Here is a 72,089-nt window from a genome sequence, read left to right as displayed (position 1 = left end):
GTGGCCATAGATATGTTGCTTTCTGCCTGTGCTCATCAGTTTTTTCACCTCTAAAGTGGGGGTGATGCCTACCATAGAGAGTGTTGAAGAGTTGAAGGAAGATAATTTATGCAAACTACCAGGCATGCTTAGCACAGAGTAGGCAAACATATTTGTTATATATTTTTTTCCCTTCTAGTCTTTCTTTACATAGGAAATAGCACAGTGAGCAAATCTGTTAACTCACTACATTCCTGAAGCTCATATATTTATATTTGGAGCCTCTAAAGTTGGCTGAGGAGCTGCTTGTTGTGGGGCTTCCTGATGAGCTGTGACTTTGTGAATATGCGGGTGATGCTGTACTTGGGTCAGTTTAGGGCAGTGTGTTTTAGCTGCAGGTCGTGACCATGAGTGGTTCAAGAAATCCACTTGGAGGGGTAGCATTCAAGTGTAGTAGCATTCAAGTGTAGTAGAGTGGAAGGGGACCAAACAGAACGGATGCAGCAGGATGAGAGGGCACTGTCCAAAGGAAGGGTTTCAGTAGTACATGTGCATGTGAGTGACTGGCTTGTACTTTAGGGAGTTCTAACTGCCCCGAGTGGTCAGGCCTTCTGAACAGTGAAATCCTGAGAGCTTCGTACCATTTGAAGTTTTGTGGGGGGGCTGCTGGGAAATGATCAAACTTGATCTTTTCTGATAAAGCAGATGGAAACGCTAGTCTGAGGCTCCCCCACAAGATGCAGGTAAACAAGGCTACTTGAATGGTTGGCCAGTTTCCCCCTCTCCTTTCTTGCCTTAAAAAACATCAGCATTTGGCTCAGGTTAATGAGAATTGGGGCGGGCGGTATGCCGTCATGAGGCAGTTGGAGAACGAGCTGCGGCTCGACAGTGGAGGGTTGGTGGGAGGTGACAGTGAGATCGGACGGTGAAACTTTATTCATTCAGCATGTGATTGTTCAGTGTCTGCTGTGCCTCACCGAAGCCTCAGGAATGTAGTGAAACAGGTCAGGCATTGTTCCTGCCCTCAGAGAGAGCAGCATCCAGTGGTGGAAACAGATGAGTACCTGCCGAAGACACTGTTTTATCCGGTGATTCATAGTTTCTGCCTGTCAAGATTTAGAGCGTCCCCGGATTGACACAGCTGCTTAACTGTTTGTGATACATATATTATTTTGTTTTCTGTTTTTAGTTTTAAAACTAGCTAAGAAGGAAAGGAAGAAGTATGTATGTGTATGTGTATGCATATACATGTATATACACATATACACAATGCTAAATTGTTTTCAGTTACTCGGTCCTATGTTATTTTTTTTAATGGGCCAGTGGATCTCGGTAGCTGACGGCTCTCTTCACCCACCTCCAACAGCTGAAAAAACTCATTTCCAGAGGCGTCCTGGCATGGCTCCGTCTTGTGTTAGGAGGCCAGTACTTGTAACTCCATTTATCAAAAATGCTTGCCTTCCTTGATAATTACGGTTATACTTGCCCCTTTTACAGAATGTATGTAACAGAAAAGTATATACTTGTGGAAATTGTTGCTAGAAATCTCCTTAGAGGTTTATTTTTCCAGGTTATTGTAAGAGGAGTGGAGAGGGCACATTCTGCAGAGCCTGGAAATAATATGAAATGTGTCCTTTTCCCAGAGCTAAGTCATTCTCTTCTCCACTCCCTGTAGGAAAAATACAGTGACGTTCCTTCCTCAGGCAGGATAGGGTGATTACGAGTTGTATAAATCTCACAGAACCTTTCCGGGCCATCTTTCATTCTGTCTTGCTCTCTTAGAAGAGGGAGAAAACTGCTGAAGGTTTAGAACAGAAGTGATACGCTTTATGGAGCGCATAGGAATGAAGTCCTGAATCAATATTCAAGTAGCGTTGTATATAGAGCAATGGTTCTCGACCTGAGAGGATGGTGCTGAAGAATTCTCTGGTGGCTTATCCAGGTTACACGGGCATTTTCCGCTGTCATATCATGGCCAGTATCAAATGTTCAGGAAATAGTATGGTTCAGAAAAACCCCACAGATAATTCTCACCCTATCCCTTTCCTACTCCGCCTCCTGATTCAAAAGATGATGTGCCTAAACCCTGCTCAAGGATATAGAGAATGCATGTAAAAAATACAAAAATTGGATACAGGAGAGTCCAGAAAAAGAGCCAACAGCAGGCTGTCAGAAGGCAGTTTCTCAGAATGCAGTATTCTCAAAATGCAGTTATTTTCTGCACTAAAATGTCCTCTGGCATTCCTAAAGCGGCTTCCTGGGCATCACCACACTGAGGGGAGACCAAAAGAGCTCTTTGCCCGGGGCACATATTATCCACAAAGCTTATAAATAAAGCCAGGAGCACATGGCTGGAATGCTGTGTTCCTTGTGAGTGCCACTTAGTTGGCACCATTCCGCAGCCCAGTGACGCAACGTGTTGTTTCAGCCTGCCTCGGTCAGCAGCACTGAACAAACAGGCCATCTGATTTAAAGGAAAATAGCATTGTTTCTCAAATTCCACAGATCAGCAAGATCACATGATAATTGTCTTCCTCTGACTTTTTTCGCTCTAATATGCTCTAGTTCCATCCATGTCATTTGAGAAACAAGGCAGAGGATCATGGGGGAAGAGAGGGAAAAACGAAACAGGATGAAACCAGAGAGGGAAGGATGGGGCAGCTGAGAGATGGACCTTGGGGAGGGTGTGTGCTGTGCTGAGTGCTGTGAAGTGTGTAAGACTGACAAAACACAGGCCTGTACCCCTGAAGCAAATAATGTATTATACATTAATAAAAAATAAAGGAAAAGAGCCATTATTTTTTCATAAATTGCTAATTTAGAAGATATTTTCAGCCTTTTTACCTTACATTTTAGATGTGTCTCTTACAAATACTTGGATTTAAAAAAACCCAAAACTATTCTATCTTTTGACGGGTTTTATGTGCATATAGGATATATGTATATATTGCTCATACGTGCAACATGTATGTGGAATGTATCATTCATCTTTTAATTTTGCTATTTGAACCACTTGTTTTTATTTCTTTTTCTCCCATTGCTAGCCTTCTTTTGACGAATTTTAACCTTCCCTGTTTGAAAGCAACATACTTTGTTCCTATTCCTATTAATTCAGTATTCATACTTATCAAAGTCTAAAATCAATGAATAAATTTAATCTCCTCCTGACAATTCAGGTGCCACAGAACACTTTGAACTCCATTTATCTTGCTCCTGAGTTAGGAGATTTTAAGTAGATTTTAAGTATTGTACTTGTAGATTTTAAGTATTGTTTAAATCCATAAGACAGTATTATTGTTTCACACAACCAGTTGTGTTTAGTTTATCCATAGATATTTACTACTTTTAGTATTCTTTATTCTTTCTTCTCTTAGAATTTCCTTTGTTGAAGGTATGTTGGTAGCAAACCTTCAGTGTTTGGCGATCTGAAAATGTCATTATTTTATCCTCATTCCTGAAAAATATTTTTAGTGGGGATAGGGTTCTAATGTTGGCAGATATTTCCTTTTAAGACTGTGGAAGGAGCTGAGATGCCCTTCAACAGATGAATGGATAAAGAAGATGAGGTTCATCTATGCAATGGAATATTACTCAGCCATCAGAAAGGATGAACACCCACCGTTGCATTGCTGTGACTGGAACTGGATGGGATGGTGCCGAGTGAAATAAGTCAAGCAGATAAAGACAATTATCATATGGTTTCACTTATATTTGGAACATAAGGAATAGTGCAGAGGACCACAGGGGGAGTGAGGGAAAATTGAATGGGAAGAAATCAGAGAGGGAGACAAACCATGAGGGGCTCTGGACTCTGGGAAACAAAATGAGGGTTCCATAAAGGAGGGGGGTGGGAGGGTGGGGTAACTGGGTGATGGATATTAAGGAGGGCATGTGTGAGGATGAGCGCTGGGTGTTATATGCAACTAGTGGATCGCTGAACACGGGACATCAAAAACGAATGATGTATTATATGCTGGCTAAGTGGACATAATAAAAAAAAATCGTGCAAACCGAGAGTGGTAGGGTGAGGTGAAATAATGCAAGTAGAGCACATGTACACACACAGAGAACACACGGTCCTTTTGGGACGCAGCAGTATCTTCCAGCTGCAAAAGTTGAGAGCTCAGACGGCAGTCTCTGTCCTTAGAATGCCAGCTTTTCCCCTCTAGCTGCTTTTAAGATCCTCTGTGATGTTGATTTGCAATTCCACAGTAACATGCCTGGATGCTTGGCATTCATTGAGCCCTTTTTGATTTTTGTCCATTTTGAGAGAGAGAGAGAATGTAAGTGGGAAAAGAGGAACAGAGGGAGGGGGAGAGAGAATCTTTAGTGGAGTTCTAGTTTATGACCCTGAGATCATTACTTGAGCCAAAATTGAGAGTCAGATGCATAACCAACTGAGCTGCCCAGGCACCCTTGTCCATATCTTTTGTGCTGATTCTAAAAAAAAATGTCTTCTGAGCTGTCGTCCCTTCTGTTCCATCTGCCGGTTATCTAATCTGATTTATTTCTGCATTTTTAATTTCCATAAATTCTGCTAATCTATTAATTTTCAAATCTGGGTCATTTAAAAATTTTTACTTCCAAACTATTTTATTTAATTATTCTTTTAAGATTTTATTTATTTATTTGACACAGAGAGATCACAAGTAGGGAGAGAAGCAGGCAGACAGAGGGAGAGGGGGAAGCAGGCTCCCTGCGGAGCAGAAAGCCCGATGCAGGACTTGATCCCAGGACCCTGAGATCATGACCTGAGCTGAAGGCAGAGGCTTAACCCACTGAGCCACCCAGGCGCCCAAGCTATTTTATTTTTAAAAAAACATTAAGGGGGCACCTGGGTGGCTCAGTGGGTTAAGCTTCTGCCTTTGGCTCTGGTTGTGATCTTGGGGTCCTGGGATTGAGCCCCACATCGGGCTCTCTGCTTGGCAGGGAGCCTGCTTCCTCCTCTCTCTCTGCCTGCCTCTTTGCCTGCTTGTGATCTCTGTCTGTCAAATAAATAGAATCTTTTAAAAAAGAGAGAGAGAGAGAGAGAAACATTAAGCATAGTTATTTTAGAATGTCTCATAATTTTAATATCTGAGCCTTTTATGGATCCATTTTCTGTCAACCTCCTTCATGGTGTCTTGTTTCCTTGTGTAATTAGTTAGTTTGTGAACTAACTGCTCATTAACCTTGGAAAACTATTCTGGCAATTCTTTGGGACTTAGGATGAGAATCCTATCAGAGAGGGCTTACATTTTGCCAGGTGTTTAGGAAACTCTACCCGTCTAGTTTAATCTAAATGTAAAGGTTGAGGTTTCTGTACTTCAGACAGATGCAAGAGCTAGCTTTCAACAATAGCTTCTTAAGGATTCCCCCCGCCCCCAACTTTGCCTGCCTAAAGCAACTTTTCTTGCAGTGCCCTCGTGGTGCAGTGGTAGGTTTACTATTGGTTTACCATTGGTATTCATCCTCATTCCAAAGTGTAGCCCTTTGGGCGCCTGCTTTATTGAAAGACAGTCTTTGACTTCTGTTTACCATATCCTGTCAGGCCCTAAAAACTAAAGCCAATAGTCTCCAGGTTTGGTAAATGCTGCAGGACAAATCCACATTTAGTGCTTGTTTGTTTTCTTCGGGGCTCTATTTTCACTTGGATTTTGATCTGGTCATTTCTTACTATCCTGTTAGATCATTACTTCTACAATAATAGTAGTAGTAGTAGCAGTAGCAGCAATAGTAGTAGTAATAATAATAATATAATAATAGTAGTAATAATAAAGATGCCCATTCGTTTTGTTGTTTTCAGTGGTAGGAGAATCAGAATTATCTAGCCTGCTTATATTTCTGGGGGGAAAAAGCTGATGATAAAAATATAAAAATAGTTTTTGTCAGAAGTTTGATGCTGCTGATTTGGACAGAAGATTCCTGGGTTTTCTTCTAAATCTTCCCACATCACATGGTCAGATTTCTTAATTTTACTTACTAAACTTCTGTTTCTCTATCCAAAAGCAAAAGACATTTAAAATAGCTACCAATTTTGGAATCTGTGTCAGTGAAGTCTGCAGATTTTTGTTAAAAAGACCCAAAATGAAGTCACTTTTGTTAAACCCCACATCAGCAACCAAGACTAAAAGCTTATCTTTTTTTTTTTCTCTTCAAATTCTCATCAGTTTACATATAGTTTAATATTAGTTTCAGGAGCAGAGTTCAGTGCTTCATCATTTACATTTAACACCCAGTACTCACCATCACAAATGTGCCTTCCTTAATAGCCACCACCCATCTCTCCTATCCTCCAACCCTCCCTCCATCAACCCTGTTTGTTCTCTATAGTTGAGTCTCTCCTGACTTGTTGCCCTCTATTTTCTCCTCGCCCATAAGTTCATCCACTTTATTTATTAAGTTTCACATGAGTGAAATCATGCAGTATCTTTCTCTGACTTATTTTACTTAGCACAATACACTCTAGCTCCATCACGTCATTGCAAATGGCAAGATCTCATTCTTTTTGATGGCTGAGTAGTATTCCATTGTATATACACCACATCTTTTCTGTCCATTCATCATTTGATGGGCATTTGGGCTCTTTCCATAACTTGGCTGTTGTTGATGGTGCTGCTATACACATTGGGTGGGTGTGCTCCTTCATACGTGTATTTTTGTATCCCTTTGGTAAATACCTAGTAGTGCAGTTGCTGGATCATAGGGTAGTTCTATTTTTAGCTTTTCACGGAAGAGCCATACTGTTCTCTGAAGTGGCTGTGCTCTCACCAGTAGTGCAAGAGGGTTCCCTTTCTCTGCATCCTTGCCAATACCTGTTGTCTGCTTTTAGCCATTCTGACAGGTGTGAAGTGGTATCTTGGTATGATTTTGATTTATATTTCCATGATGCTGAGTGATGTTGAGCATCTTTTCATGTGTCTGTCAGCTATCTGGATGTCTTCTTTGGAGAAATGTCTGTTCATGCCTTCTGCTTATTTGTTAGAACTGAGTTATTTGTTTTTTGGGTGTGAGTTTAATAAGTCCTTTTTGAATTTTGAATACTAATCCCTTATCAGATATGTCATTTGCAAATATCTTCTCCCATTCTATACTGTAGGCTGCCTTTTAGTTTTGTTGACTGTTTCCCTTGCAGTGCAGAAGCCTTTTATCTTGATGAAGTCCCAGTGGTTCATTTTTGTTTTTGTTTCCCTTACCCCCAGCAACATGGCTATTTAGAAACTGCTGTGGCTGAGGTCAAGGAGGTTTCTGCCTGTGTTCTCCCCGAGGATTTTGATGGCTTCCTTTCTCACATTTAGGTCTTTCACTTGTTTTGAATTTATTTATGTGTGTGGTGTAAGGAAGTGGTCCAGTTTCATTTTTCTGCGTGTTGCTGTCCAGTTTTCCAAACACCATTTGTTAAAGAGACTGTATTTTTTCCATCGGATATTCTTTCCTACTTTTTCTGTCAAAGATTAATTGACAATATAGTTGTGAGTCCATTTCTGGGTTCTCTATTCTGTTTCATTGACCTATGTGTCTGTTTTTGTGCCAGTACCATACTGTCTTGATGCCTACAGCTTTGTAATGTATCTTGAAATCTGGAATTGTGATGCCTCCAGTTTTTTTCTTTCTCATTATTGCTTTGGCTATTCAGTGTCTTTTGTGGCTGAAATTTTAGGGTTGTTTGTTCTAGCTCTGTGAAAATGTTGGTGACATTTTGATGGAGATTTCATTAAATGTGTAGATTGCTTTGGGTACTGTAGAAATTTTAACAGTGTTCTTCCAAACCATGAGGATGGAATGTTTTTCCCTTTCTTTGTGTCCTCTTCAATTTCTTTCACAAGTATTGTATAGCCTTTAGAGTATACTTCTACTTCTTTGGTTAGGTTTATTCCTGGTATCTTAATGGTTTTTGGTGCAATTGCAAATGGGATTGATTCCTTGATTTCTCTTTCTGTCACTTAATTATTAGTATATAGAAATGCAACAGATTTCTGCACATTGATTTTATATCCTGCAACTTTGCTGAATGCATGTATTAGTTGTGGTAATTTTTTGGTGGAATCTTTCAGGTTTTCTACATAGAGTATCATGTCGTCTGTGAAGAGTGAAAGTCTGATTTCTTCCTTGTCAATTTGGATGCCTCTTACTGCTTTATGTTGTCTGATTGCTGAGGCCAAAACTTCCAGTACTTTGTATAATAATAATGGTGAGAATAGACATCCCTGTCTTTCCTGACCATAGAGGAAAAGCTCTCAGTTTTTCCCCATTGAGGATGATATTAGCTGTGGGTCTTTCATATATAGCTTTTATGATGTTGAGGTATATTCCTTTTATTTTATTTTAATTAATGATGATGATGATGATGTTAGTCACCAAACAGAACATCATTTGTTTTTGATGTAGTGTTTCATGAGTCATTGTTTGCATTAATACCCAGTGGTCCATGCGATCCGTGCCCTCCTTAATACCAACCACCAGGCTCACCCATCTCCTACCCCTCTTCCTTCTAAAACCCTCAGTTTGTTTCCTGGAGTCCATAGTCTCTCATGGTTTGTCTCCCACTGTGATTACCTGCCTTCATTTTTTTTGGATGGGACTGGAGAGATTATATTGAGTGAAATAAGTCAAGCAGAGAAAGTCAATTATCATATGGTTTCACTTCTCTGTGGAACATAAGGAATAGCATGGAGGACATTAGGAGAAGGGAGGTATATTCCATCTATACCTAATTGGTTGAGGGTTTTTATCCAGAATGGGTGCTGCATTTTGTCAGATGCTTCTTCTGCATCTATTGACAGGATCATATGATTCTTATATTTTCTTTTATTAATATGGTGTATTGTGTTGATTGATTTGTGCATATTGAACCATCCCTGCAGCCCAGGAATAAGGACCAATTGATCATGGTGAATAATTCTTTTAATGTACTTGTTGGATTTGATTTGTGAGTATCTTGTTTAGAATTTTTGCATCATGTTCATTGGGCATATTGGCCTTAATTCTCCTTTTTAGTGAGGTTTTTGTCAGGCTTTGTGATCAAGCTATTGCTGGCCTCATAGGAGGAGTTGGGAGTTTCCCTTCCGTTTCTGTTTTTGGAACAGTTTGAGACGAATAGGTACTAACTCTTCTTTATATGTCTGGTCGAATTCTCCTGGTAATCAGTCTGCCCAGGACTTCTTTTTTTTGGGAGATTTTTGATTACTGATTCCATTTCTTTGTTAGTTATGGGTCTGTTCAAAAGTTCCATTTCTTCCTGTTTCAATGTTGGTAGTTTGTATGTTTCTAGGGATTGCCCAGTTTATTAGCATATAATTTTTAATAATATAATTGTCTTTCTGTGGTGTTGGTTGTGGTCTCTTTCATTTGTGATTTTATTTATTTGGATTTTTTCTCTTCATTTTGATGAGTCTGGCTAGGGGCTTATCAATTTTATTAATGTTTTTGAAGAACCAGCTCTTAGTTTCACTAATCTCTTCTATAGTTTTTTAAAAATTTCAATATCATTTATTTGATCTCTAAATTTTGTTATTTCCCTTCTGCTGGCTTTAGGGTTTATTTGCTGTTCTTTTTCTAGCTCCTGTAGGTATAAGGTTAGGTTATGTATTTGAGACTTTCTTGCCTTTTTTTTTTCTTCTTGAGGCAATATACTTTTACAAGTATATTACATATTATATATATTTATGTGTGTATATATATATCATATTATATTACAAGTATATTACAATATACTTGTATATTGTATTGTATATTATATATAATTGTATATTATATTATATATGTGTGTGTGTATATATATATCTCTATATATAGTATATTATATATTACAAGTATATTACAATATACTTGTAAAAGTATATTGCCCGTATTGCAATATACTTCCTCTTTAGGACTGTATTTGCTGCATCCCCAAAGTTTTGAACTGTAGTGTGTTATTTGTTTCCATGTATTTTTACTATTTTTTTTTTTAAATTTCCTGGTTAACCCATTCATTTCTTAGTAGGATGTTCTTTAATCTCCAGGTATTTGTGGTCTTTCCCAATTTTAACTTGTGGTTGACTTCAAGTCTCATAACACTGTCCTCTGAAAATGTGCACGGTATGAAGTTGATCTTTTTGTACTTGTTGAGGGCTGATTAGTGACCCAGTAAGTGATCTATTCTGGAAAATGTGCCATGTGCACTGGAGAAGAATGTGATTGTGCTTTAGGATGAAATGTTCTGAATATATCTAAGTCCGTCCAGTCCATAGTGGTCACTCAAACACAGTGTTTCCTTGTTTTCTGTTGAGATGATCTGTCCGTTGCTATAAGTAGTGTGTTAAAGCTGCCTGCTGTTATTGTATTGTCGTGAGTTTCTTTATGTTTGTTATTAATTGATTTATATATGGGGGTGCTCCCAAGTTGGGGGCATTAATATTTACAATTGTTAGATCTTCTTGATGGATAGACCCTTTAGTTATGATATAATGTCTTTCTTCATCTGTTGTTACAGACTTTGGTTTAAAATCTATTTTGTCGGGACGGCTGGGTGGCTCAGTCAGTTGAGCTGCCTTCAGCTCAGGTCATGATCCCAGGGTCCTGGGATCAAGTCCCACATTGGGCTCCTTGCTCAGCAGGGAGCCTGCTTCTCTCTCTGCCTCTGCCTGCTGCTCTGCCTGCTTGTGTTCTCTCTCTCTCACTCTGACAAAAAAATAAATAAAATCCTTAAAAAAATCTAGTTTGTCTGATGTATGTATAGCTACTTTGGATTTCTTTTGACATCCATTGGCATGATAGATTGTTTTCCATCCCTTCACTTTCAATCTACAAGTATTTTTAGGTCTAAACTGAGTCTCTTTTAGGTAATATATAGATGGGTCTTTTTTTTTTTTTAATCCATTCTGATATCCTGTGTCTTTTAATTGGTACATTTAGTCCATTTACACTCAGTGATTATTGAAATAATGAGTTTAGCCTTTGTTACCTATAATTTGGTATTTCTGGTGATGTTCTCTGTCCTTTCCAGTCTTTGTTGCTTTTAGTGTTCTTTCCTCCCCAAAGAGTCCTCTTTAGTATTTCATGCAGGACTGGTTTAGTGGTCATGAACTCTTTTCGTTTTTGTTTATATTGGAAACTCTCTCCTATTCTGAATGACAGTCTTGCTGGATAAAGTATTATTGGCTGCATATTTTTCCCATTTAGCACGTTGAATATATCATGCCACTTTCTTCTGGCCTGCCAGGTTTCTGTGGAGAGGTCAGCTGCTAAACTTATGTGTCTACCCTATTGTGTTAAAGATCGTTTGTCCTTATCTGCTTTAAGAATTCTCTGTCTTTGTATTTTGCAAGTTTCACTATGATATGTCTTGGTGTTAACCTGTTTTTGATGACGGTGAGGAGAGTTCTCTGTGCCTCTTGATCTTGAATGCCTGTTTCTTTCCCCAGATTAATGAAGTTCTGTTATATTTGTTCAAATATACCTTATGTCACTTTTGTCCACTCTTCTTCTTTTGGGACTTGTATGAATATTATTTCTCTTTATAGAAGCACTCAGTTCCCTTAGTCTATATTCATGATCTAATAGCTTTCTTTCCCTCTTCTTTTCAGCTTCATGATTTTCTACAATTTTATTTTCTAGATCACTTATTTGTTCCTCTGCATCTTGTCCCCTTGTTGTGATTACATCTAATTGGGATTTCATGTTGGTTATAGTATTTTTAATGGCTTGACTAGATTTCTAGTTCTCTTATCTCTGCAGTAAGTGTTTCTCTGGAGTCTTCTGAATTGTTTTCTCTCCCCCCAACCCCCACCCAAGACCAACTAATATTCTAGTGACTGTTATTCTGAATTCTTGTTCACATGTATTACTTATATCTGTTTTGAGCAAATCCCTGGCTGTGGTTTCTTCTTGATCTTTCTTTTGGGGAGAATTCCTCTGTCTTCTACAATGTGGTGGGGTTTCTTTTTTCAGCTCTAGTTGTTCATTTTGATTTTCTCTGTCCTTGGTTCGATTTCTTGGGTGTTCAAAATGATCTGATATTTATCTAGCTGAGTTCAAGGGATGAGGCAAGCCTGTGGTCTCCCTCCTCCTTCACCATCTTAACTCATTACTTCTTAATGCCTGTCCTACCTGCAGTTTTAACCCCCCAGAACAAAACCTTTAACCCATCATTTTGAATCACCTAGCTAGCACTAGTGAGGTATTTCACCTCATAGGCCCATGTCTTCCCCTTAGGAGAACGACCTTTCCTTGACACGATGAATTCTTTACTACAGTGCACTCTTTGGTAAAAATTTTTTTCTGTCCCCTTTCTGCCTTTAAAAAATGTCAACTTTTCTAAAGTTCAGTGGAACTCCTTTCTATTGGGATGCCTGCTTTCTATGAATTGTTTGATCTTTAAATTTACTAGGTTGAATTTTGTTGTTCAACAACCTTTTATATTTATTTACTTTGCTTTGTTAGAAAACCAACTGATGGTGATTAAAATCTTAAAATTCCCAAGAGCACCACTAGAAGTTCAAAGAGAGAGAAGGGCATTTGGTAGAGCCTTGATATTTATTTGACAGATAAAGATCACAAGTAGGTAGAGAGACAGGCAGAGAGAGAGGGGGAAGCAGACTCCCTGCCAAGCAGGGAGCCTGATGCGGGGCTCGATCCCAGGACCCTGAGATCATGACCTGAGCCGAAGGAAGAGGCTTTAACCACTGAGCTACCCAGGTGCCCCTTCCTTTTCAATTTTTTGGAATAGTTTGAGAATAAATATTAACTCTTTTAAAAATACGTGGTAGAATTTGCCTGTAAATCCATCTGGTCCTGGACTTTTGTTTGTTAGGAATTTTTTGATTGCTGACTCAATTTCTTTGCTTGTTTTTGATCTATTCTGATTATCTGTATTATCCTGTTTCAGTTTTGTAGTTTCTAGGTTTCTTGGAAGTGATTCATATTTTTCAGATTGTCCATTTTGTTTGCGTATACTTTTTCATAATACACTCTTAATTCTTTGTATATCTGTGCTGCTCATTTATGGTTTTATTTAAGTAATTTCTCTTTATTGTCTTGATGAGACAAAATTTATCAATTTTATTGGTCTTTTCAAAGAGTGAGCTTCTGTTACAGTGTTCTTTTTTATTTTAGGTTCTGAATAATTTAATTCTGCTTGAACTTTTATTATTTCGTTTCTTCTGCTGTTTTGGGGTTTTGTTCTTTTCCTAGCTCTTCTAAGGTGTAAAGTTAGGTTGTTTGAGACTTTTCTTGCTTCTCAAATGAAGCCTATATTACTGTAATCTTACCTCTTTGAAAAGCTTTTTCTGAATCCCAAGGGATTTGGACAATTGTGTTTTCATTTTCATTTGTTTCCATGTAATTTTTAATTTATTCTTTGATTCCTGGTTGACACAGTCATTGTTTAGTAGCATGTTTTTTAACCTCCATGTGTTTGTCATCTTTCTAGATTTTTACTTGTGGTTGACTTCTGGTTCCATAGCTTTGTGGTCAGAAAAGATGTGTAGTGTGATCCTGATCTTCTTGAATTTGTTGAGGCTTACTTTGTGGCCTAATACGTGATCTATTCTGGATAATGTTCTGTGTGTACTTGATTGTGTATTATGCTGTTTTAGGATGACATGTTCTGTATATGTCTGTTAAATACATCTGTTCTAGTATGTCATTGAAAGCATCGGTTCCTTGTTGATTTTGTTTAGATTATCTGCCCATTAATGTATGTAGGGTGTTAAAGTCCCCCACTGCTACTGTATTATTACTGGTTAGTTCCTTTATGTTTATTATTACCTGTTTTATGTATTTGGGTGCTCTTATGTTGGGGGCATAAATACTTAAAATTTTTATATCTTCTTTTTTGGATTGTCCCTTTTATTATTATGTAGTGTCTTTTCATTTCTCATTATAGTTTTTGCTGTAAAGCCTATTATGTCTGATACAAGTATTGCTACTCTAGCTTTATTTTGCCATCCATTTGTAGAATAATTTTTTCTCCATCCCCTTATTCTCCATCTGTCTTTAGATCTAAAAGGAGTTTTTTGTAGGCAAGATATAGATTGGCCTTGTTTTCTTTCTAAGATTTTGTTTCTTTGACAGATACAGTGAGAGATGGAACACAAGTTGGGGGGTGGGAGAGGGAAAGCAGGCTTCCCACCAAGCAGGAAGCTGGATGCAGGGCTTGATCCCAGGACCCTGCAGTCATGACCTGAACAGAAGGCAGACGCCTAATGACTGAACGACCCAGGTGCCCCCCCATCTTATTTATTTATTTATTTATTTATTTATTTCTAAGTCCATTCTGTCACCCTTTGTCTTTTGATTGGGTGTTTGGTCCATTTGCATTCAAAGTAATTACTGACAGATACTAATTTATTGTCACTGCACTTGTGGTTGTTTTGGATGATTTTCTCTGGTCTTTTGTCTTTTATGGTTTGCTGATTTTCTCTAATAATATATTTGATTTCTTTCTCTTTGTTGGTTGCATATTTATTAGTGGTTTTTGATATGTGGTTACCATTGGGTTTGTATCTAACCTCTTGCAGATAGCAGTCTATACTTAAAGCTGATGGTTGTTTAAGTGAACCCATTCTTTACTCCTCCCAGGTTTTAGGTATATGTTGTCATGTTTTACATCCTTTTTTGAGTTCCTTTACCGATGCTCCTTTTGTGTTTCCTACATTTATACTGTCATTTTTGGTCTCTCCTTTCCACTCAAAAGAGTCCCCTTTAATATTTCTTGCACAGCTGGTTTAGTAATCTTGAGCTCCTTTCGTCTTTGTTGTCTGGGAAATTCTCTCTCCTTCTATTCTGAATGATAGCTTTGCTTGATTGAATATTTTTGGCTGCAGATTTTTCCCATTCAGCACTTTGAATATTTCATGCTAATCCCTTTTTGCTTGGTAAGTTTCTGCTGAAAAAGCCCTTGTTAGCTTTATGGGGTTTTCCTTATAAGTTACTATCTTATTTTGTGTTGCTGCTTTTAAAGTTTTATCATTATATTTTGCTAAATTTATTACAATATGTCTCTGTGCCAATTTGCTTTTGTTGATTTTTGGGGGCTCCTCCGTGTCTCCTAGATCTGGATATGTTTTCTTCCCCAGATCAGGGAAGTTTTCAGCATTATTTTGTCAAATAATTTTTTCCTTTTCTCTCTCTTCTTCTTTTGGAACTCCTATAATATGAATGTTATTACATTTGATGGAGTTACTGAGTTCCCTAAGTCTATTGTCATTCTGCATAATTCTTTTTTCTCTTTTAGTTAGCTTGATTACTTTCCATTAGTTTGTCTTCTAACTTATTAATTTGTTCATCATCCAGCCTGCTGCTACCAAGCATATTTCTCACTTTGTTTCTCAAGACCTTTATCCCTGCTGTTTTATTCCTTATCTGTATTAATGGTCTCACTGATGCCTTCCAGTCTTCTCGAGTCCAGTATCATTATGAACAGTATATTCCCTATCAGGCATAATTACTTGTATTTTTCACTTGGATTTCTTCTGCCCATCACCTTGTGTTGTTATTTCATTTGGAAAAGTCTTCTCATTTTTCTAAGTTTCTGTGCCTATTTCTGTGTGTCAGGAAAGTCAACTACATCTCTTGTTCTTGAGGGTAACAGCCTCATGAAGAAGAGGTCCAGTAGTGCCGTGCCACCATGTGGTCATGTGGTATCCTGTTCACCAGGGCCCGGCGTTTCTGGGAGTGTCTCCAATGTGTGCTGTGTGTGTTCAGCTGTTGTGTTCTGGCTGTTTTATCCTTTAGGTCAGTCATCTGCGGCATCTCTTTGCCTATTTTCGGCAGTGTTTGGTTCCTGGTCTGAATGCGGTGTGTTTTAACTAGGTGTGCTCTGAACTGCTTGTGAAAAGAGACCAGTCACTGCCTGAATTGAGGCTCCACAAAACTCCTACATTAGTAGAGAGTGGGAGCAGGAGATTGGGCATGTCCTCTGGTGGAGGGGGTCAGCTGTGCTGGGACTGAAGTAAGCATGACTGGGAAGTGTGGCTCCCCCATAGCACTTGGTGGTAGGGCTTGGTGTAAGCAATTTAGGAAGGGAGAGTGGATGTTGCATTGGTTCCCACAGGTGGGCCTGTGGTTATGCTGAGTGGTGGCAAAGGGAAATGGCAATTCCTTTGTTACCAGAAGCGTCTCCACAGTATTTCTCTTTGGGATGTCCTCCAAGATGAGCAAATAACTCCCCACTGTGTGCTCCAGGTACTCTTTAGATCACTGTTTCCAAGCTTACATCCATGTTTGTTGTGTTGTTTGATTAGGTTCTCTCCAAAAGCTGAGCAATGTCCGTGGGACTCTATATCATCCAAGTCTCCTGACCTTTAAAACACCAGGCTTCAAGTCCTGCTGGTTTCAAGAACTTACAAAATTTGGCCCCTCTCGTTTTTGAAGCCAGTTGCTATGGGGATTCATTTTCCTGTGTTGTTAGTCTCTGGCCCTTCTCCTCAATCACAGCTCCCTCCCCACTGCACTGGCCACAATCCATTTCTCTCCCAAACTGCATCCCTCCCCTTCCTATCTCTTCAATGTGGCTTCTATTTTTTAAGTTGTAGAGTTTGTTCTGCCAGTCTTCAGGTCAATTTCTGGGGTAACTTAGGATGATTAGATAGTTATCTCATTGTATTCATGGAATGAGACGAGCCTAGGCTCATCTTCCTCCATGCCATTGTCAAACCTCCAGGCTCTAATCTATATTTTGATTAAACACCTTATTTCATGAATGTACTGTAATGATTTTTCAAAAGGACAGTAATATTTGAACATGTTTTGAAAGTTATCCATCTTTTTAAAAAACAGTAAAATGGCTTTTTTAAATATTTAGTAAAATGGTCAGGGTATTAGCATTATATAAGGTACCAAAACATTCAGAAAAGCCTTTATCTGAATGACATTTACTCAACAAACAATTGTATGTCTACTATGTGCTAAATGCAGGAAATAGGGATGAATAAAACACTGCTGTACACATCCTACACCATAGGACATAGACCCATGGATCACAAGTGCATTTTAGAAATATACTCAATACCTGTGGAGCCCAGAGGAAGGGTCCATGGAATGAGGATGGCAGATGAATGAGTTGTAAAGGGTTCCTGGAGGCGTTATCACCTAATCACCTACAATAAGTTGGCCAAAGGAAGGCATTTCTGGCTGAGGCGTCAGCATGAGCAAAGGCAGAAAAAAACAGAAGATAGTGTATTGTGAATATGTGTGCAGGAGTGTGTGGAAGGTAGAGCAAATCAGTTAATCCTGGCACAGATAAAGAAAAGTAAAACAAGAGGCTATCTGTGTAGCATGGGGCAGATCAAGGAGGGTTTGTGGGTTAGGCTGGATTCTGAGCATTATCCTGGAGGCTAGAGGGAGCTTCAAATGTTTTAAGTGGGGGACTGACACTATTGGAATTTGTTAATACTCTGGTACGTACAACGAGAGGGAGAGGGGGTTGGGACAGGAAAACTAGTTAGATATTATTTATATTGTTTCAGGAAGAGAGCTGCAGGTCTGAAATGGAGTTTGAGGGAAAAAAATCATAACATTTAGTAGGTAAATTAGCAGGACCGTGAGTTTGATCATGTGTGTGGGGGGAATCTCACGTAGGTGGTGGGCTGAGCCTCCAAATGAGGCAGATCTTCAGGAATATGCTAAGTTTGGAACTGCTATATTTGAGTAGGTAGGTATCTGGGTGACAAGGCATCATAGAAAAATTCATTAGCCTAGAGATATTAATGCATGGAAGCTTTAGTAGATAGGTGATAGCTGAGACCATGAGAATGGCTAAGATCAGCCAAGACAAATGTGGAGATAAATAGGACAAGATAACATTTAAAGGGTTTAAGTGTGTGAAGAAGAGCCCGAGGGCCCCCACCATATTATACCATAGACAACAAAAGAGTAGTTTCAGTTATTGGCAGTGGCAAATAGAGGAGCAATCCTCTGGTAAGAAGAACTAAACACACTCATTTGACAATCAAGAGGTCACTTTGTATGAGCGACAAGGACCAGATGAGGAGGGCTGGTGTTATCAAGGGATTTTTTTTTTTTTTTTTAAAGGATGAGAGAAATAGAGAAATTCCTTCCCGAGGAGGAAGAAATAGAAAGTGAGAAGCTGAAGATAGTTATTTTTTTTTCCCCTGAGCTCAGAAATCTGGTAGAAATCTTCAGGGCTACTCGGAAGACCGACCACATCAGAATTAAACCTGTAGCCAATTAATTCATCAGGATTGCTTATAAATAAGCATAATCCATCTTAAGTTAAAAACCATGTCTTCCAAAAGTTTAAGTCAAAGAAGTAAAAGCTCAGTAACCAATTACAAAATTAAAAAAAAAAAAAAAGTTGGTCAGGATAACTTTAAACTGAAATTTTTTGTCAACCAAGAATAATGCTTCATTTCTCTGGGATGAATATAAATCATTGTAAACCAAAATTGCCTTTTTTCTGCAAACTATGCTATAAGCCAGTAGAAAAGTCAACTGGTAGTTTCTACTGCTCACCAAAAGAACAGCACAAGCCCTGAAATGTGGTAAAAGCCTCATGTGCCCACGAATACTAAGTTAAGTCACCAAGAGTCTTTATACCAATAAGGCGAAGGCTCAGTTGCTCTGGGGTAGTCTACAGGCAAATTTCCTGATTATCAAGGCCAACTTCTATGTTAGTTAAAGAAATTTTGGTGCAGTTGGCAATCTGATTCTAAAATTCCTTTTAAGAACATATTTTTCTTTGTTGGAATGACCTAAACAAATACTTTTGGGAAGTTTTAATAGAACAAATGACTGTGAACCAAATAAAGATGGATTTGTCTCTGAAGAACAGATAACAATTAGAGAAACTTCAAATAAAATGAAATAGTAATTTAAAACGAAGTGGGAAGAGCCTGAATACAGGTGAGGTGACTGGTTTTATTTGGCTGCAGAATGCTTTGGTTGCTCTTTTTAAAAGAACTAAACAAAATGTAAATCTTGAAACATTAAAAACAAGCAATTTCAAAAATGCAATAAAGGCTCGAACACTTGGGCCTGTGTCAGCAGAAGGGGTGTTTATAGCATGCTAATAAAATCAAGAAATTTCTTATTGAGATTATTCCTTCCCTCCGTTATGTCAACAGATATTGACTAGTGCCTGGTAAAGGTCATCAAACAGCCGGCAACACACTAAGTGCTTTGTGTCTGTCTCTCCTTGTCCATATGTGCTTGGACACCATGAGGAGGCTGAGCGCCTCCTCTCGCAGGCTGACCTTGGTCAGTGGTCTCCACTGCCTGATCCCTTTGAGGTTCATACCACCTACTGTTGCTGCCTCCTGCTGACCTCTGGGTCCCTTCCCTTCATTCACGGAACATGCTGGTGCCTTATACAGCTTTCTTCTACCTCAACATCTGCCATCTTTCCTGTTCTTGTTTTGTGTCTCAAGATCTTCTGCATTCAGCCACTGCAAGGTCATACCCTGGAAAGTACTATACCATGAACTTGCTCCTCTCTGATCATTGATCCAAGCATACTGAGACTAGTGTTTCCTGTTCTTCCAAACCTGCCTGTTCCAGCAACGTAGACCAGAGCTGCTAGCACACTGTCCATTGGGCTCCCTACTACCTTCCCAGTGCTCTGGGTAGCTCTCATGTCCTTACCTCTCTGGTTTAGATATGTAGGAACATTATTTTGGCACTTATTCACTTAGCATAACTCATCTGGCAAAACACTAAGTATCTCCATGTTCTCTGTGTCTGTACCCAGGCATCGGAGTGCTACTATGAAAGGGAACAAAAGCATCGCAATAGGCCAACTTTCACTTTTAAGTTGTCACCAAACAGTTGGGTCCTCCACACTGTGCTATAGTCGTACTATGCCTCCGGTCACTGTATTCTCCACAAAAACTATTTAAAAGCCTCCTTTTCCCAAAGCGCAATCTCCTTTGGTCTCTGACTTCACAGCGAAAACCATGTCCTGCATGAGCACCTGTCCCATCACGGCAAGTGTTTTGGACCCCATGCCCCCCACGGATTTCTTTTGGCTCTGTTATCGTCAACTTCTCCCTCTTTCCCAAGTCCTTTTCAGAATTAAAGCAGTAGCTAAGAAGGGAAAGGAAGACAAACTGTTGCCTCACTTGTTTCCTTTTTACATCCAGAATTCAGAGTTTTGCAAGGTAGCGGCTTTCTGCCATGTGCTGCCTCTGCCGCTGTGCAGGGAATGCTGGGAAGCCGCTAGTTATCTCCAGGTTCAATGCAGTTGACGCTTTTCATCCCTCACTCTACTTGGTCTCTCAGCACATCTCCAACACCGTGCAGAAACACTCCCTTCTTTCATCCTTCCTTTACTCCTCCTGGTTTTCCCCTCATCTCTTTAGCTGCTACTTGTCAGTCTTCTTTGCCTGCTTAGCTTCTGCCACTTAGATTTTTAGAGTTCCTCTGGGTTTGCCCTTGGTCCTCCTTTCCTTATACCCTCCAGCAGAGATTGGCACATTTTTTCTTTAAAGGCCCATAAAGTGAATTATTTTAGGTTCCATAGGCCTTGAGGTCTGTCACAACTTCTCAGCTCTGCCACTGTAGCATGAGAGCAGCCATAGGCAATAATCAGACTAACGTGCATGGCTTGTTCCAATCAAACTGCATTTACAAAAACAGGATGGATTTGGCATGTGGTTTGCCAGGGCATAGTCTGTCTCCCTAGAGAAGTACCCTTTCCTGTGTCTTTCATGACCAGCTGTACATCAAATTCATACCTGGAGATCCTCCTGTCCCCAATCTGTAAATTCAACTACCTAATATCCACATTTAAATGTCTCAATGGCATCTCAGATCTTAACCTAGGAATTGTGCCTGCCCTTTCCCCCCAAATCTGGTCTCTCTCCAGTGTCTTTAGTAAGAGGCACTGCCATTCGGATAGCTACACAAGGCAGAAAATAGAGGAGTCATCCCTAATGCCTGTCTCTCATTTTCTAATTCTTTGAATTGGAGGAATACCTAAAAGAGGGTAAATCTGGAAATGGCCATTATTTGAAGCACACAGTCAAATTTAACATTTCACTAATAGAGCTAAACTTTATTTCCATGTTTATTACATGTTTTATCTTTGATGTTGTAATATACATATTATAATTAACATACAACTTGGGAGAAAAGCTGGACATTCTCCACTGAATGGGTTAAAAAGGAATGTAAAACTACAAAATACTTGTTTAAGTGTTGAATTCTAAATTATGGCAAACAGAACAATAATTACCTTGCCATTTTTCTCTTTCTAGTTTTCCAAGATGAGTTTCATTATAAAATATTTTCATAACAATTTATTTCAAGAAAGGAAATAAGGGATAATCATTAAAACCATTTGACTTGAAGTATAGAGTACAAATAAAGAGTCTTAACACAGAACTCCTATCTTCTATTTAAAATACAAATGCTTCATGATATTATGAAACTGAGAGGGATTAACTGATGTCAACTGCAAATCTAATGACTTAAGCAAACCCAAACATGCCATTTGCTTTTGTCTGGAAGAGTTAGGCTGATTTAAAGGTGACACACACAGCAGAATTCTAGTTGATAACTATGTCAACCATAGCACATAGAATGGGGATGGCCAAATATTAAGTGCTTAGTCACAGAAATTCAGACTACTCAGTTCCAAGTGGCTAATAGAATTAATCATTCCACCTCTCTCCTTCTACGCCATGCACTACTGCACAGATGTTAGCATTCACTGGATGTCTGAAAATAAAATCCCCTAGCTACTCTGAAACTGCTGAGATTCACAGAACACAAAGAATATTATCTGTACTATAATTCCAATGTTTTAAACAAAATCAAAATTATGGGTGGTTATCAAAGTTGTTATTTGGTAATAAATATGGTGTTTTAATTCTCTAAAAGCCCCTTAGCACATTCTGTGAAGAAAGCTGTGTTTTTAATACTAATTTTTGCTTAGATACATTTAAAAGAATTAGCTTAAAATTATTTTCCACTAGGCATTACAGGATGAAAACTCTTAATAAAAGTGAACAGTGCTTATTATTTTCAATAAACTAATGTTTAGAATCATTTGCAAAACCCACCTTCTTTTTAATGATGTTTTTAAGAGACATTATTCTACTGATAAATACCTTTCTCTTGTAACTGTTTAGGACAAATGATTTATGGCTTTTCAGTTTTTTAAATTTCACATTTAAAGTCATGTTAGTAAAGCTTTCAAAATTGGTCTTCCAAGATCAGATTCTTAAATAAAAACAGAAAGGACAAAAGAAAGACAAACTCCTTATCAACATAGTTTCCTCCTGTCCCTGGAAATCAACATTTCTCTTAAACTTCAAGGCACACACTCCTTTTCTTAGACCTCAGGGGTCGACAAACTTTTTCTGCAAAGGGCCAGATAATAAACTTTTCATGCTTTGTGGGTCATATGGTCACTATGTAACTACTTGATTTCTGCACTGTCCCAAGAAAGCAGTCATAGACAACAGGTATTTATTATAAAAAAGAAAGCAGTCTGAACTTGGCCACAGTTGGCCAACTCCTGCCTTAGAACAGACGTAAATAGACAAGAATCATTAAAACAAAACTGGTCTCTTGTCAGATGTGATGACTGACTCAGAATCTAGCAGTTAATCACTCTAGAACATTTTTGATGTTGAACACTTTGAATGTAGCCAACTTACTACTCTTGGTTAAGATTCTTCTCTTCAAACTCATGTCATCATGCTTTAATTTATCCTCATTTAAGAACTTGCTTGTGCATTATTTATTGAGGAATTCAGGTTAAAATTAATAAATGATGTCCATACAATTTAATATCCAATTTAATTTTTAAAAAACTTAATGAAAAATATAACAGAATATAACAGAATCAAAACATTTAAAATAAGTACACTCACTACCCATTCCAGTAATTCATTTAAGTCGTATCAGCTATAGAATAGGAAAAATAAATTCAGAAGTGTAATTTAAAATACACTACTTCCACTTTTGTTAATATTTTACATTTATGTATATATTCTATCGTGGAAGCAGAAATTCTCTCTAAAAACATCTCCTTAAAATCTTGAGGTGCATGTTAGAGCCACAGGCAATATCTGACATATAAAACTGCAGTACAGGCCTTCAAATTTGGCATTTCACTGGTACAATACAATGACCAACGTATATAATCACTGTACAGTGCCTAGACATTCCAGTAAGAACCATTATTTTCTTTAATGTAGAACGATTAATACATATTCTACAAGGGGCAGTGAGGTTAGTAATTCTATAGGGTATGTCCCGACATAATTTTCAAATTGTACAATAACATAAACAGCTCTGTTAAGGCCATGTTTTATTTGCTGATTAATGGACAAAAGGCAATGTAATTTATTTCAAGTATTTTCTTGAAAGTCTGTGCTCATAAAAATCATGAAAAGTTGGAAAGACTGTTAAATCACTGAAACTTTAAATATATCTTACACAATCTTGTTTGTACAAAAATACAAGTTAAATATAAACATAAAGCAATCAATGATAATTTTATGCAAATCTGTTTTATGTGATCTTCAGTTATATATAAAAGTTTCTGGATTCTGTTATTTGTGAAAAGATCAATACCAGATTGAATTACTATCTATCGGCAAAGGGCCCTAAAAAGCTTGCCTTAGCATTAATCTTTTACATGGTTAAGTGCATTTCCTAATTTGAGATCACCTAAACGCTGGAAAAAAAAAAAAAACGAAAGGGCAGTATGTCCATAAACCAACAAATAATTTGGCTGTAATGTATCATAAAACACAAAGAAACCCCCACACATCTGTACAATAAACATTATTACATACACACAGGTGTCCGCGTGCGTGCATGCATGTACGCACACACACGCAGGCGAGCACACACACCCACTCGTAAAGCCTAATGAGGTGCTACTTCCAGTTCGATATTCAGCTCTGCATTTTTTCTTATTTCATCAAATGAATAGCTTTTTGTCACCTTCCCATTCTTGAAGACAGTATGGAGGAGATCCTGTACAAATAAAACAATGTAAATATATTTTCATATTTTATGTAAACATAAAAATGTAAGTTTTATTAACAATCAAGCAAAATACTTCATTAATGCTTTGATGAATTAGACTGACTAGTCAAACACAGTGATGTTTTATGGTGTTCAAATTATGAAATATCTTTATATGCAATGCTTGTGGAGCAGGCAGAGAGCCTGGCAGTATCTAAAAGCGCTATGTAAAAATATTTAGCTTTAAAAGAAGCTAAATATTCTTAAAAGTTTTCCTTGAAGGAAAATCCAAAAACATCCTAGCCGATCCATCTCGATGCTTTCAGGTGGAAGGTGCTCGGCTGCCAGAAGAGTCCTGCTGTCGCTGATCATTATGATGGACGGTGAGCAAGAAAAGCCTGCCAGACCTTCCCTGTTCCTAGACAACAGACTCAATACTGATTAAACCTACCCACCCTGGAATGTGATAAATTTCCTAGTCACTGAGTTTTGGACTTTGGACAAACAAAAACCCCTAAAAAAAAAACAAGAAACCAACCCAGAAACAAAAAAGTACTGATTTCTTGATGAATGCTCCGTGGCTGATTTAAAAACTGTATATTCCAGAACTAACTGATACATGTAATCCATTTGATCTATGCAAAGGTCACAAGGCTTGAGAATTAAAACTAAATCCTCTTTTGGGTCTGGTAAAACCACTTGGGTCTCCCTAAGGAACTATCTGCCTGCCTTCAGTTTCTCTTTAAAACACCCTAAATTTCGCATTGAGATTGAGATGCATGACCTTCTCTCTCATAAAGTTAAGTACTATCAGAGAATGGGGTTTCCTAGTCTTAAATTAAAATGCCATTTAGGATTATAACTGACTATTGCCTCAAACATTCTACAGTATCATGTACATACTCTTAAAATCAGTGCCTTTTTAAAATCTTAGTTAGGACTGTGTCTAAAGTGATGCTAGTCCATCTGGAAACACTAATTCAGCAAACTCTTGGTAGCTAGGAGAGTTAAGTGAAGGCTACCAAACCCCTAAACCATCAGGCTAAACCTAAAAATTAGCTTAGGGACTAAATACTTTTTAAAGACAAAAATATTCTGCCTCAAAATCTTAAGAGTGTCAAAGTAATACACTCTATAAGCAGAATATCTGACATGGTATTAAGAATCCATAGTGATAATGTATGGTATAAACTTTCTTTGGTATTTTTTTTTCTGAGAATATGAATGTTCATAAGTAGTTTCCCTCTAAAAGTTTGTTCAATCCAGTGGTTTAAATAAATTTTGTAACTTTTGAGTTCACAAATACAAGTGTACTTTTGCATGTTAAAGACTGTTACAGCACATGGACCACTTCGGCACACTAGGAATTTTTCTGGTTTGGTTGATTTGAATCCGGGAACTTGGTTAAGTCTAGGTTTCACCAATTGTTATTATGTCATCAGAATCCAGTCTTGGCCTTTTCACATCTTACATTAAGATAACATAATTTGCATTTTGTAGCCCAGAATTGCTGTGAGAATCACATGAGACTAAAGAAAACCATCTTGACTGGATTCTGTTAAGTTTAAAAAAAAAATGCAATTATCTTTAACAACATCTCAGAATTTAGACAGCCCTTCCTTTATTAAAAGTATCATAGTTTTACTATAACATAAATAGCTTCCTTTAGTATTTTTGGCTATTCCTCTTCAGAAATTATTTGCTGCTAAATTGGCAGTAAAAGTAAGAATATGTACACAAAATCTTGTTGAAGCTCATCAATCACTACCCTGTGGGTCACTGTGTAGAAGAACTTTTTTTTTTTTTGAATGTTATAAAGTTTTTCACCCACTGTATACACTGACTTACAATCTAGCCCCTTCTTGGTTTTCATCTTATTTTGGTAGACTAGGTCAGCATTTGTACACTTTATCACAAAAGTACTTTGTCCTTCAAGAAAAAAATCTGTTCTGAAAATAATTTAAAAATACAACATAGAAGCCCCCTTTCTTAATTTGGAAAGCTAACCTATTGTTAAAAAAAAAAAAACAGCATAGAGAACATACATGACCATATTCTTCAAGGTCTCCTTTTCCTTCCTCAAGTGTAACAAAATTCCCTGCTGGTGTCCGGTGTAAAGATAATCGACCTTTTTTGGATCTTTTGTTGGGATCAGCAACTGGGTCCTTGAAGACATTAATCTGGAAGAAAGAGAAATAAGACTAATCAGGAATGTTCACTCAATTCCCATTCAAGAAAAAAAACTTAGGTATTTTATAGGTATAACTAAGCAAATCCACAGCTGGCTTTTAGAAGCATCACTCTAGCTTGTGTTGGAGAACGGAGTCCTCTGTTGTATCAGGTATAAGGTATGAACAAAATCCAAAGTCTTAAATATCCTTTCTTACCACTGGAGATACCTACTACTCTAGTTGTAAGAAGTCATTAAAGTGAACATGTGACCCTTAAGGGATCTTATATATTCTGGATTACCTTAAACGGATTCAAATACAGCACATGCATGCTACTGAAAAAAAATCTATGTCAACTGTATTAGAGAATCTGTGGCAAGGGAACTAGGATTTTTACTAAGGTAAAAGCTTCCATTCCATTACTTGATAACCTCTCCTTTTTGTTACTTTTTACTCTATTCCATGTTACTGTGAAAAGCAAAGAAGACCTAGATAACCCGAAGAGAACAGAGGTTAGTTTAAACATCAGAAAGGTAGGAGGCCAATATAATAGAAGCAAGTAGCCAATCAACCTCAGAATTTTCCAAAGACAGACAGAAATGAAGTAAAGCAGGGGGCCAAGCCAGGTATTGAGGAGTTCTTAGTAACCCCCACTCCCACCTTTGGATCTACAGATTCTCAGGGGCTAGAAGGGCCAGCAAGGGCGATTGCTGTTCAGCTCCCGGAAGTGGGCAGCTTGGGTTCTCCTGTTTTAAGACCATCAGAACAGGACTGTGGTATCTGAACTCCAACCTCATGCTCCACCTTCCTCAAACACGGGACAGTGCCACTTATCTTTAATATGTGATGGCTAGGTGAGCTGACATTCCCACTCAAAATGGTCAGCTTTCTGACTCAAAGGTAGAATACTGAAGCAGTAGGAAATGAGTGGCCTGCATCATCTCTCAAATCTTATTTTTCCTCCTCTCCAAGTCACATCTTTTTTTTAACCTCTTTTCTTTCCTTGTTTGGAGTCAAGGTCAGTGGTATATGACAGCATATTAGGAGTTTAGAATCATATCCTTTGGTAGAATGCAGTTATTCAATGTAAAAGACACAGAAGTTACTAACACAGGAGTAAAAGTTGTACATACCCCAAGGCCATTGGTTACAACATAACTACACTTGAAGGAACAATTCAAGAGATCTCTCGTTAACTTCTGTAGCAAAGCTCCACCAGAACCAAAGGCAATGTTTTCAATACTCCATTTTTTTTGCTTCATGCCTTCTACAATCTAGAGGATTAAGAAACAAAAACTAAGTAATCTGATAGAGGAAGGTTATTTTTGCTGAGTCATACTGATGAACAAAAACATCCTAGAGTCATAACACCATACATGGTGAGGTAAGAGTAAGGCCTAAAGAGTTATATTCCACATTTTCTCTTTTAAATAACCTACCCACTTCAAAAAGTGTGAAAGGAAGGGATTTCACTCCAAGCTCCTGCATGTGTAGTGTTGCCATTGTGACTGTGGTCAGGGTGGGGGGAATGAAAGGAATGAGGGAATGAGAAACAACTGGTGATAAAACATTTAAGGTTTTGTGTCTATCACGAGAGAGGTTTCTGCCTCTTTTCCTAAATAAGTAGATTCTGGTACACAGAAATCTACAGCAGGGTTGTATCAACTTCGTAAGATGTCACAGGGAAGCAAAGTTCAAGAGTGAGGCTGACAATGAGGGAAGTCTGCTGTTTGTGAAGTTAAACAGAATTTTCATTTTGTCACATTTAAGGCATCTAGTAGATGTACAAAAGCAAAACTGCTACAATTCCTTTCCTTGCTTCTGAAAACTTATTTCGACTCTCTTCAAGACAAAGAAAGCACGTGTTACCCTTTAGGTCAAAAAACATACAAGTGCATCTGCATTAACACAGATGATTCATCTCTGACCAAGGCTTCATGAAGGCCAAGGAGTATCTGTCTTGATATTTAACTTCTTGTTCGTAAGTTAAAACAAACAAACATACATCGAGTTTAAAGCTAATTCTCAACTTAAAAAAAAAAAATTGCACATACATTCTCAAAATTTATAAAGAAAAAAAAGAAAAAGAAAACTGAAGAGTTTCAGTTTTTACATGGAAGTTCAAACCCACGGATGAACAAGCGGACTTGCAGAGTTGAGTGCCAGGTGTGAGCCATGGAAGAACACTGAACTAATGGGTTCTCTGAAAATGGCACAGCCCCCTTCCAGCCTGTGATTTTTCATGTGAAAGGGGGAGAAATGCATGTGAGAGCACCTGCTAAACTCGCTAAAATGTAGGCATGGGTAATAGTTCTTAAGGGGTACCAAGTAAGAAACCTTTAATTTAGCTGAGCTAAGGAGACAACAACAATTAAAAATGCCTGCTGAGCTCTCTCTACTCAGGTCTTCCTTCCTTTTTGCATGAAAGCCCCTAACCTCCCCATACCAAATGTCTTAAGAGTTGTCTGGGGAGTCTCCACTTTTCTTAAGTAAGGCATTTTGGGAGAGCTCATTTCTGTAACTGCAAGCGAGCTCTTTCAGAAACTTTGTTCTGGAACTCCAAATGCACGTCACCACTGAACCGCTGTTTGTTATATGCCATAGTTTTCTCTTAAATGGATCTTTGGGACACAAACTATTTATAATTTGGGTATTGACCTTACTTTTACCACACCAAAAATTCTTGGAAACAGAAAAATCCTTTGGTAACTTGTGTTATACAAGCGGGTGCTACTGGAGACTGATGGACATGAAAATACCAGTGCTTTAGGACAGGAGACCGTGCACAGCATGATAGCAGGGACAGCCTTCATTTTTATGGAGTATTTTAGGTATTAAAGTTGTAGTGCTTTAAAAGCTTTTTCGAAGAAAAACGCAAAAGTTTTAGATAACAAGAACACTGTTTGGCTCAATAGTGATGAGAGTCAATGCTTAATTTAGAAGAAGTGACAAACCATTCTATACTCTTTTGAGAAAGCACATATTAACACCATCTGAATTTCGTAACTGTATTCCAGAAAGACACACCTGTTCAAGCTATGTCAAGACTTTTCACTTTATATATACAAGGAAGTGTTCCGTAACAGGCGCCTATTTTCTTGTTTCATAATGACACATCTTTAGTTTAGTATCAAGGATGCCCAATGAGGACAGAGTAGTATGTGTGGTCTGGCTGCCATGTCTAGACTTGCATTTTCTCTTCCTTATGATTTTCTTAATATTTTCTTTTCTCTAGCTTACTTAATTCTAGGAATATAGTTTATAACACATAGAATAGACAAAATATGTGTTAATTGATTGTTTATGCTATTGGTAAGTTTCTGGTCAATAGCAGGTTATTTGGAGTTAAGTTTTGGGGGAGTCAAAAGTTATATATGGATTTATGACTGTGCTGGGTGTAGGGGGTATTGGCACCCCAACCCCTGCATTATTCAAGGATCAATTGTGTCTATAAATTTTAAGCAATTAGAAGATATATGATCATGTGTCGTGAAAAGAAGGGCCATCTGTACCCCAATGTTTATAGCAGCAATGGCCACGGTCGCCAAACTGTGGAAAGAACCAAGATGCCCTTCAATGGATGAATGGATAAGGAAGATGTGGACCATTTACACTATGGAGTTTTATGCCTCCATCAGAAAGGACGAATACCCAACTTTTGTAGCAACATGGACGGGGCTGGAAGAGATTATGCTGAGTGAAATAAGTCAAGCAGAGAGAGTCAATTATCATATGGTTTCACTTATTGTGGAGCATAACAAATAGCATGGAGGACATGGGGAGTTAGAGAGGAGAAGGGAGTTGGGGGAAATTGGAAGGGGAGGTGAATCATGAGAGACTATGGACTCTGAAAAACAATCTGAGGGGTCTGAAGTGGCGGGGGGGTGGGAAGTTGGGGTACCAGGTGGTGGGTATTATAGAGGGCATGGATTGCATGGAGCACTGGGTGTGGTGCAAAAATAATGAATACTGTTATGCTGAAAATTAAAAAAAATATATATGATCATGAACATTTATGAAAAGAATCAGAGTGGTACTTAAGTTATTAATGTGCTATTTATCAAACTGATGAGCTTAATTCTAAGGAATGCTTTATCAGAACTTTTTAATATAAGACACTTACCTCTTGTAAGGTATTAATATCTACTCCATCCCCTTGAATAATTCTAAGATAGGGTGGCAGCAACTTGTAGCCCTTTGCGTTCTCAGTAACAGGGAACTTCTTACCCAAAATATCCAAAACCTGTAGGGGAAAATACAAACCCAACAAAGTAACTAAAACTGAGTGTGTGTGTGTGTGTGGGGGGGGGGGGGAGTGTGTAAAAGCTTTCCGTAGTTAAAAAAATGACTTTGCTTTGCTAGACAATCTTGAGAATATAAAAACTGATCAAACTGCTTAAAGTTTTACAACACTATATACAAGCCTTCTAAAATTTAGTCTCAATTCCTTTTGATTACATTAGAAACAGGCGTGCTGTTTTTCCATCATGTCAATTTATACTGTAAAGTCGCTCAAAATACAAAATTTTCTTCTTCCCATCTTTCAAATTAATACAGATTCAGGGAAAGAATCTTGGACATTAGGAAATTTAAACAGTAAATTTTAAGTGAGCAGAGTGCCCAGTGAACACAGGCTGGGCCTGTAACCCAGACGTCAATGAATCAAAAGCAGTAAATATCATATTTTTAGTAGGTATATAAAACATCATTTGACAAACTTATGATTTTGATTTATTCTGCCTATGCCCAAAAGTTTGTTTGGCTTATTTATATTTTTAGATTTATTTGTTTGAGAGAGAGAGAAAACATTATCAGGAGGGGCAGAGGGAGAGACAGAATATGACGCAGCCTCCGCACTGAGTACAAGTCAGAGGCAGGGCTCCATCCTACCTACAACCCTGAGATCCATGACCTGAGCCGAATCAAGAGTTGGAGGCTTAACCAACTGTGCCAAGCAGGTGCCCCAGTTTGGCTTATTCTGTCTGATAGAACGAAATATAATCCATCTGAATTATAAAACCTCAAACTATGATTACAAAGCACGAAATGAAGCATATACAGCCCAAGTTTCTCAGAAGTTCTTATTTAAAGGTGACACCCATTTTTTTAAAGACAAATTGCGTATTATATAAATCATCCCACTCATTCACTGCCTACTAAGTTTTAGAACAGCTGAAATTCCTGAACACTGATCTAAAATTTCTCAGAAAGCTTGGGTCAGAACTTACAAAAGACCTACCAGACATATATTTACCCCGAATCACTCCCTTTTCCTAAATGAAGAGTTTACCAATGAGAAAATTCCATACGGATGGCTTGGTTTATTCTTAATTAGGTCAGTACATTTTTATTAGGCAACAGGGAACACATGAAACCCGTTAAATTTGCTAAAACCCAATTTGTTAGTATTTCAGATTAAGATCTTCAAAACTGCCTGTTACTGAATGGGATAGGAAAAGACTTCCTTGGTTCTCTATCCCCCTTTCTCAAGGGGTAACTTATCATCTAATCATTAGTTGGGAAAGTCTGGTGAAGTGCGAAGGCAGGAGCTACAAAGATCTATATTGGATACCTGGCATATTTTACAGGTTGTGTGACCTTTAGCAAGTTATTTTAACCTCTCTAAGCCTGTTGCTTTGTCTATAAAAGAGATGGTAATATTTATCACACATCTTCATAGAAATGAAATGACACAGCTTAAGTAAAGCACTTAACACAATATTTTTCTAGTAGTAGGCACCAAATAACCTGCTTTTACTAATGATTTCCAGAGAAGGCAAACCAAGTCCTGAATGCTTAAAAAAAAAAAAAAAAAAAAAAAGCAAAGCAGCAACGCTACATTGAGGATCAACAGTAGCTCCAAAGAATCACTACCTGAAAAGAATTTTTGAATTCTTTTTTTTCCATGTCACCTTACATGTATTTCTTCTGCACTAAAAACTTCAAAGGTATAGCAATGATTTGTGGTAAAGAAAAACCACAAAATTGGTAACCAAATCACAGGATTAATATTACTAATTAATTTTCTTTCTTTTTTTTAATATTTTATTTCCCAGAGAGAGAGAGGGAGGGCAGGAGAGCACAAAAAGGGGGGGCATCAGGCAGAGGGAGAGTAGAAGCAGACCCCACTGAGCAGGGAGCCTGATGTGGGACTCGATCCCAGAACCCTGGGATCATGACCTGAGTCGGAAGGCAGATGCTTACTCCACTGAGCCACCCAGGTATCCATAATGTTACTAATTAATTTTCAAGGTATGTAGAAAATATCTGTTCAACATTATTATCTATTTGATGATACACAACTAACCCAGAGCTGTATGTATCCTTGGACAAATTTATTACCCTCCTTGGGCTGTAATGCTAAAATAGTTCTGAAATGGTATGTGCACAAATGAAATTAAAATAGTACTAATATAGCTCATCTATAGGCATTTTAATAATCAAGTTATGTGTTAAAATTTACCTTCAATACAGTGTCCAGAGGATTTCCAGAATCAGGTCTAATTATTAGTGGTGCCTCTGTACTTCTTGACAGTATTAAATGTCTTAGGTCTTCACCCCATATTTTTTCACATGCGTTGTAAATGTCATAGCTATCGCTGACCACAGATACAGGCACTGATGAAAACTGTGTTACTATATGTTCAAAAGCATCTTTTTCACGGTCTTTCCCCCAGGCTGTTATGGTACTAGGAAATAAAATGAAAACAGATTTACTTAGGCAGACACATTATCTACTCCTGAATCACTTCTCATGCACTATACTTACACCATCAACATCACAAAGAAGGTGAGTGATTTAGCTTAATGAATACACATCATAAGGTTGTTGACTATTTGGGCCACACTACCCCTTGGCTAATGTTTAAGAGTATAAGAAATCTTATTCCTGTCCCATAGTTATTTTAACTCTTAAAGTCATAGTCACCCAACTCTTTTTGTATTCCTGAACCTGCTCATTTAAAATCAGTGCACTAGGGGTGCCTGGCTGGCTCAGTCAGTATAGCATGTGACTCCTGATCTCAGGGTTGTGAGTTCATGCCCCATGCTGGGTGTGGAGTTTACTTAAAAAATCAAACCAAATCACTTAACTAAAAAAAGCAACTCCTGAATGCCAAAATGTCAGAAAGAATGACTACATATTCCTATTATTTTGCTAGGCAATGCAAGCACTTGGCTCCCTTCTGTGAGTTTTCCAAACCATATACCAATAATAGCAGGGACATATATTTGTCTATCTTAACTTTAAAAATCTTATACTTAACGGCAATTACTTACACAATTATTTGTACTGTACTGTATGTACATATAGTCAACTAACCCTTTACCAGTTATACCTTTAAATGGCCAATTACAGGCAGCCATTTATTTCAGCTATAGAGTATCCACTACTAATTAATACATGCCCAGGGAATATAAGAATTTTAATAGTTTGGGCAAAACATAATTAAGATGGGAAATAAAATATGAGAGTTTCTATTAGGCAGAAACTGCAACAGTGATTTTTAAAATGTCCTCAATAATGATTCTTCTTGAATAAGATTAATAATATATAACAAGCACTTCTTAGTTAATAAGTATAGGTCAAACAATTTTTTTTTAAAGATTTTATTTATTTATTTGACAGACAGAGATCACAAGTAAGCAGAGAGGCAGGCAGAGAGAAAGAGAGAGGAGGAAGTGGGCTCCCCGCTGAGCAGAGAGCCTGATATGGGGCTCGATCCCAGGACCCTGAGATCATGACCTGAGCCGAAGGCAGAGGCTTAATCCACTGAGCCACCCAGGTGCCCCTAGTCAAACAATTTAATAATGAATTTGAAAACTGTTACCAATTCCTCATGCCAAACCATTTTTTCTTCTCCCTAATTTTCTAGTCTTCATCTCTACCCCATCCATTTTTCTACGTAAAATAATGGGAAGACAACCCATTCATTTATTGTATAGGCCCATGTAGGTTCAAGTTTATTTCAAAACTGAAGAGTTACACTAATCTATGATTGAAACTGTCATTCCATTACAGGTGTTTTTAAAAAATATTTATTTTTTCTTTGTTTTTTTTTTAAATTTTAAAGATTTTATTTATTTATTTGACAGACAGAGATCACAGTAGGCAGAGAGGCAGGCAGAGAGAGAGGGAGAAGCAGGCTCCCTGGTGAGCAGAAAGCCCAATGTGGGGCTCAATCCCAGAATCCTGGGATCATGACCTGAGCTGAAGGCAGAGGCTTTAACCCACTGAGCCACGCAGGCACCCCTCGGGTTTTGTTTTTTCCCTCTCAAGGACTGAAGTAAACTATTTCCCCATGCAGTCAGTGATATGTTGGTGCTAACAGAGCATGTACACTTCAGGGTTATAAAGACTTAGCTACTCAGTGATAACTTTTGTATGAAATGGAGACACAGCAGGTCTATTCACATAAAACTTATTTTAGAGCAAACACTGCTCCTGACAAGTACAGAGGCTGCCAGTAGCTACGAATCCAACTCCCTACTTCATGCCAGCATCTGCAGGTGAAAGGGATAATTAAGACATGAATGAATAGAAGCCCCATCTACATCAAGAACTACTACTGTCCTCTTTATAAGGATGGAGAAAATTGAGCTCAAAGAATACCAAAACGAGAAAGCTTTGCAATGTAAGAATGAACTCGTACAGGCAAAGCTGGCCGCCCACACAGTGCTGCCTGTCCAGTGCTGGTATCAACAGTCCCCTCCCTCTGCTCCTTGCATCACCCACCACCACTTTGTTGTTCATTTGTAGTCTTTTACTTGCTTCCTCTCTGGCACCTGAACTTCCTTGAAGCTTTCTTTCCCATAACTTCAGAGACCTCTCCACCATTTTTATTTTATTTTTTTCCTATTTCTATGGTTCCAGTCTGCCTCGGAGGCTGTGTTCTCCCCTTCAGTCTAACTATAAGCTCTGACCTGGTACATGCTTTCCTCCATCCACCTCCTTGTGTGAAAAATACTAGCTTTTAAAAACAACAACAAAAACCACTTGTGATAAGGGTTTCCAAAATCTATACCTTAGTCCCGGTTCTTCTTCTGGACTCCAGATCTACTTGTTAGGCAGGAAGGTGATTATCTTTATTATATTGATCACCAGGGAGACATATCCTACAGCACCCTTTACATAATCCAATTGTAACACCTATTCTTCTGATAATAGTATTTGGTATATGGAGCTTATATAAATATCTGTTCAATGAATTCTACTAATGCGATTATTCCAGTCATCAAATCAAACTGACAACTTTCCAAAGTTTAAGGAAAAGTTTATAAATAGCATATTTTTTTCCTCCTCAATGTTCTATTGATTTTTGTTTTACTTATATAGTTTAACAAGGTAGTTTTACGTAAGCTCAAAAAAGTATGCATTTTCTTAACCACATGATGTACAATTTTAAGTTGGGTTCCACATTAAATAGTCTAATACTTCTCTTAAGTTTCTTGGTCAACCAAACTCTCCCTACATCTTTGGGTTCAGTGGGTTTTTTTTTTTTTTAAAACAAACGATAACAGCATATACGTAAGTCCAGATTCATATATTCCTTAAAATATTTGTAACAATAATGGCTTTTAGAGTTCTCTTATTTTCAAGTTGTTTTAGATGTTAGCTCATTTATCCTTAATGACCTGCTAATGTTGGAGACTTGCATTTTAGCTCCTCCTTTTGTTTGGCTGGATGGACAAACTCGGGAAGGGAGAGGTAAGCAACCTGCCCAGGGCCACCCTGACTGTCAGCTGTAAGGTTTACTGGGTCACTCAGATTTCCCAGCTTTTAGTTCAAAGCTTCTTCACTATACCATGCTACTGTTCAAAATACTTTTCCATTTAGGAACATCTGAAATATTCTTATATATTAAAAGGGACAAATTTATAAATGCAATAAATATTATGAGACATCCTGTTTTAACATGGAAACCCTAAGGAAGACATATCTTTATTCTCAGATTTATAGTATCATACTTGTGAAAACAAAACCATTAGTGAAGAGTCATATATATATATTATTTTTGTGTGTGTCTTTTTATTTTTTTAAAGATTTATTTATTTATTTATTCGAGAGAGCATGAATGGGGGGAAGGAGCAGAGGGAGAGGGACAAGCAGACTTCCTTCTGAGTGTGGAATCTGATACAGCGCTCGATCCCAGGACCCTGAGATCAGAACGGGGCTAAAATGAAGAGCCATCTGCTCAACACACTAAGCCATCCAGGTGGCCGCAGATACTACTCAAGTTTTTAGAAGATATACATACATCTAAGTCCAAAATAAAACTACTGTAATCCTAGAGCCTTCATCTGTTGATGACATCCCTGTGTTCCCACTTTCATGAGCCTTGACTCATGAGAGCATTCAACAAGGCCCTAATGTCATGATACAGCATTTCCCATGAATATTTACAGAATTTACCATCTACCAGTCCCAATCTAATCATCAAGTTCTAGCAGTTTCATCTCCCAAGCCATTGCTCATTTTCAGCGACTTCTTTCCATTCAGAGCCACAGGGTGTGCACCTTGTCATCTCTCTAAACTGCTGCAAGTTTTCTATTCAGCCTAACTTCTTGTTTCTGTCAATTCACAGGATATCCTGCTATCAAAACAATCTTCATAAAGTATTTATCTGATGTCAAAGCTCCTTATGCTCAAAACTTCAATGCTCACTCCCATTTGAAAAAATAATTAGATTAACCTAGCATGATATACACAGTTAACATTCAATGTCAAATGAATCTGAGGGCCTTAACTAATCTATTTTTTCAGTTTACTCTATGTTCCCAACAAAATCCCTATTATGTTTCAGCCCATATTCCCTGAACACATTCCATCTCCTCTTTCACTCTTGCTTTCTCAGGACAATCCCTGACCTGTGGTAGGCATGTGATTAGATTTACTCAGAAGGATTGCTCTCTCATGTCTGCCATAAATTTTGCCATTCCTTCAAGAAGTGAAGATTTCACATAACCATCTCTATAAAAAGCTTTCTTTTTTTTATTTTTAAAGATTTTATTTATTTATTTGACAGAGAGAGATCACAAGCAGGCAGAGAGGCAGGCAGAGAGAGAGGAAGGGAAGCAGGCCCCCTGCTGAGCAGAGAGCCCCATGCGGGACTTGATCCCAGGACCCCGAGATCATGACCTGAGCCGAAGGCAGTGGCTTAACCCACTGAGCCACCCAGGCGCCCCTATAAAAAGCTTTCTTGATCCTGCCAGCGAAGTAACATCTTTCCTTTCCTTCCCTTGCAGCACTAGAGCACTTTCATCTCTTTAAAAGTACTTCATCAACAGAGCAGAAAGTTGCTAGTCTATTATTTTTATACTGATATAGGAAGGGTCAATTTCTTGTATTTTTCTATCCCTTACAGCACCCAGTAGATTGCCTTGGAGAAAACCTCACTGGTGGTTTTAGCACCCTGTGATATCGAAGTAGGAGTAAAACTTAATAAACTCCCCCAAACTGATTACTGTAAATAATTTTTGCTATTAAGAACAAGAAATTAGGTTTGGCATACACTGTAAAAGCTCCACGGACTTTCAGTAAAGTTTTAGTAAAGTGGGAGCAGAACAGTTGCACTCTGGATTGTAACTGCCTTTTACAGTGACTTGAGCTGGTTTAGCCATATCTGATAAGGTAGCATGAAAAGAATCTGAACCCCCTCCTTTCATCAGAGTGCCTTGTTCTTCTACAGTTGATGGTACTGGGTCCAGCTGACAACTTGCAGGGCATGTAGAAAGCAGGAAAAGAGAAAAAGCGACCCAAGTTTTACAGGGAGTGCTCCTAGATTTAACAAATAAAACGTATCTGCATGCGGCAACAGAGCAGTTCTTTTAAAAATTCTTAAAACTTACACGGCAACTTAAGAGTCAAAAGAAAGCTCTTCAGTGGTTTTTATTAGGATGGTTCCAAGTTCTCTACCTAATCTTTAATACCTAGTATAAATACTGAATTAATTCATTCATATTGCTTATATTTGTGAAGATTTACTGTAGTTACTGGCTTGTAATTAAGAAAAACATCACTGAATCACCAACACAAGAGTGAAAAAAGTCATTTTAGAAAACAAATGTTTAGATAATAGGAGGATGAAAACAGAATTGTACCTGTGTTCTGCTGCTGGAACAGAATAGCCTGGAACAGGATCTTTTGTTCCATAGTATTTTTTAACAAAAGCAATTCCTGCTACTGTATCTGTTCCTTTGAAGTTAACCAAATGAGCAGATGCTCCTATGCCAGCAGTCTGGAAAATAAACCACACACCAAAATCCAACAAAAGAAAAAGACTCATATTTTGAGGTATAAAGTTCATCTCTCAAGATAATTCCTGTCTTCAAGCCATTCTTAGCAGAGATAACAGTTCCTATGACAAATATCTAGTGTCTCCTAAACATTTAAGGAGCCAACTGTTACTTCTGGCAGAGAGACCGACTGAATCGTGACCCACCCTCATTTCCCACCAGCCTCTTTTTCCTTACTCTGCCTTGTGCCTTTCTGTAGAACATAATCTGACACCTACTGTATTTATTATAATATATAACATTATACATCCATCCATCCATTCGATATGTAAAGGAGAGGGGCATTTGTTGAAAGCTTCATTTCACATACTCTGAACAGAGGCTAACACATAGTAAGTACTTAATATATATCTATTGACTGAATGTCTGGAGTTTTAAAATGTAGTCTATTCAGAAACAAGATCAGTATCAGTAACATCCCCCAAATTTATAATTTAGATTACCATTCTAACCAACAAACCACATTCTATGAAATGAAGTTCATTTCAGTTTCTTACCTCTTGGGAAGAAACTCCTCTGTAGCCAAAATCATGTAACTTGTATTCCAGACCATTTAAGTTACCAGATGTCTCCAGCAAATATTTGGCCAATATTTTCTTTTGCTCTCTAGAATTTGTGGCCACTGTGATTGGATACCAGGACTGAACAAGAATAGTCTGTAGTGATAAAATCAATCACAAATATTAGGATATAAAATACCGATTTCTTTCTGAGTAAAATCCCTGCTTTCTCTGGAGGTATGTCCTAGACCTCCGTACTACCAGAAATACCAATTAGACATCTGAACTGTCGAGCAGGATGCCCACCGAGTGCAATCCGGAGATAGTGCATAGCTTAGCTTTCAAATCATCAACACAAAGGATAAGCACTACAGGATCTTAGTAGTACAGAACATCAAATTACCTAGTTTTTAGTCAAAGCGCCAACGAAGCAAGTAATATTTAGAAAAACTGTGATAAAGGACAAATTTTTTTTTTTAATTTTCAATCTGTCATGGACAAATAGTTTTATAAAATACATTCACACTTAGGTATTACGGCAATTACCATGAAAGTTTCTAAATAAGTTTGGTTATCCTCAATTACTATATTTAATGTGGACCTGCATCAAATAGTTTATGGACCAGCATGGGAATACACTTTGAACAGTGTGGGGCTAAAGAAGTTAATCATTTACTTCTCTACATAGTCCTGGATCTAATTTTTCCTTAGATCTATTATGACTACCAGTAGGTTATTTAGTTCAGCGATGTTTTTGCTTAGCCCTAGAGAATTCTATTCACTGAGTTGTGCTTTATGTTCTTGACTTTTATCAACTCATTTTAAGAAAGATACATGAAATATTTCTGCATATGCTATAAAACTGTGTGGTCACTGTCTATTTTATAATTCTTTTTAACAGCAAAAAGGTTTCGTTTTGCTTTTTGGTTGGAAGAGGTGGTTATGTTTAGCACAATGTGTTCAATCCTCAGCCCCTTTGTAAGTCTGAGACATCTTTACAGAACCCTTGGGCTCTTCTAAACATGTTTTGAAATCTGATTGCCAATTTCTAGCACCACTATTGATATTGATAAAGTAATTCAATAATTTTAGTGGGTTTTAAAAATCAGTGTACAGTGAATAGCAAAGAATATTAGCAATAACTCTGAACATACACTGGGCAAGGTCACTGGAAGGAATACTATTTAGTGCTATTTAAAATGTTTTAAATCAAGGATTGCCTGAACAACATTTTTAAGTTTGTAAATAACAAGTTGTCTAAATATAACATTTTTAACTTTATGGTTGTCTAGTGAAATACACCAAAATAATGATTATTTCAAAAGGGTTTTTGTTGTTGCTTTTTTAAAGCTAGTGTTTTTTTCACTTTCTGAAGAAAATAAAAACATACATGAAGCAAGGTGAGCTGGGAATTAGTCCTCCATGTCCATAAATATCTGCTCTATGGCCGTTCAATTAGATACAAGGGCAAGTACTTATTGACTAAACCCTCAATCAGAAAATAAAAGTGAAAAAAGTTACCCATAGATGATGATTTTCAAAATAAGATTTATCTGCTTGGGATATTCTGGCACTGAAGGTAACTTTGGATAACTATTCCTTTTGTGTTTTTATAATACCATCCTCTTAAAGTCTAGTACTTCCCAGTAAAAATACTATCACAACTATATAAAAACTAGTAAGTTTTCAGTCAATTCAAAGTTTTAAAACACTGCAGTAAACTACTTTAAGTCATTATTTTGGGCAACTGGACATTTTTCCTGGGCCTATTAGCCTACTATAAGTTGATGTCCCATAAAGGGCCCAGTTAATTTTGCGTTTTAAATTTTCTGTCAATTTCGAAAATGTATTTCAAACATATTCTTGGACCTCTTATATTCTTTTTTAAATTTTCCAGTACTTATAAATAACCTCAAATGTATGATTTTACAATATAACAACAAAGTAGTTTAACCAATAAATACTAAGTTAAAGAATTAGTTCTAGTGGCGCCTGGGTGGCTCAGTGGGTTAAAGCCTCTGCCTTCGGCTCAGGTCATGATCCCAGGGTCCTGGGATGGAGCCCCGCCATCGGGCTCTCTGCTCAGCAGGGAGCCTCCTTCCTCCTCTCTCTGCCTGCCTCTCTGCCTACTTGTGATCTCTGTCTGTCAAATAAATAAATAAGATCTTTAAAAAAACTATGAGCATGCGAAAATAGGACTACTTAGGTACAGATGAAACAAAAACAAAGAGCCTTCCTCAGAGTCTCTAGTGTATCCTCCTTTTTGGGCTTAGAAATTAAAATGATTAGCAAGTCCTGAGTGTTGTTTAGAAAGAAATATCAGGTGGTAAAACACAGGCTCTAAACTGATTAGATAAGGAAGAAATCTGTTGTTAAAAATCTGAACAAAATTCCTTTAGTATAATTAGAACAGAATATCCACAAAATATCCTAAGTTACTAAAAAATAAACCTGTGCTACTTTCCTCGGTTTTCTCTATGATAATATACATTTAGGATTGCAACAAACAAGAGAGAAGACAACTGAGCTTTAATAGTAATAGTTCTTAATAATTTCACTTAGATAAAGTCTCAGAACACTAGATTTCACTGGAAGGAAACTTAGATTATTTAATCCAACTGTCACTTTATAAATGAGAGAACTGAGGCCTGGAAAGGTTTAGTAAATTGTAGAAGATTACACAGCTTTATTAGTAGCAATTAAATTTTTTAAAAATTTATTTGTGTGTGTGTGTGTCTGAAGTGTATTAAGTGAAGATACAGAAATAGCTCTCAAGAGTTAGAGGGGTCCCGACAGGATTGCCCTATTAGTAGCAATTTTAAAACAAGAATGCCAGTTCAATGGTTTTTACATCCTTAATTGATGTTAAACAGTAATCAGAATAAAACAATTCACCTCAATCCAATTTGTAAGCCAGTAACACTCTGGGTCTGTGTTTTCCACTGTGAAGAGAACATTTCCTCGGGGAATGACATAGCCCTCAGGAACAGCTTTTATTTCTATTGGAAGGTGCCCATCGTATTTCTGGTAAAAGACAATAATGAATTTATTCATTCAACGGATGACATCCAGTTACTTGTTTTAATAAGGTTCTTTATATTTTACAGAAGCTAAACTTACTGTCATAAAAACTGTAATTGTACATGTTACTATATTGCTAGTAATATAACCAGAATATTCTTATTCTCCTGAAATAAAATTAACTAAAATTATTAACAGTTTAGGCACTGATACTAATTTTTAACTTTTATGTTATCAGAGTACTTCTGCTAAAAATATTTCTCACTAGAAGATAATCTCAAACTGATCAAAAAGTTTCTCATTCTTTTAAAAAAGGTTTATTCCGACATATTTTAAAGATATTCCAAGAATACTATCTTTCTTCTTAGTTGTTTTCATAAAAGAAAAGCTAAAGGTTAAAAGACAAAATAAGGGACTGCCATTAGCAATATAAAACGACGACAAATGAAAAGAAAGGGCGCCTGGGTGGCTAGGTCGGCTAAATGTCTGCCTTCTGGCTCCAGTCATGATCCCAGGGTCCAGGGATAGAGTCCCACATCTGATTCCCTGCTTGGTGGGGAGCTTGCTTCTCCCTCTCCTCCCTGCTTGTGCTCTCTTTCACTATCTTTGTCTCTTGCTCTCAAATAAGTAAAATCTTAAACAAAACAAAACAAGAAAAAAGAAAGAAGAAATAAAGAAAAAGAAAAAAAGAGAAAAGAGAAATCCCTGCCAGTGGAAGAATCTTAAATAGGTTTTCTCTTTATTCTGGTAGTAGGCTGAAACCACTTTAGGAATAGAAAGACCAAACATTAAGTATACTTTCTAAAGCTTTGGGAATCAATATGCAAGTGCAACAGTTCTCTCCAAAATTAGCCTGAAACACATTTGCTACAGAGTATGTTATTGGGTATTTAATTATGCCTCCTTTCTTTTAAAGGTAAACGGTGTGGCTAAATTTTGGCTAGGAAGGCAAATTATTTCAGAAATCCCAGGGACAGGTTAACTAGATAAAAGAAAAATCCATTTAATGAGAAGCACCGGAAGACCTTATGATATAGCAGAAAGAATACTGCCTTAGAAACCGCAGCGTGGACTCAAAAATACTGACTTTGGGCAAGTCATTTAACATCTCTAGGTCTCAGACTCTATCCTTAAAACAGGGTTAGGTGAGACTAGATTAGATCCCTAAAATTCTCTGACCATAAAATCAAAAGATTTATCACCCTGGCTACTGGGAATTATATTAATAAGCTTACCACCTATCTATCACTGTTCTCTTCCCAGCAAACCAAATGAGGTAAGTGTAGGTTAGCCAACAGATTTTACTAACCTTACTTAAGACACAGGGAAAGTATAGCACATAATGCTTACTTGACTTCTTCAAAGACCCATAAGTAAAAATTAGTAAAACTCAGTATTACAATATAAGCCTGAAAGTTGAAGTATTTCTAATTATTTTGTGTTTGATAGTCTACAGTGGAAAAGACATTTGTTTTTAAGACATAAATTAACACTTTACATGACAAGATACCAGAAGATCCCATTCCCAATCCATCTTTGTAGTGAAGACCACCACCAGAGGACACTCAACTCTCATAACTCAATTCCCAGATCTTTGGATGTTCAAAAAGTTTAGGTAATTGATCCAAACATGCTACGTATGAATATCACAGGACAATAAAGAATAAAAATCAACCTTATGGACTGACACGGAACCATCCCAATGATTCAGTCAAGGAAATTTCCTAGAATTACTGTATAGTGATAGTCTCACCACATCTATTCCCTTAAATAATGTATAGCCAAGAAAAAAGACCTAAATTTTACAACTGCCAAATAACCACACCCTTTTTAATCATAGCGCATCTTCAAAGAAAAGATCAAATCACCTTTCTGAAAAATGCTAGTGATTTAAATTATAATTCATTTATATTATAACCAATTATTTAGACCTGCTATAGAAAAAAATTTAAATGTAACCCTTAACTTTTCCAAGAATATCTAAAATAGTAATTATATTAGGGTCACAGATAGAAAAAAGTTATAGTCTTTTACTCAAATTCCTTTGTAAGAAATTTTGAACTAAAAGTAAAACCAAAGTAGAGCAAAACACAACATTTTTTTTACCTCAAGAATGTAGTTCCATCCCTTTTCATTAAAGACATCATCCTGGAAATGCTCTCTATACACTTCTTTGGCTTCTTGGATCTTCTCTTTGGTCACTACTTTACCTGAAAAGACAAATTCCTCCTTTTTACATTTCTAAAGGCATTCTATAAGTTGCTGAGTTGCTGTAGGATCAATCTCTCTAGCTATTTCACCATTCTATGGATTAAAAAACCAAGAACTGAGAGGTTAAATAATCACCCAGAGTCAACCACACAGCCAGAAAAGGAATTTGCCCTTGTGCTTGTTCACTCTAAGCATACAGAAGTTTTTATTTGAAAAGCAGATGTGCAGAAAAAATCATTACACGAAAAGGATTTTTTTAAATCACAGTAATAAGTTAACTTCTAAGATGATTTATCACTGTAATTTTTCTTCAAATTTGATACAGATAATTTTCCAGGTGAACCTTTTCACTTTATTCATAAAGGGTGTCTTCGGGGCTGATAATCCAATAATTTTCACAAGGACTAAGTGTTTGCTCCTCAAATACACTTTTAGTTATCTTTAGCTGTAAAATGAGGATAATAGTAGAGTACCTACTTATAGAATGACTATGAGAACTAAGTGAGTTAAGACACATGAAGCACTTGGCATAATGCTGGCCTCTAACAGGCAATTAACAGATCTGAGCTATAATTAATAATATTCTATAAAGTTTTTAAGCTATAGAACTAAAGTATGACATCAATCTTTAGGACTTTATATAAGGTTACTAGAAAACTCATTTAAAATATCTTGGGAAGTCTTACTGCAAAGTACTATGGATATTCAAGTTGGTTTTCAATGGTATAACATATCTGAACTTATCTGACCTTAAAACTGCCAAGATTATGGGAAAAGATTATTATCTTTGTAAAATTCAACTTAATCTCTTTTCATTTCTGAGATTATTTTCATTTGAAAAGGCTTCAGACATGAAATTTTCCAAAATGTATAAAAACCTTTGTCAACTTTTTTCACCCTAGAAATACCATTATAAAACAAACTGGACATTCACATACAAAACTTGATCTTAGCCACAAGGCCGAGAAGCGATGGACTTTCAAATACAAAAGCACAGAAATTATTTTGGGGGTTTTTCCATTTTATTTATTTATTTTTTTTTTTAAAAATATTTTATTTATTTATTTGAGAGAGAGACAGTGAGAGAGAGCATGAGCGAGGAGAAGGTCAGAGAGAGAAGCAGACTCCCCATGGAGCTGGGAGCCTGATGCGGGACTCGATCCCAGGAATCCAGGATCATGACCTGAGCAGAAGGCAGTCATCCAACCAACTGAGCCACCCAGGCGTCCCGGTTTTTCCATTTTAAAACCTATTTTAACTAAGGCCACAGTGTCAGGCAGTTCTGAAAAATAGGCTTTTAAGATAAAACAGACTATGACAAAAATATTCTAATTGCTACCATAATTCAAAATGAATTTCTAGATGAATAATGAATCCTTTACTGTGAATTAATGACTTAAATCTATAAACATACCAGGTTAGCCTCAGAAAATTATTGACTTTTCTAAACTTACTCCCGAATTAGTTTCAGAAATTCTTTCTCATATTTAGAATAAGCCCATACACCAAAGTTTAAGATTTAATGCATTCAAATTAACAGAGTTTTTTACAATTCAAAAATAACATCTGAAACAGTCAAAATAGTTAAGTAAATGTCAAAATTTAACTATTTGAAATCACAGAATATAACAATATAGGAGAAGATTTATGAAGTGTTACATAAAAGCAGTGTTTAAATGTACTAGGAAAAATAATACCTTTTAAGTACTTATTAAGAATGTACTGCAACCCATAAAATACTGTTTCCTCGTATTTCACCTTCTTTATTTTGGAGTTTTCTGTCTTCTTTTCACGGCATTCAAAGTAGGAATAAACTTTGCTTGTATTGGGTGGGTACTGTTTATAGTGAGTAACCTAAAGGAAAGAGAAATACTTGAATTAGAGAACATCAGAAAAGAATATAAATCATGGCAGAAAAGGCTTGAAATTATCTAAAACCAGAGAAACTACACTTCTTATTTGCTACTGATCAGCTTCTTTTCCTAGCTGTAAAGAATACAGAAAGAAGCATCATACTTATTAGGATACTCTTAGTAGTTCATTCAGTTATCTTAAATTTGAAAACCAGAGGACAGCATTAAGTTTTATAAACAAATAAACTGAACTTAAAGAAGTATGAGACCTTTAATGGGATGGACCCTTGAAATGAAAGTTCAAAGAAAGGTATCTCATTTGGTCTTGGGGAATGGTCTTTCTTCAGGATAGAGAAATGTAGCTGCCTGGAGTGGTGCATACCCATGATATAAAAAATGAACTGGAAGCAGCATTTGATACTGCTACTATCCAAATGTGCTACATTTGATCAGTCAGTAGTCAATGATTCCCCATGACTCTACTTTGTATATAGTGAGGCAGTGAGAATGACTCCTTCCGGTCTTCATAGGAACACTATGAAAACCTGGATGAAAGTAACAACAGCAGCAAATAACTAACTAACCAACTAACTAACTAACTAACAAATAAGTCCTGTTTATAATATTACTTTTTCCCAAATTTCCTCTGAATTGGGAAATAAATCCCTGTCCAATGTAACAAAGAATCCTTAGGAGTTGAAAACATGAAGTATTATTTCTTTTCCATGAATTTGGATTGGAGTTACTATGTTAATATGTCTTTGTTTTAAGAAAAAAAGTGAGTTCATTATAATTTGAGTTTTCTTATATTTTAATGTGGTAAACATTTTACCAATAGAAAGTAACTGGAAGTGTATAATGTGTATGTGCTCTGTTGAAACAGTAGGAATGAAAATGCCTCAAAGGTTAAGGTACAGGGCAGTCAAGCAGGTAATGGTGTAATGGTCGCTGCAAAGCAAGTTCCATTGATTACACTGTGAAGAACATAGACCGTTCGTTCTGTTTAGCTCCAACCCTAAGTTTAGGGAAACCAATGCTTTCCTTGTTTGGATGCATAATCTTAAAGTAAAATGGCTTTACCCTAAAAAAATATTTGTAGATTAGCATAAAAAATTCTAAAATAAATATACTCTATATAGAAGCAAAAAAAAAAAAATCACAAATGTTTATAATAAGTTTTTCTTCTCCAAAAGAAGCAACCTGGAACTCTATGAAAACAGCACCCTTATGCTGCTTGAAGGCAACCTGCATGAAGAATCTTAAACTTAGAGATAGAGACCAGGGTTTGGCTTGGGTTTTGTTTTTGTTTTTTATGTCAGAACCTAGAGACTGACACTACTGGAAGCTGAAGTAGTAGCTCAGTGAAATAACTAAAACAAAACCCAGAGCAGTTAAATCTGTGAACCAGTTCACCAAAATGCAAATATTTGAATGATACCCTAGTAATAAATCACTACTATTTCAACTACTTAAGAAACTGATTAGAAAAAGGTTAACACCACCTAAAAACATACCCAAGATGTATATAAACATGAAAATGTCCAGTTTACAATGTAAGGGACTCCAACTCCTTTAGTGGGAATGAGCAGTGAGGTAGAAGAAAAGTCAACTCCAATGAAGTAAAAACCAAAGGTCTGGATCACATTATGCAAGCTCACAGAAGTTAGATTCATAGTTGTGACTCTCAGTAGTTTGACCTTTTTGCAGTTCAGATACTAAAAGGTGCATTTTATAAATTTACTTTTTCTACACCAGATTTAAAAGTGTTAGAAGGCAAATAAATTATTTTCATCACCAGTCAAAAGCTGAATGAAAATGTTCCTAAATTATTTAACCCCATTTTGGCCTAAAAGTATACTAAAACTTTTTGATCATGCAAATCCAGTTCCAGTTTTGGACAGTGAGTATGTTTAGAATTTCAAAGCTTTACTACTGCCATGTTCTTTAACTACGTACTTAAACCTCTACATAAATATTTGGAATGCTTCCTCTGAAAACAAATGTCATTAAAAACACAGAACTGTCTAGGCTGTTTCATCAGAAACCAAGTGTGACTTCTAAAATCTTCTTTGGAGAACTTTCGAGAACTGTTCTAGAATTTAACTTTAGAAGCTAATTCTCAGGCAATTAACTGCCTACCAATGAACACCCAATATATGTAAAAAGCCAAATAGTATGTTTGGATCTATTTATATTAGCTTATGCCATTGTTTTAATGGGAAAAAATGTTTAAACAGAGCTTCTTAGTAAATATTATTCTAAGAATATAGCCAACAGAAGATTTATAATGGTTCCAAGATTTGCCAGGTTTACTAGCGTTTTACTTTCTTCATTTTACTTTCTGCTAAACCGCTCTCTCAGAACCACTTGGAACCTTCACTAGAAAATGAGATGATACAGCAGAAAATCAAATCATTAAATTGCTATTTTGTAAATAGTTTATTCAGAAGTATATACTGTGTATCCATTATGTATCAGGCATTGTTTCAGGTACTGAGGATGGGGAAATAAAATGGACTAAGGTGGTTTTTAATTCTCAAATGGCTAATAAGAGCTAGAAGGTCAGAGAAAAACATATAAATCAACAAAATAACTTCAGATCTAGATGTAGGTTTGAAAAATTAAAAGAAAATGAGGGGCTACAGGGGGTCTGATAGATTGCTGTAAAGACGGGGCCAGGAAGGCTTCTCTGAGATGGTGACAGGTGACAGGACCTAAACTACAAAACAGGAAATACACTGACTTAAGGGACAAACACAACATGTGTGGTTGGTACATGGAGAGTGGGGAGGAGGAGGAGGGAGTACATGGTGAGGTCACAGAGAGATGCAGGGACAAGACTGCGTAGGGCTTGTACGCTACAGCAAGGAGCTTGACTATTACCTCAAGTACAGTAGGCAGCCATTAGAATGTTTTAAGTGGGAATGAATACGATCTGATTCATATTTTATAAGGATCAACTTGACAGTGAGGTCAAGAATGGATTACAGGGTGACCAAAGAGGAAGCAGGACCATCAGATAAGAGGCTAAAGACTAGCTTACGTGATAGAAGTGGCTCATTTGGAGGTAAAGGAGAATTATGCTTATAGATTATATTTGGGAGATAAAAAGGGGGAGGAATTTATGTTTCCTACATTTTTGGCTTGAGCAACTAGGTGAATAATGGGTGTCATTTACTGAGATAGGGAAGGCTGTGGAAGGAATGGACTAGGAAATCAAGAGCTCAGTTTTAAATATATCAAGTAATGCTAACAAAGTTTCATAGTTTTCAAAATTGAACTACAAAAGGGGAGCTATTATATCATATTGGGTTTATTTGTTTTTTTAAGCACTACTTGACTTCTACCAATAGAGAAAATGGTTCTACGATAAATTTAACATTATTTATAAGATGAAAATAGCTAACTTCTCATAATATCTTCAGCAAATCTTACTTCTAAAAATGTCTCCTAAACTAGAAAGATTTTCCTACAGCTAACAGAGCACTTGCAGTATACAAAAACATATGTAGTAAAGAACACAGGCACATAGGAAAAAGTAGCTCTTTAAATAGAAGTTAGTTTCACAGTCATGTGACTGATTTACTTCATGAAAAGCTAAAGATTGTAATAACTCCCTAGGCTAAATATCCTTGTCCCAATTATGACATTTAAAGAGAAATATGAGGGATGCCTGGGTGACTCAGTCAGTTAAGCATCTGACTCCTGATTTCAGCTCAGGTCATAACCTCAGGGTTGTGAGATTGGGCCCTGTGTCGGGCTTGGTGCTGGGCAAAGAGCCTGCTCAAGAGTCTCTCTCTCCCTTTTCCCCTTCTCCCCACCCCACTAATAATAATAATAATAATAATAATAATAATAATGAAAAAATGAAGAGATATATAAGAAATATTTAAGTTGCATAGAATCTTTCTGTAAGAGCAAACTCTTAAGATTTTTCTGAGCTTCTCCAGATTTCTCATAAAGTTGATCTGATATTTTTTCAAGAGGTTTCCTCTCACAATGGGATCACAATACACCAAAGACAGCCACTACTAATCTACTTTATCAGTTACAATTTTAACAGCTAAGAAATGATCATAAGCCAACATTTCAACAGTACCATGTGTATATAAGAGCACATGGGAAAATATATATAATGACACAAATAAGTTATATTATCTATATAATAGGGCACTCAGAAGAGGATCCATAATGCCTTATAATGGCCAAGACTTTCTGCCTTGTCAATGCTAATGTGCTAGAAATAACAAAAAATTAAACTGATTCTTTATTCTTTTCAGCGTTATTTAAGATATCTCAAGCCTTAGAAATACTTCTATTGCCACAGAAAATAATTTTTTGCTATTTGACTTTTGAAGCAATAATAACTTCAAAAGCAGGACTTAAAGATTTTTGGATTATATTTTGGGATCTTCCAAATCAGCTATAATCATACTGCCCCTTCCCATAAACCTCTTAGCACAGAGTTCCTGATAGTTTGTACTTTTTTTTTGCCACACCTTTGAAAAAGATGTAGTCAACTGACAAAGAGGACACCTGGTTCTGGTATCTTTGTTTTGCAAAATATTATATAATTACTACTGACCTAAGTTAATTTTCCTATCAAGTGTATTTGTGGTTTACATATAGGATTTTATTTCTGTTGCCTGAGCTTTTCCTATAATTTATAATATAAAACTCACTGGAAAATTGCATTGAACAAATGTACACACAATCTCTGACACACAAACTACAACAGAACTCCATTCCTCACAATGCTCAGACTGCTATGAGAGTCACTGTGAAATAACTGAAGTGTCTGGTCAGAAGCAATGCAAAAGAAGGAACGATGAAAAATAGGAACAGCTCAGACACTGGGCAGCTAAAGTTCCAGGCAGGACTAAATTGCCAGTAAGACCTGTCCCCAACTCTTTTTCCAAAAAGCCCAAACTTTTAAAATGTGTTAATCTGCTATTTTTTTTTAAGATTTTTTATTTATTTATTTGACAGACAGAGATCACAAGTAGGCAGAGAGGCAGGCAGAGAGAGAGAGAGGGAAGCAGGCTCCCTGCTGAGCAGAGAGCCCGATGCGGGACTCGATCCCAGGACCCTGAGATCATGACCTGAGCCGAAGGCAGCGGCTTAACCCACTGAGCCACCCAGGCGCCCTGTTAATCTGCTATTAATGAGGCAGCAAAATCTCTAAAAAAAAAAAAAAAAAAAAAAAAAAAAAAGCTACCTTGGGGGGCGCCTGGGTGGCTCAGTAGGTTAAAGCCTTGGTCTTTAGCTCAGGTCACGATCTTAGGGTCCTGGGATCGAGCCCACATCGGGCTCTCTGCTCAGCAGGGAGCCTGTTTCCCCCTCTCTCTGCCTGCCTCTCTGCCTACTTGTGATCTCTCTCTCTGTGTCAAATAAATAAACAAAATCTTAAAAAAAAAAAAAAAAAAAGCAAGCTACCTTGGGTGCCAAATCACCATACATAAATTATACAATCTTCTTTAACTTCTCTAAAACCAACTTCCACGCACCCTGGATTTTAAGTGATGCCTTGTCTTTTACAATACCTTGGAGATCTCCAATGTTTATTAAATAAATTAATGAAAGTGGGCTGAGTTCCAGATAACCAGTTTAGAAATAACCTTTTGAGAAGCAACCCAAACTGGACAGCACAATTCATAACAATGGATGATGTGTAAATTGCTTAAATATTACTACTGTACACTATATAATTTTTCAACTCAATTGTCAGCATCTTCCATCTTAATCTGCTAATAGGTAAAATGTTCAGAAATAAACTAAACTATACTTTCCTATAGTTTGTTACTAACATTATCTACATAGAAGCAAGGGAATGGAACAAGGAATAGAAATGCACTTTTTAATGAACCAGTTATTTGTAAACTAATCAATGGCTACTCCAGGGACAGGCAGTTGGCGGGGGTGGGGGTGGGGTGAGGGGTGGGGAAACACCCAAACAAAAATCTGACTGTTCTTCTTTACAAAAAGTTCCAAATGCTTTTTAAGTACTGCAATGGCTAAAGCAGCCCAACACACAACATAAATACAACCCAGCTGATACTTTTACTTTATGTCATTTTGAAAATGATTAAACAAGAGCCCAGGATGAAAATGGAAGAAACAACTACATTAACCTGTTTCTCAGTTCCTTATTATGTATTTAAGATAGTATGAGATTACAGAAATGAATATATATTTTCCACCTTCCTCCTTTGGTCCGAATTGTCTTGAACCCCCCAGAGAGGATACAAGTAAAAACAATATAACCATGTTTTCATGTGCTTGGACACTACCCTACTACCTGCAAAAAACCTTTCTGTAGATTTTAGACAACAAACTATTCTTTCTTTAGTTTTACAAGAAGAAATCAACAATATTTTCTCTTCCATCAACACATCTAAAACCACTAGGTTCCCTACTTACATTAACTGCCCAGTAGTTCAGAAGTACTGATAAGAATATGTAATAGTCTCATGGAATTGCCAAATAAAAATTTCATTGTTTCTAACCTCAGGATTATAATTTCTGTCTCTTCTTCATCTAAGAAGATAAAAAGGTAAAAATGGAAATAGAACATATGAACCTGACTGAATCCTCTTGAGGGATTTTTGGGGAAGAAAAATGAAAAATCTTACTAAGATAAAAAAACTTTTTAAAAGATTTTTTTAAATGATTTTATTTATTTGAGAGAGAGTGTGTGCACACATGCAGGCACACAAGCAGGGGTGTGGAGGGGCAAAGGGAGATGAAGAAGTGGGCTCCCCACTGAGCAGGGAGCCCAACACGAAGCTCAACCCCAGGACCCTGAGATCAGAGCCAAAGGCAGATGCTTAACTGACTGAGCCACCCAGACACCCCAAGATGAAAATCTTAAAATGTTTCATATTAGACAAACTTGGAAGATGGTGGCAGAGTAGGAGGACATAAGACTTGCCTCATCCCACAACTAGATAACTATCTAATCACCCTAAATACCCTAGAAATTGACCTGAAAACTGGCAGAACAAACTCTACAATTAAAAGCAGAGAACACGCCACATCAAAGAAGGTAGGAAGTAAGGAGATAAGGTTTGGAAGAAATGGATCATGGTCGAGGCAGTGGAAGAGAGAAGAGAGAGAGAGAGGCTGGAGACGTACAGGGGAGCACATCAAAATATGAACCCATAGTGACTCGCTTGGAAAAAAAGAGGAGCCAAATTTCGTGAGTTCTTTCAACTAGCGGGGCTTAAAGCCCTGAGTTTTAAAGGTCAGCAGGCTTGGCTTTTACAGCCCAGAGAACACTGCACTGCTCTCAGAAAGAAGGCAAGTCAAATAACCAGCCCATGAACACAGCGTGGAAATAGTGCTCTGAAGAGAGCCTGAAGCAGACAGTGGAGAGGTTATCTGCTCATCTTGGAGCATGTCCCAGAGAGGCAGCATGAGATCCCTCTAGGAATAAAGGAACTGGCAGAAGCCATTTCCCTCTCCCTGCCCCCAGCACAAACACAGGACCACCTACGGGAACCAGGCAGCATCCACATTCCCTACCTAACTTCCTTCCATCAACACCCCTGCACCATGCTTGAGTGGAACTGCCCCCCTCCCAGTCACGTTTGCCTCAGTCCTAGCACTGTGGGCCCCCTCATCCAGACCAGCCCAAACATCTGCTCACACAGTGCCTCCAGAGACAGGAGACTTGCAGGGTTTCAATTCCAGTGACAATGGCAACAGGCTTCATTGCACAAGCAGAACAGAGCACACCTAGTTAAAACGTGCTGCATTCAGCCAGGGATCAAACATTGCCTGAAACAAGCAAAGACAGCCTCTGCAGATGACTGGCCTGAAGGATAAAGTGGCCAGGTATAACAGTTGAGCACCTAAATGTGTGCTTATTTTGTTTATTGAGCCCCTCAAAATGTAGCACACACTGGAGACACTCCCAGAATTGTCAGGCTCTGGGGAACAGGGGACACTACATGGCATGACACTACAGGACCTCTTCATTTCCCTCAAGATCAGGAGATGTAGCTGATTTTCCTAATAATACACAGAAGCAGGCACAATGACTAAGACAAAAAAATGAGAAGACAGACAAAATTGACCCAAATGAAAGAACAAGACAAGGCCATGGGCAGAGATCTAAGTGAAACAGATATATGTAACCTGCCAGATACATAATTTAAAGTAGTGATCATTAAAACACTCACTGGACTTGAGAAAAGAGTGGAAAGCATCAGTGAGATCATTAACACAGAAATAAGGAATTACATAGCAGAGATAAAGGGCTCAATAAAATAAGAAATATGCTTAATGGAATGAAAAGCACGCTGGAAGAAGCAGAGGAACAAATTAATGACCTAGAAAACAGAGTAATGGAAAGTAATCAAGAACAAAAGAGAAAAAAAATAGTTATGCAAAATGAGAATGGACATAACTCAGTGACTCCATCAAATGTATTAACACTTGTATTCTGGGAGTCCCAGAAGGAGACAGCGAAAGGGGAAAAATTTTATTTGAAGAAATAATAGCTGAAAATTTCCCTCAAACTGGGGAAGAAAATAGACATACAGATCCAGGAGAGGGGCGCCTGGGTGGCTCAGTGGGTTAGGCCTCTGCCTTTGGCTCAGATCCAGGAGAAATGAAGCAACCCCCTCCCCATCCCAAAAAACAATAAAAGCAGATCCACAGCAAGACATACAGTAATTAAATTGGCAAAATATAGTGATAAACTGTTTTAAAAGCAGCAGGACAAAATATAGTCACACACAAGGGAAACCCCATAAGGCTATTAGCAGATAATTCAGCAGCAATTTTCTAAGCCAGAAGAGCATGATATATTCGAAGTGCCTGAATGGGAAATATCTGCAGCCAAGAAAACTATCCACCAAGGCCATCATTCAGAATAGAAAGAGAGAAAAAAAGAGTTTCCCAGATAACGACTAAATGAGCTCATGATCACTAGACCAGCCCTGCAAGAAATATTAAAGGGGAATCTCTGAGTGGAACAGACAGGCCAAAAGTGACAGTATAAAGGTAGAAAATAAAGTTAAGTGGCCATCAACTTAATATAGACTGCTAAATGCCAAAGAGATACAGTAAGCACAAACATAAAACTGCTAATACGCAAAGAATAAAGACAAAGAAATCCAAATATATCACTGAAGAAAACCAGCAGACCATAAAGGAGAAAGACAAGAACAGATCAGAGATAGTCATCAGAAACAACCACCCCCCCAAATAAATAAAATGTATCTATCAATAATTACTTTGAATGTAAATGGACTAAACACTCCAATCAAAAGGCATGACCTGACAGAAGGGATTTAAAAAAAAAAGAGCTAGATCCATCTACATCCTGCCTATAAGAGACTCCTTTTAGACCTAAAGACACTTGCAAATTGGAGTGAGGGTATGGAGAAACATCTATCATGCAAATGGAGGTCAAAAGAAAGCCAGAGTAGCAATACTTTTATTGGACAAATTAGACTTTAAAACAAAGACTATAACAAGAGACAAAGAAAGCCACTATATAATAATAAAGGGGGCAATCCAACCAGAAGATATAACAAGTGTAAATATTTATGCACCCAATATAGGAATGCCAAATACATCAAAGTTAATAACAAATATAAAGGAACTAATGGAAAATAATACAATAATAATAGGGAACTTTAACATCCTACATACATCAATGTACTGACCATCTAAACAGAAAAGCAATAAGGAAACAATGCTTTGAATGAACAGATGGATTTAACAGATAAATTCATAACATTCCATGCTAAGACAGCAGAATACATATTCTTTTCAACTGCACATAGAACATTCTCCAAAACAGAATACATATTAGGCCACAGAACAAGCCTCAACCAATTCAAGGTCAAAGTCGTACCATGCCATCTTTTCTGACGGCAACACTATGAAACTGGAAGTCAACCATAAGAAAAAATCTGGCAGGATGACAAATACATGGAAGTTAAATAACATGCTACTCAACAATGATGGATGAATCAGGAAATCAAAAAATAAATTAAAAAGTACATGGAAACAAAATGAAAACACAATGGTCGCAAACCTTTGGGATGCAACAAAAACAATTCTAAGAGGCAAGTTTGTAGCAGTATAAGATTATTTCAAAAAGCAAGAAAAATCTCAAATAAACATCCTAATCTTACACCTAAAGGAGCTAGGAAAAACAACAACAAACAAAATCTAAAAACATTAGAAGGAAGGAAATAATACAGATTACAGCAGAAATAAATGATACAGAAATTTAAAAAATAATGGAATAGGGCAATGAAACCAGGAGCTGATTCTTTGAAGAACTCAACAAAACTGATGAACCGCCAAGACTCAAGAAAAAAAGAGAAAGGACTCAAAATCACAAATGAGAGAGGAAAAATAACAACCGACACCAAAGAAATACAAACACATATAAGAGAATATCATGAAAACCTATATGCCAACAAACTGGTTGCAACCTAGAAGAAATGGCTAAATTTCTAGAAATATATAAACTACAAAACTGAAACAGGATGAAATAGAAAGTTAGAAAAGAGTGATTATTAGCAAAAAAACTGAGTCAGTAATAAAAACAAACAAACAAACAAAATAAAACCTAAAAAATCAAAGTCCAGGACCACATGGGTTTATAGGAATATTCTACCAAGTATTTAAAGAAGAGTTAGCATTCTTCTTCTTCTTCTTTTTTTTTTTAAAGATTTTATTTATTTATTTGACAGAGAGAAATCACAAGTAGATGGAGAGGCAGGCAGCGAGAGAGAGAGGGAAGCAGGCTCCCTGCTGAGCAGAGACCAGGACCCTGAGATCATGACCTGAGCCGAAGGCAGCGGCTTAACCCACTGAGCCACCCAGGCGCCCCAGCATTATTCTTCTTGAACTATCCCCAAGAAGTAAAAAAGTAAGGAAAACTTCCAGATTCATTCTAGGAGTCCAGCATCACTCTGATACCAAAACCAGATAAACACACCACTAAAAAAGAGAACTACAGGCCAATATCTCTGTTGAACACAGATACAAAAATCCTCAACAAAATACCAGCAAATCGAATCCAATAATACATTAAAAACATTATTCACCACAATCAAGTGGGTATTATTGCTGGGTTGCAGGGTGGTTGAATATTTGCAAATCAATCAATGTGATACATCACATCAATAAGAGAAAGGGTAAGAACCATATGGTCATTTCAACAGATGCAGAAAAAGCATTTTGACAAAGTACAATGTATGATAAAAACCCTCCACAAAGCAGGTTTAGGGGGAACATACCTCAACATAATAAAGGCCATATCTGAAAAACCCACAGCGAACATCATCCTCAATGGGGAAAACTGAGAGCTTTTCCCCTAAGGTCTGGAACAAGACAAGGATATCCACTCTCACTACTTTTATTCAGCATATTACCGGAAATCCACACCACAGAAGTCAGACCAGAAAAACGAATAAAAGGCATCCAAATTGGTAAAGAAGTCAAACATTCACTATTTGCAAATAAATGATACCATATATAGAAAACCCAAAAGACTCTACCAAAAAGCTACTATAACTGATAAACTAATTCAGTGAAGTTGCAGGATACAAAATCAATGTACGGAAATCTTGCACTTCTATACACCAATACTGAAGCAGCAGCAGGAGAAATTAAAACAATCCCATTTACATTTGCACCCAAAATAATAAGATACCTAGGAATAAACCTAACCAAAGATGTGAAAGACTTATACTCTAAGAACTATAAACAGTGATGAAAGAAATTGAAGAGGACACAAAGAAAGGGAAAGACATTCCATGCTCATGGATTGGAAGAACAAATATTGTTAAAATGTCTACATTACCCAATGCAATTCACACATTTAATGCTATCTCAATAAAAATCCCAACAGTATTTTTCATAGAAGCAGAACAATCAATCCTAAAATTTGTATGGAACCACAAAAGACCCTGAGTAGCCAAAGCAATTTTGAAACAGAAAAACAAAGCTGGAGATATCACAATTCTGGAGTTCAAGATATATTACAAAGCTGTAGTAATCAAAACAGTATTGTACTAGCAAAAAGTAGATACATAGATCAATGGAACAGAAAAGAAAGCCTAGAAATAAACCCGTAACTGCATGGTCAATTAATCTTCGACAAAACAGGAAAAAATATCGAGTGGGAAAGTCTCTTTAACAAATGGTGTTGGGAAAAATGGACAGTTATGCACAAAGAATGAAACTGGACCACTTTCTTGTACCATACAAAAAAATAAATTCAAAATGGACTAACGACCTAAACGTGAGACCTACAACCATAAAAATCCTAGAAAAGAACATGAGCAGTAACTTCTTGACATCAACCAAAGCAACTTCAGGTTGCTAGGTATACTGCTAGGTATGTTTCCTGAGGCAAGGGAAACAAAAGCAAAAATAAACTATTGGGACTACATCTCAAAAAGCTTCTGCACAGCAAACAATCAACAAAGCTAGAAGATAGCCTACTTAATGGGGGAATGTCATTTGCAAATGACGTGTCCTACAAAGTGTCAATATCCAAATTATATAAAGAACTTACACAACCCAACACCCACAAAACAAATCATCCAATTTCAAAAATGGATGGAAGACATGAACAGACAGTTCTCCAATGAAGACATACAGATGGCCAAAAGACACATGAAAAGAACCTCAACATCACTTACCATCAGGGAAATGCAAATCAAAACTATAATGAGATATCACCTCACACCTGTCAAAATGGCTAAAATCAACAACACAAGAAACAAAAAGTGTAGGCGAGGATGTGGAGGAAAAGGAACCCTCCTGCACTGTTGGTGGGAATGCAAACTGGTGCAGCCAATCTGGAAAACAGTATGGAGATTCCTCAAAATGTTAAACATACAACTACCCTACAATCCAGTAATTTTTACTACTGGATACTTACCCCCAAAATGCAAAACACTAATAACAAAGGGATACATACACCCTTATGTTTAGAGTATTATTTACAATAGCCAAGATATGGAAGCAGCCCAAGTGCCCTTGACTAATGAAAAGAGGGGTGGTATACACACACACACACACACACACACACACACACACACAAAATGGATTACTGAGCCATAAAAAAGAATGAAATCTTGCCATTTGCTAGGACATGGATGGAGCTAGAGAGGATCATGCTAAGCAAAACACATCAGTTAAAGAAAGACAAATACTACATGATTTCACTCATACGTGGAATTTAAGAAACAAAACAAACGAGCAAAGGGGAAAAAAGAGAGAGAGAGAGAGAGATAAACCAAGAAACGGGCTCTTAATTATGGAGAACAGGGTTACCAGAGAGGAGGTGGGTGAGGGGATGGGTTAAATGTGATGGGGATAAAGGAGTGCACTTGTCCTGATTAGAACTGGGTAATGATATGGAAGTGTTGAATCACTATATTGTACACCCTCAACACATCTACACTGTATGTTACCTACCTAGAATTAAACCAAAGACTTAAAATCACATTTAAGAAAATAAAAAGGTTTCACATGAGAAACATAAAATATATTGGACTGATTCAAAAATGGGCAGGAATACACTTTATGAAATAGGTGCAAATTCTAACAGTGCATTACATATGCCCTGCTAGGAGATTAGAAAACTTTAAGGTAATTCACTCTTCTAATTAAAAGCATCCCAGAAAACTGATGTTAAGGCAATTTTACATTTGTTATGTATAATTGCTAGAGGAAGTACAAACTAAAGGAATTTGTACTCCTTTTGTTTTTAAAAGACTAATCAACTTGTTTACATTTCTCATTCCCAACCAAATCATTAATTGCTACATTAAGAAAACTTGGAAATCATTTTAAAGATTTAATTAGCAAAAAAAAACTGGCGGAAGAAATTTAGTTAAGAAAAAACTATGAATGAGACCATTGTGAAATCATTACTGAAGATACTCAAAACACTAGGAAAAAGACAAGAGAAAGTTTTAAGGTCATGTAAACCATACTTGATAATATTTTGATCTCCTTGCAATGCTGTAGATTTCCACTTTAAAATTCCATTTAAAAGACTACTTGTTAAAGAAACTTGACTCTACTTTTAAAAAGTACCCATCTAAATTATCTTAAGTAGAATCTTAAGGCGATTGGGAAGAAATGAACAAAACAGAACGTAAGCAAAATGGGATTCTCCAAAATTTTAAAGGAAATATTTAAGGAAAGAAAAAGCAAAAGTTCTGAACAAAAACCAACAATATGAGAGCATCATGCTTTCCTTCATATTCCAAACCACCATGTTAAGTAAATACTAAAATTTATTTTGTTCAAGTGGGGTGTCTGGCCTGACATTTCATCTTTTAAGTGTGCTGGTCAACAAAGCTTAGCAAAGTATAGTTCAGTTAACTTCATGTAATTTGGAACCTAGGGAAAAGAACATTTACCAGATTTTCCTCTCATCATTCTTTCCTTTACTAATTTGTGTGAGTTTCAAACAAAACTAAGGCGGCAGCAATACTCTCAAGTGTCCTATAAGCTTATTAACACAAATGTGTCATTTCTCTGTGAGTTCTCCAGGGTTAAAACTACAATTCATTTAGCTCCCGTTTTCACTTTCCTTTTCACAGAAATCCTGTAGTGGCCCTAATGGAATAAGGGCAGCCTACCGGCCTCTACAACAAGGGATAAGGAGTATGAGTGATCACCGGGAGCCAAGGAGTTTGAAACGGAGCCCAGCGGAGTGGGCCGGGGACTCCAGCACGTCTACCGAGGGCAGATAAGTGGCCTCCACACCCCGGCCACAGGCAGAAGAACGTGGCTGGCTGCTGCGGCACCCTACTAGGTCCTCGCCCACCTCTTTCTCGGGGAGGGACGTACCTGGCCAGCAAGGGGGGAGCGCACTCGATTCAGCCTTTAGGGGAAAACCCACTTTCAAACCTCATTCCTTTTCTGCACGGCCGAGCCCCAGGGGCCGTTACCTAACTGACCCGCTCCTCCGGCGACCTTTCGCCAGGCTGGCCCTGCCCGACCCGGCCCAAGGCCAAAAGGCCGCGCTCCCGGGGAAGGCGTGCGCTCGGCCGGGGACGCCCAAGCCTCCCTGGCCCCGACCCCGCCACGGCCTCTCCAGCCGCGAGCCGGGAGCCCGGAGCCCGGAGCCCCGCGTCCCGCGCCTGCGGCGGGCGGGCCGCGCCGTCTCCGGCCCGCCTCAGCCCCTCGCCGCGCCCCCCCACACCACGCACCCCCAAAGCCCCGCCTCCTGCCGTCCATCCCTCCATCCCTCCTCCATCCACCTCCTCCCCACTGCGGCGCCAGCTTCACCTGCCTCAGCCCGCCGCCGCCGCCGCCGCCGCCCGGCCGCTCCTTCCCTCGGGATTGTGCAGCGCCACGACCCCAGAGCGGCGCCCCCCGCCCCACAGCCCCGCGCTTGTCCCGGACGCGCCCTCTCCTCCTTCACCTGCCCCCGCCCCGAACCTCTACCTTGTAGGAGTCGGTAGCCAGGAGGATGTTGAACTCGGCGTCTGCCGCAGCATTCATCTCGGGCGGGAGTGTGAGGGCCACGCGCCGCGAGGTGCCCGGCGCGGCGGCGAGGAAGGAGAAAAATGAGCTTCACCGCGCTCCGTTGCTTAAGTCACCGCTCGGTCGGAGGGGCGGGGAGAGGAGGGCGAAGAGGAGTGGGGAGGAGGGGCCACAGAAGGGCGGGCCCGGGAGCAGTGACGCGGCGGAGGGTGGTGGCGCCGGTAGCTCTCGAGCTCTCAGCCCAGGGACTCCGACCGACTCCTCACCTCGGCTCCCCGCCCCCACCCCCGCCCCATTACCCCGGAGGGGACGCGAGGGGCGGGGCGCGGCCGCGCGTGCGCAGCGCGCGAGGGGGCGGGGCTGGGGGAGAGGACGTGAGGCACGCGCTCTTTCTCCAGGACGCCAGCTCCGGGAAAGCGGAGGCTTCCGGGCAGTCCCGGTGTGGGACCCGCGTCCCTACGTTGATTTCATTTCCCGGCTCCGCGTAACGGAGAGCGGCGGGAGGGGGAATTCCCAGCCTCGCCCCTCCTGCGATTAGCGGGTTCGTCCGCCTGGCTGACCCCTTCCTGTCCTACCCTGTCCTGGCTCGTTTTCTGAGTCCTGAAGTCACGCCACCCGGCTGGTGGTCGTGAAGCCTTCCTCTGCCGGTCTCCCCATCCCCCTCCCGCAGTTACTCACCTTTGTCTCCGGCTGGGATTGGGGATCGAACCTTTTGCCTGCAGCCCTCTTGTCCCAATAGGTCCTCCTAAGCCTCTCTTTAAAATCCGAAGAGCGGCGATGAGGAAGGTCTGAGGGGACCCTTTGCTCTGCATCGACTCCGATTTCCTCTGCCTGTGTTGCTGAGCTCTTGGATCCTTTGATGTTTTGACTTTTTTTCCGCAGAAAACAGTCTGCACGTGAAGGCGGGGGTTGAATTCAGCCCTCCCAGATAATGAAAGTACGAGGCCTCATTGAATCTAACAGTGCCGAGAAGTAAACGGCAACGGGCCAAGTTGTGACACGGTGCAAAACTGATTTCATCATTGCTTTAGTTGTTAAATTTTGGGAAATGATTTGGTAACCTCCAAAAAAGAAGCAACGGATACGACGTCGGATGACTTCACCGAAGTGTAGACGATCCACTTATGCAATTCTCATACGTGATTGTAGTTTTGCGTAAAATTAAGATTTCCTTTGTCCACATGATCAGTAGCTGCTGCGGCCTTTTTTTAAAATTTTTTATTCCAAGATTTAGGTTTTACAAGATACAAGTAGCGGGGGCGCGGGGGGGAAGCGGATCAATGAAAACAGGCATAGGAACTCTATAGACTATTTTAAAAGTTGGTAAAAATCTCACTTTATGGGGGGGTGGGGGGTGGTGTGGGATGGGAAGGGGGACGCTGTGAATTGAGAGATTCATCACAACAAAACCGAGACCTACCTCTTCAGTTAAAAGCAAACTTGGGTCCAGACTGTGGTCTTGGAATAAGTGCAGGTTCTTGACAGTCGCCTCCATCTATAGAGTCCATGCAGGCCAAGATCACGGAAGTGGTGAGATACCAAGGTAGTAATAATAAACTCACCAAGGTAGTAAATAATAATACATTTAGAATAAGAATTTTCAGCAAAAAGTTTGAAAACAGAAGAGGCTTTTTTCCCCCTTTTTGGTTATTTTTTTAAAACAAGTAGGTAAATTACTTAAAATTTTTTTTTTTTTAATTTTGGCAAATTTTATTAAGTCAAGCAGTGTGATTCAAATAAAGAGGATGATCCTTGATGCCTTTCTTGATTTGGTGCTTTTTTTCTTCATTTAAAATTTCCATAACCTACCTTACTTAAATGACAAATTCTTTTGGCTTAGCTTCCTGGAATCCATGTATGTATAACTGACCATTGTTCTGTGCTGCCTTATTCAGGAAAAAAAATTGGGCCCTGATTACAAAATGGGCTTTGTTTATGGTAGGATTTTCTTTAAAGCAAAATAAAAATTGATCTTGCAGTCTTTGAGTTGAATTTGCATTTTTAAAGTGAAAACGTTGATCAATTCAAGCAAAAATGTTAAGATTGCATTGTTTATTAAATGTAAGAAAGTCACAAGGCCTGCATACATATTAGTGACTTAACCCCTCACAGCACCTCCAGAGGAAAAGAAGTTATATTTGCAATAGAAAAAATCACCATTTGCCTGAGAATCAGGCACGCTGTATGTAACTACCTACATGCTTAACACAGGACCAGTTCTGAGTTAATTGGGCTTCAGAACTATGAAATGATCACCAAATACAAAGTTAAGATTTCATTTTTAAATAGCCTCCCTTGAAAGACGGGTTAACAACCAGCATTTGGCATGTTTATCCAGTAGCATGTAAAAGTTTTTGAGAAACTGCTTCTCATAGGCACCCTCACATAACAAATAATAAAAAGACTCAGTTGGGTCCCCTCACTTTATTCAAAGCCCTGAGTTAAACTACCATTCATACCCAATGGCCAGTCATGCAGGGTAAACTGGGCACCCAGCTCCTGATTTATATCCCTTAGAGTGCTAGGACAGCTTGCCACTCATATATTTGATTAGACAAAGTGGGTGTTACTGTACCACTCCTGTTTCCCCACACTCTTCCAGACTTCTGCACACGTTTGTATTTCAAAGTTGCCTCAGATATTTCCATATGACCTGGTTTCACTTCAGTAAGAAACAGTTAAAAACAAAACAAAACAGAACAGGAAAAAAAAAACCCTCAAGAGGTAGGCATGGGATTCACGAATCTGCAACTCCTGACAATGGTCCTGTCCATCCCCCTTTATAATTTCCTCTAGTTTTACCAAGAAGCAACAATTGTCACAAAGATAAATGTAACAGAAGAACTTTTTAATTAAACTTAAGTCTTTTCTTATTCAAACTTCCATGGTGCTTTGGGGCCTTCTCAAGTGTTGTAATTTCCCAAGGAAAGGGACTCATCTACAAAAAGATGTGGGTCTTCGCAGATCTGATTGTCAGCGCTGCCCACCGTTGACGCACTCTTCGATGACTCAGCGGCTGGGTCTTCTGCAGGCACACAGGAACACACAGAAAACTGCTGAGTCTTCTGAACGTACAGAAGTGATAGCGTAAGTGTAACCCACAAACAGGAAGGATTAGCACATGGACTTGGGTTGTTCACGGTCATTGCACTGCAAATGTCCTTAGCTCTCAAGACCCAGCATCTGCCCAGATGACTTTCCTTTTCTCCCTATCGAGACCTGGGCTAGATACCATTTTTTCATAGTACCCGCACCATGCCTGGCTCCATCATCTCCCAGCTGGTCCCAGATCCTTACCTTTTCTTCTGTGGGAGTATCCAGGCTACTGAGCATTCACAGGAAACGTCACACAGTGACACAGGAATCTGCATCCGTTGCAGGACGCCTTCGGTGACTCTTCCACTTCCTCCATTCAGCTTTTTTTTTTTTTCCCCATTTTCCTCAGAGGTTATTTGAAATGTTTACCTCTCTCCTCAAACCCATGACCCCGAAACAACTCCCTCCCTCTCAGCGGTTGGGGGAGTCCCCTGTGTCAGTCAGGTGATGCCAGGCCATTAGCAGGAACTCCCTAAATGGTCATAGCTTCGACAGCACCTCGGTCTCATTCAGAGAGCCAAGTGGAGCACCAGGCACAGAGCGGGGGCTTCACAGATATTGACTGAATGAACAAAGGAGCAACTTCTAACAGCTTGTATGGTTCACCCCAAATCACAGTCCTTTTCCTATGTCCTTTAGTGTTGAGCTTAGGCGTGATGATGGGGGTTGCTTTCACCATAAAATGTGTGCTGCGGGGATGAGCATCACTCCCAGCAGCAGCTTTAAGAGCCCAGGTGTGGTTTGTCATTCTCTCTTCTCCTTCTGTCCCAAAGATTGCAGTAGGCCACGGAGGGGCTGACCCATGGGCCTAAATCCTGAAGAGCGAACAACCCAGAATCAAGTCAGAGCCAACTGGCGCTGGCCATGAAGTGTGAGTGAGAAATTAACCTTTCTTGGTGTGAGCTGTGGAGCTTTTAGAGGTTGCTACCGTAAGCATAACCGGGTTTATACTGACAGATACTGGCCTCCACACCTGTGTTTTCTTTTTTTGCTCAGAGAAAGAAGAGTCCTTCCTTCTGCCTCAGGTGAATCGCTCTCATCAGTGCTCTGGGTCCATCCCTCCCTGCCCACCCCCATTCAGTCTCCCCTGGTCCAGCTCAATTAGACATCATCTCTCTTCTGAGTCTCTAAACACCCCCTTCCTGTTGACTTCTTCTTGGCACATAGACATATTTGGATTTCTCTTCTTTTAAAGAACAAAACGGAAAGAGCCCAACTTCCTTTCCAGATACCACAATATCGTTCTCCTTTTCCAGAAAGAGAGGTCTCTGCCTCCCATCTCTGCTTTCTTTCCTCTTTTTACCTACCTCAGTCTGTGTGGCACTGAGCCTTTGGCCAGACAAGCTGGCAGACTCAATGGTTATAGTTCACAGATACTGGCTAGTAAACCCAGTAAAAAGAAAAACAACAACAACAACTTTCTTTTCTTCCTTTAACCATTATCCCTCTTGTGTTTCCCTTTGACACCAGGATGACAGTATTTTCTCCAAAGGAAGTTGGAACCTATCATTCCACAGTTCCTTTTAGCATGGAACTTGACTATAGGTCCCAGAAGAAACCATATGTCATCTATCCCAAAATTTACCCAGACCTGGACTAGGTGTCTCTTTCTTTCCCAGGGGTGAATTTTCTGATAAACTATAGCTTCTGTTAATCAGAAACTAGGGAACATTCTGGATCCTGTCTGTAGCCAGGGGTGTTAATCATACAAACCCGTGGCAAACTTCAGCTCCAAAGAGCCTTTCCACATTTTTCAGAGGGGACCAAGGGGCTCCTCTTGCATAGTGGGATCCCTGTGGCCTTCTCTGAAATTCAGAATTCTGAGTTGGGCTCGTGGACTGGATTTCCCACAGATACTTCGTGCTATAAGCTGCATATTAGGATATTAATCTGCTGCTCAAATTCATCCAAACTCAGTGAGAATGAATGTGAGCACTACCCTGAAAACTGAGCAGTGCGTCTGTAGATACTATTCAATTAAAATAATCCCATTTAATTAAAGCTCATGGTCCTTGCCAAGACTTTAAATGTTCTCTTCTGGTGAACCACACCTATGATACCATAGACACAATAAACTGTTCTAGATTTTCTTTTGTCTCTTGAGGTCCCACCAACCTTGTGGGATAATCAAAAACTTGTGAAACAAACCACATGGTTTAGGACTTACGATCTTCTCTCCTCTTCTCTTCCCAGATCCTCCCTTCTCAAGGTTTCATTGAGACTCACTTCAGTGCCCTGATTGCTCTCCGATTTTGGCGTCATTGTCTCTGCTCCATCCTCTGGCTGATGGTGAGGTTTTCTAGCATACTTGCCATCCTCCTGCAGCCGCATGTCCTGAACTCATGCTCGTTCAGTGGTTTTGTACTTTTATGAAATGTGGTGCTGTGTGAGGCTCTTGGACCCCCAGTAATTATAGCTCACAATACACCCTAAAAAGAATTCTGGTTCTTGCAGTTGTCTCATCTCAGATACTTAGGACAACTTCTCAAGGGCTTCCTTAGCTAGAGGACATTTGAATGGTACCATCCTGTCTTAAGAAGGTCTCCCTCACTTTTCTCAGAAAGAATGCTTTGGGCTCCAGGAAATAAGCTACTATTAAAAGTGGCTTAAGGAATAAGGGTTTAATTTCATCCACAACAGGGATGGTTTTTCTAGGGTGGGCTCAGTAACTCAAGAATATCAAGATTCTGGCTCTTCTCCATTTTCTCCGCTCCATTACCCTCAATGTACTGAAGACCCGTCTTTGTCACACAAGTCACAAGATGATTGCTACAGCTCTAACTATCATGACCTCACACAAGAGTACACAGAAGCAAGAAGATAAAGTGGAGTTTTGTTTTGAAGGTGTCTGTTAGATGCAAAAATCTTTTTCAAGAGGTCCCCTTGGACTTCCCTTGGGCCCGACTGGCCCGAGCTGGATGAACGCCCGTGCCCCAGTCGTAGGGAGGATGAAAAAGTGAGAATGCTGGCACGCCCAATTTGTAGAATGGGAGGAAAGCTCCACCTGCAAGAAAGAAGGGAGTTAGGAATGTCTATTATGAGGCACCTGGCTGGCTCAGATGGTTGAGCTTCTGCTCAGGTCATGCTCAGGGTCCTGGTGTCGAGCCCCACATTAGGCTCCCTGTTCAGCAGAGAGTCTGCTTCTCTCTCTCCCGCTTCCTCTCCCCCCATCCCCCACTCATGTGCTCTCTCTCTCAAATAAATAAAATGTTGAAAAGAAAAAAGAATTGTCTGTCGCATGGGTAACAACAGTAATCACAGTATCGCTACTAGCTAGAAGCTCAGGGTGAATTAATTCTCTGTCTGCATGAAGGAATCTGCCCCTACACTTGCCTCTTCTGCGTCCTTGTTATTGGGTAATAATCTAACCATTCCCAAAATAGCTTTAGTGTAAACATAACTCCTAGTGGCCTTCTTGTACTCCAGAATCAAACTGAGTTGAATGTGTAGAATGCATCCTACCTCTGCCATTTATCTTCCCATTCTGTCCTGCCCTCTGCCTCTGGTTTTGCTAGAGGAAAGCAACAGAAGGCCATGGGTGTTCCTTATGCAGGCTCAGAAAAATGTGTGTGGGCTAGCAAAAATGTTAATACTTTTTTCTAGTGTGATCATTACAATCTCTGAGGAGTAAGCACAAAATAATGACCTCTTCTCACAGACATTTATTCAGTTAGTTTCATTATAATCTTACATCATGTGCCCATTGTATTATTACACTAAATCTAGCATAGTATTGGCTCTCATATTGTCAACAGTAGTTTTTAGCTACCATCTAGATACTTCTCTGTACTAATGCTTAGACCTTTAAAAATTAATGTGAGCTTCTGGGGCGCCTGGGTGGCTCAGTGGGTTAAAGCCTCTGCCTTCAGCTCGGGTCATGATCTCAGGGTCCTAGGATTGAGTCCTGCATCAGGTTCTCTGCTCAGTGGGCAGCCTGCTTCCACCGCCGCCCCTGCCCCCGCCTGCCTCTCTGCCTATTTGTGATCTCTCTGTCAAATAAATAAATAAAATCTTTAAAAAAAATTAATGTGAGCTTCTGTTCAATAAATTGTTATCACTAGCACCCCAAAACATTTATTAAGCACTGAATTCCATGTAGTGCTATTCTGGATGGTATATCAACAAAACAATGCAACACATTCTACACAGATGTTTTTTTTTTTTTTTTAAAGATTTTATTTATTTATTTTATAGAGAGTGAGAGAGCACAAGCAGGGAGAACAGCAGAGGGTGAGGAGAAGCAGACTCCCCATGGAGCAGGGAGCCCGATGTAGGGCTCAATCCCAGGACCCTGGGATCATGACCTGAACGAAAGGCAGACACTTCAGTAACTGAGCCAACAGGTGCCTCTATGCAGAGGTATAATACTAAACATAGGAAAGCAATTGATTGAGTTCAAAATTCATAATTTTCCCTGACAAAGAGGGAAGCCAAGCTCAGGGTGGGCTCAAAGGCTTTTTCCTCTCAGAAAAGCCTTTATTGGATTCTATTGTTTCATGAGCAGCTATTATGCTCAAGATCTTGTTGGACTTACAGGGATTTATATGATAGAAACTCTGCCTTCTAGGGACAAACAATCTTATGGGGAAACCCAGGAATCAGTTTTCCTTCCTTCGTGTCCCCTCAGAAATGGTGTTCTTTAGCCTTGCTCTGCTGATGTCCCACCTCAAACCTCTGTTCACTTGCTGCTCCTAGAACCTGGGAGGCACAGACTGCAACCTTCTTCAGTGCAATGGGGCCCTGTCTGAAAGGGCCACCACGGAAGGCAGGGACATATGGGATATACTTCACCTCCTTTACAGCATGTCTCTGTTAGAGCATATTATTTCATCCAGAATCTGTATCTGGACGCAGTTATACTTAGTTGGTTGTACCAGAAGCCAAAACCAAACCAAACCAAACCAAAACAGACCCAAATAAACAGTGTCCTAAATAAGATTTAAGTTGACTTCTTTCTCTCAGAATAAGCCATGCAGAAATGATATAATGCTTTAGGAATTCACACTTTTGCTCAATCCTCCTGCTTTTCTTTTTTCTTTTTCTTTTTTTTAAGATTTTATTTATTTGACAGACAGAGATCACAAGTAGGCAGAGAGGCGGGCAGAGAGAAGAGGAAGCAGGTTCCCTGCCGAGCAGAGAGCCTGATGCGGGGCTCGATCCCAGGACCCTGGGATCATGACCTGAGCAGAAGACAGAGGCTTTAACCCACTGAGCCACCCAGGTGCCTCTGCTTTGCTCTTTTCAATGCAAGACTTTGATTCTGTGGCCTAAGTGGGCTGCTCCAACTCTGGCCATCAACTTGGCATCAACATAGCTGCTGTATGCAGAAGAGATGTTAAGGGGCAAGAGAGTAAGCATGGAAACCAGCTAAGTGGTCACTGCAATCCGCATGAGAGATGATAGAGGCTTGGACTAAGATGGAAAGTGGAGAGAAAAAAGGGGGGCAGATCTGAGATATTTGGAAATAGAGCTAACAGGACTTTCTGAGACATAAGATTTGTGTGGGAGAGTAGGAGGAGATTCACGAGAATTATATGGAGAAGAATGGAATCTTGATTATTCTTAGGTTTTGGCTTTAAATACAGAAAGTTTTAATAAATGAATTGAAATTAAAATGAAAGTTTTAATAAATGAATTGTGGACAACTTCAATTGTGGAAAGAGACTTAGGAGATCAAATTAAAAGCTCAATTTGGGCTTTAAGCTCGAGATTTCTATTACATAATTATAGGATTACCTGCTTGCTTACGGAGTTTTTGACTACTTGGATTTCTTCTTCCTGATGGCGAAATGGATACCTGTTCCCAAAGCCCTCCATAATTAGAAATAAATCTGTGGCCCTGTCCAGTCCTCAGGTTTTTTTTCCCCTGGACTTTCCTGGCCATTTGTTTTCAGAGTAGTCTTTGTTGTTCTCACTTTTCCAAGCTCCGTTCTGCCTGGTGCTGGTTTTCTGTCCCCAGAGTGAGCTCAGATCCTGTGTTTCTGTAGTCACAAAATATCTTGGGACTATCACGTCTATACAGATGAAGCTGCTGGGAATAGACAATTTTTTGAATGAAACAAGATCTTGGAAACTTGTCTTGTGTACTCGTCTTCTTTTGTCCATTCAGTGACTGTAAACAAAGAAATAAAATATATTTTTAGAAAATGGCCAAATAATAAATAGAAGTTGGATGTTTATCATTGATATTTTCTTACTTAGTATTAAACAGAGTAACTACCTATTGCAAACGAAGAGAGAAGCACCAGAGAAGCCATTATGTTCCTCATATATAAAATGTCTTAAGGGTATCTACATAGTCCTAGAGCTGGTCCAGAAATAGTTCTATCAATTGCTTGCTCAAAGCTGATTAAACTATAGAGGCTGAAACGTCAACTAAGCTCACAAGCAACTTCAAGTTTGGTTACTTCATGGGAAGATTTAATAAACTGCAGTGTGAAACAAACCTGATTTGACAATGGGATTCTGTTATTTGTACAGCAGTTTCCCTCTGAAAATGAGTTTACATATTAGTAATTTGGTTGGCTGATACAGAATAAGACACAGAGTATTAGATGCTCTCAGAAAATATCTTCATTAGGTTAGTTAAGTCTGGAAAATTAGCTTTCTTTCTTCTGGCAATAATATGGTCAAGGTTAGGGCTTGTGGTCTTCTAGAATCAAAGCACCTCCTGGATAGTATCAGAAAACAGCGCAAATCCCACAGGTACCATTTCAGTGTGCCAGGCAAGCTACAATGCAGCTGGAGAGGGGGGACAGTTTCATTTTACATCAGTGACATCTGAACCATGTCTTCTTGACACAGGAATCAACCATTTTCCAAATCAGGCAACACATTTGTAAGCTGTTTCTTCAACGTTTGGTGTTATGATTACATGGCTTTCTGTTTTCACTTTCAGATTTTTTTTTCCTTATGCTGTCGCCAAATTCTGGATATTCTTGTGTAGTCCTTCATGTGCCAACAATATTCAAGATTTAAGAATGACTTTACTTTTTTAAAGGTTTTACTTATTTTTGAGAGAGAGAGAGAGAATATGCACAGAGAGTGAGATGAGAAGGAGACTCCCCCGCTGAGCAGAGAGCCCAATATGGGTTGAAGGATCCTGAGATCATGACCTGAGCCAAAGGCAGACACTCAACTAACTGAGCCATCCAGGTGCCTCATTAAGAATGACTTTAAAGCTCTGTGCCAGATCACATTTACTAAGAATTCTCAAGGTTCTTCACAATGAAATTATACAAACTAATGATTGATGTGTAAAAATCTGCTGAAATGTGAGGATTTACATAATTTGGGAAGGCATAAATTGGCAAAAATGCTCCATGGGTCCCAAATTATAATTGGTATATGGATATGTGTTAAAAATCAAAGAGGCAGTAAATTTATACAGATTATATTCACTTTTTCCAATTATTTTTACACATTTAGAAGTTTGTATTATTTTTGATCACAGGATAAATGCTGGGCTGACAAAGATACAAAAGTAGTGAACTAGAAAATTATGCAATAAATTTGATCAATATAGTTTATTGATCATATATGCATTATTTGTTTTTTTTAAATTAAGCAACTATTAC

General features: G+C 38.5%; 1 protein-coding gene and 1 long non-coding RNA gene across 2 annotated transcripts; both read right to left on the bottom strand.

Moving 5' to 3' along the window:
- Positions 1–20,925: 20,925 nt before the first annotated feature.
- NAMPT (nicotinamide phosphoribosyltransferase) lies at positions 20,926–61,575 on the bottom strand. The gene is made up of 11 exons (XM_045089671.1): positions 61,378–61,575; positions 45,778–45,934; positions 43,976–44,079; positions 41,744–41,872; positions 38,846–39,004; positions 38,154–38,290; positions 32,518–32,743; positions 30,178–30,297; positions 27,188–27,328; positions 25,929–26,063; positions 20,926–23,892 (listed from the first exon to the last, which is right to left on the bottom strand). Exons 1-11 carry the CDS (start codon positions 61,432–61,434, stop codon positions 23,782–23,784), a joined length of 1,476 nt encoding a protein of 491 aa, XP_044945606.1. The 5' UTR covers positions 61,435–61,575; the 3' UTR covers positions 20,926–23,781.
- Positions 61,576–64,243: 2,668 nt separating this feature from the next.
- Positions 64,244–66,052, bottom strand: LOC123394865. The gene is made up of 2 exons (XR_006609592.1): positions 64,714–66,052; positions 64,244–64,441 (listed from the first exon to the last, which is right to left on the bottom strand). It is a non-coding gene; the product is annotated as an uncharacterized LOC123394865 (long non-coding RNA).
- Positions 66,053–72,089: the final 6,037 nt, after the last annotated feature.

The sequence above is a fragment of the Mustela putorius genome, unplaced genomic scaffold, assembly GCF_011764305.1.
Source record: "Mustela putorius furo isolate JIRA1106 unplaced genomic scaffold, ASM1176430v1.1 tig00003845_pilon_pilon_pilon, whole genome shotgun sequence".
Taxonomy (NCBI): domain Eukaryota; kingdom Metazoa; phylum Chordata; class Mammalia; order Carnivora; family Mustelidae; genus Mustela; species Mustela putorius.
This window is presented reverse-complemented; position numbering and strand designations above follow the sequence as displayed.

Coding starts and splice junctions, on each gene's coding strand:
- NAMPT (XM_045089671.1), bottom strand. CDS start 61,434: ATGAATGCTGCGGCAGACGCCGAGTTCAACATCCTCCTGGCTACCGAC. Junction 45,935..61,377: donor TGGCTACCGACTCCTACAAG/GTAGAGGTTCGG, acceptor TCTTTCCTTTAG/GTTACTCACTATAAACAGTA. Junction 44,080..45,777: donor TCTTAATAAGTACTTAAAAG/GTATTATTTTTC, acceptor TTGTCTTTTCAG/GTAAAGTAGTGACCAAAGAG.